Source organism: Mixophyes fleayi, chromosome 1, assembly GCF_038048845.1.
Source record: "Mixophyes fleayi isolate aMixFle1 chromosome 1, aMixFle1.hap1, whole genome shotgun sequence".
NCBI lineage: Eukaryota > Metazoa > Chordata > Amphibia > Anura > Limnodynastidae > Mixophyes > Mixophyes fleayi.
This window is the reverse complement of record NC_134402.1, coordinates 252633431-252705519: the sequence shown is the minus strand read 5'-3', so window position 1 is coordinate 252705519 and position 72089 is coordinate 252633431. Positions and strand designations below refer to the sequence as shown.

General features: G+C 40.5%; 1 protein-coding gene across 1 annotated transcript; it reads right to left on the bottom strand.

Moving 5' to 3' along the window:
* Nucleotides 1-40874: 40874 nt before the first annotated feature.
* On the bottom strand, nucleotides 40875-41477 carry LOC142107773 (adenosine 5'-monophosphoramidase HINT1-like). The gene is made up of 2 exons (XM_075191394.1): nucleotides 41383-41477; nucleotides 40875-41160 (listed from the first exon to the last, which is right to left on the bottom strand). The coding sequence occupies exons 1-2, from the start codon at nucleotides 41475-41477 to the stop codon at nucleotides 40875-40877; spliced, it is 381 nt and encodes a 126-aa protein (XP_075047495.1).
* Between the last annotated feature and the right edge of the window lie 30612 nt (nucleotides 41478-72089).

The following is a 72089-nucleotide window of genomic DNA, read 5'->3' as shown; positions in this document are numbered from 1 at the left end:
GGCCCTATTCTTCACCAGATTTAGGTTCATTATCACATTTTGTCCAGGTTCCAAAAATTCTAAAGCCGATTCGTTGTCCCGAAGTTTTTTGGCCCATCATCCTCAGTCACCTGACCCGTTGCCTATTGTTCCTTCAACCACGATTCATCTCGGACTCACCCAGGATTTAGGAGCCACTATCCGTCACTTCCAGAAAATCGCTCCGGTGCAGACACCTGCCAACAAATTATTTGTTCCGGTGCACCTTAGGAAATCGGTTCTCATAGAAGGTCACAATAACCGCTCTGCTGGTCATCTAGGAATTCGTAGGACTATCAAAATTCTTTCTCGCTGGCTTTGGTGGCCTACCTTATCGGATGACGTGGAGACTTATGTCCGTGCCTGTCCTGAATGTGCCAGAAATAAATCTGCTAGAAATAGTCCTTCTGGTCTACTGTTACCCTTACCTGCTCCAACCAGGCCTTGGACTCATCTTTCAATGGATTTTATTGTTGACCTGCCAGTATCTACAGGTCATAACACCATTTTGGTAGTGGTGGACCGATTCAGTAAGATGGCACATTTTATTTCCTTACCCAAATTAACTGATGCCAGGACCTTGGCCACCTTGTTTCTCACACATATCTTTCGTCTCCATGGGCTTCCCGAAGACATTGTATCGGACCGAGTATCCCAGTTTATTGCACACTTTTGGAAATCTTTTTGTAAATCCGTTGGGATCACTATCAGTCTGTCCTCGGCATATCACCCTCAGTCGAATGGTCAGACAGAAAGAACCAATCAGGCCTTGGAACAGTTCTTACGCATGTATGTGTCTAAATTCCATGATAACTGGTCCTCTCTCTTACCCTGGGCGGAATTTGCGTATAATAATTCTTGCCATTCCACTATACACACATCCCCGTTCTTCTGCAACTTCGGGTTCCATCTGAAATCCAACTTGTTCTCTACTGCTGTTTCCTGTGGGGATTCCGGAACACCTGCTTTTACTGCCAGGTTGAGGGGTGTCTGGAAAAAGGTGCACTCTGCATTAGGTCTAGCCTCCCAAAAATTCAAGGTTTTCGCGGACCGCCATCGTGCGCCATGTTCATTGAAAGTGGGGGATCGGGTTTGGTTGTCCACATGCAACATCAGCATCATTTCCTGCAGGCGTCCCGGTCGTCGCTATGGCAACCGGGACGTCACTTCCTGCTTTTACCCGACCGTTGCCAGGGCAACGGTCGGACGCTATTTACAGGGGCGCTGCGTCCTGGCAGCTGGGAACAGCCGGGCACATGCGCAGAAGTGCCCACAAGCCTGTGGGCTGATTAATATGGCAGGATTGAGCCTGCCCATGTGATTTCAGAGCTAGGCTCTGATTAGCTACTACTGGTATTTAAGGCAGTGAGGTCTGCAGCCTCACTGCCGGTTATAGCGTTCTGTCCTCAGTCCTGCTGCCTGCTTGTGCTATCCATTTTGGTTCCTGCTACCTTGGATTTGACTACCCGTGTTTTGACCCCTGCTTGCTATTGGACCTGTGACCCTTCTCTTCTGACCTTGACCTTTTGCCTGGAATTCGGATTTTGCTTCTCTGCCTGTGAGTTTGACCCTTCGCTTGCCCTTGGATATTGCATCTGTGAATGTGACCTTTTGACCTAGGATTCTTCTTATACTACAGTCCACCAATCACTCCACTTCTGGGAACTCCTTTAAGTCAGTATACGTTACTCGACCCTCGGTCGGCCCGCAGACCAGTCTGTCCCCACCACTAGGGGCTCCAGCGAACACCTGGCCTTCATAGTAGTTCCCGAGTTTCACTGTACTGACTTGGGAGTTCCTAACACTAGTCTGCAGGAACAGGCTGCTTACAGGGTTAAATTCCTCTGGGTACTTCTAGCACACACACACACACACACACACACACACACGTGTACCACATGGGTGTAGTAATTATTTTGTTGTTTTGTGATTCGTTTGTAGTGCTACGGTGAAAGATAAAAACACTGTTTGAGTTTGTGGATGGAGCCACAGATGTGAGTTGCCAGTTAGTTGCTGGCTAGTAGTGAGTAAACTACTGTTTAGCCAGACGTAGGGTTGCTGTTAGGCAAGATGCTGCTTCTTCTCGGCAGCTCCTTCCTTTGGGACTATTCTGGACTTTATTATTGTATTTATCCTGCAGTACCTGTGTACCACCAGAGGTGCTGCTATTCTCTCACCTCGTCCCACTGCCAGTGGTTAGCTAGCTGTAGCTAGTTAATCATTTGCACCTGAGTGTCTACTATATATGCCTGTCTCTCAAAGTAGCCATTTCTGGTTATTAATGTTTTTGTGCCTGTTAATGTTTCTTTACCCTAGACTACTGCTTTGCTTTACTCTGTTCCTGTGGAAATCCTTGCTTAGTCAGTTACTTCTTTTCTGTAAAGCATTTACCACTCACCTATATCTTGTCTCCCATGGGTACATCTGATATCTGCATTATACCTGTTATTCTGCAATACTTGGAAGTAGAGATGTGTACTGACCCCATGTTTTGGTTTTGGCTTTGGTTTTTGATCTGTATTAACTTTTGTGTTTTGGGTTTGGCAAAACTGCCCTCGCATGTTTTGGTTTTGGTTTTGGATCTGTATTTTTTGGAAAAATTGCTAAAATATGCTAAAATCACATAATTTAGTCCTTTTTTTGTTCCTACATTATTATTAACCTCAATAACAATTCCCAGTAATTTCCAAACAGTATTAAAAACCTCACAGGTCAAAATATTATTTTCATACACTTTTGGCCAAAGACTGCAGCGAGCTGGCTGGATGTTAAGCGACAGAGCAACGACACAAAAATGCTGCAGTTCATAGCACATATAGGAAACATTGCCACACAGCAGTGGCAGAAAAGAAAAGTGGTGCAAAATGGAATTATCCTTGAGACTTCCCACCCACTCAATTGTTAAACTGGTTTAACAAACTTACACAGAAACAGGATGGGTAGCAGGTTCCGTTTAACAAACCAAGCACTTCAGCGACAAGGAGTGCCACTTTTGTGACTGAAGTGCTTGGTTTGTTTGGGCACCGCACAAAACAAGCTGACAATGGGCTTAAGGCAGATAAGCTAACAGTGCTGTCAATGAAATGTAAGACTGCAGCAAGAGGCTTGTTATAGCAATGACACAAACACACAGCAGTTCATATCACATCTAGGAAACTTTGCTAGTGCCACACAGCAGTGCCAGGAAAGAAAAGTGGTGCAAGATGGAATTGTCCCCCCACCCTTATGTCGGATTGGCAAAATGTGATCGATGGGCAGCAGGCTAGAGAAGGTTATAAAGTCAACAATATAATGACATAAACAGCATTATTAGGACAACAATAGAAATGTAGACAGTATTTGTTAGGTTAACAATTCAAATGTAGACAGTATTATCCCTAATTCTAACACTATCCCTTTCTCTAGACCTGTCCCTGTCCTTATCCCTATCCCTAGACATGTCTCTATCCCTTTCCCTGTCTTTATCTCTGGCCCTAAACCTGTCTCTATCCCTAGACATGTCCCTATCCCTATCCCTGCCCCTATACCTGGCCCTATCCTTGTCCCTAGACCTGACCCTATCCCATATTTGTCCCTAACCATATTCCTAGCCCTATATTAATACTGCCCATATTTGAATTGTCTACCTAATCATACTGTCCACCATGTGAATAGGCGACCTAATAATACTGTTAACAGCGGAATTGTCGACTGTTACACAAGCTGATAGACCAAGGTCTAAATGTCAAACAGTGCAAGATTGATTTGTCCTTGGTGACATGTTAAAATGGACATGTACAAAGCAATCACTTCAGCAACAAGGACTGCCATTTCTGTGGCTGAAGTGCTTGGTTTAATTGGGCCCTCACAAAGCTAGCCACCAACGGGTTTAAGGCAGGTAAGTTGACAGTGCTGTCAATGAACTCTACAGTGGAAAGATGTTGTTGTCATCATCTTCAGCCTCATCCTCACCCTCATCAGTGTCTACATCATCCTCACATAATATTAATTTATCCCCGCTGGAACCCATCATTACAGAAGTCTCTGTACTTTGATGTAATTGCCGATTGTGAGGATACCACCCTTAGCTGGGATGGCAGTTACCCTGTGTGGGATTCAACTCACTCGGGTAGACCAGAATATATCCAAAATAAGACTTTATTACGACAGCACAACACCACAAGACGTTTACAAGATACAGGGTAAATGGTAGCATGTATCCTCCAGCAGCCTCTTGCAGTCAGCACTTCAAAGTAATAATCTCTGTCTCTTTCAGGGTATTATCCTCCCGCAATATTACCACTACCGATTAGCAAAACAGTTATGGTGTCCCCCAGCCTGAGTTACTGACTCACACGCCCCTGTCCTGTTTCCTCCAGTGGCACCACAATGCCTGGCCCAGAGTACTTTTCACTGATGTCTTGTACACCAGGATCCTCCAAACTAGAATAGCTCCCCTGGCATTCTCCTCTCCCTATATTATTTTCTGTATACACAGGAAGTAGGGTCAAATGTCTCAAACATCCCCTTTACAGAAGGGGTCTCCCAGTCAACACTTTAGCTGCTAGACATACTGTCCCTGTTATCTTGATTATACAATAGAATGGCTTGACTCAATAAGCTGTTTTGGCTGGATACACTACACCTGGGGTTACAATAGTACATCAAGGAATGACACTGCATGCTTACATGGAACAATAAGACTTTTGACACATTATATCAGCAGTGTTTACACAATATAAGTCTGTGATACCTTTTGATACAATAACATTTATATTGATAAATATTGATACATTCCCCCATGCTATTTCAACCAATATATTACTGGGGAGGCACATTGCATATCATTTAGAAGTTCTAACCTTATTACCTCTCAGGTTACCTGTTGACCTAGCTAATTAACATGGGTTGCCAACTAGTTAACTCAGACATTGTTCTGATTACAAACCAAATCTCAGCTGCCCCTCATAACAATGGACATTGGAGAGAAATGGTAATTACATTAGCTAACACAAGCAAAATGACTGCTGCTGTTCTGTTATTTTCACACAATATGGCAATATTCTTTATATTTATACTACATACAATATCACAGGTAATAGCAAGGGCAAAATGTACCTAATAACATGAAATAATAATACACATAATACACCGATGCTCTGGTGTATATACTTAGACTGGGCCAAGGATAAAAAAGTACATTAAACCGTGAGAAAAGGGTGATGAATACAAAGTTCTCAGTCCAGTAGAAACCCGTTTCCTCACATTCCTCCCCTACTTTTTAAACTTGAGCCCCAGTCTCTTCTGCGGACACTACTGCAGGTTTTATGTGGTCTCTCACGAGATGAACCAATTTCCTGCTGGGCTGTGCGCAGCCTCCAGCGTTCACTTGCTGCACCTTGTTATATTCTTGTAGCCGCCAGCACCTATCAATTCCCAGAGCCTCTGCGGGAAGTCTCGGTCTCCTGCTCCAGAAGCTACTCTGAGCCCTGCTGTCTAAGAGCCTTACCAACTGCCTTTCCCTGGTTGTCTGGGTTCCTGTCTGGCGACGACTCCCCCTTTCCCAGTTTCCTTCTGCACTGGGATTACTCATTTCCCCAGCCTGCTTCCGCTTATGGACTGGCTTCTTGCTGGAATCCTGCTGCACATTATCTCCTACAGGGCCTACTTAGAGTAACATCACGCAGTCATCAATGTCCTGCTTTCTATGCTGCCTTCTCCCCTCCTGTGTCCGACTGTCACTGTTGCAGCCCTGCTCTAACATATTCTTGCTGTCTGCCCAGTTGGCTATGTAGTGGTCTACATCCCTCGCTAAACCTAAATACATGAACTGCTGTCTGAGCCTGGCTCGTGTTCTCCTTTTTCCTCGGTGATTGGTACCCCCTTCCCCATGGGCCTGAGCTATAAACCGATCCCGATATTTGGGTGGGATTACCAACCTGTACTTATGATTTGGGCTGGACACCAAATACAGTAATCCATCCAACAACGCACAATCCTCTACCACCCCAGTCTTATATGACATATCTGCTAATGCCAGCATCCCTTCCAGATCTGGATCTAGTAACTGGGCTTCTTGCAGTCTAGATTTATCCTCCTTCCCCAGGACTAACCCCCTTCCCCCTCAGGATGGTCTTGGCTACTCACCCTCAGAGGCCCGGAGATGGTAAAGAGAGGTTGCTGATATCCGTTAGTTACTGGCGTGTAGAAGTGGTTGTTCTTCCTCTGCCTGGGGCTCGCCTTTCTATGGGCATCTTTTCCAACAAAATCATTCCCGATGTCTTGCCCCAAATAATTGCCCAAAATCACCTCATTGAACATTCCCACCATAACTCCAACTGCCACCAGGTTGTTACAATGGCCCCAATGCAAGTGGACTTGGGCTGTTGGAATCTCTGCCCATTTTCCATCCTCCATTCAAACTTTAAAGTACTTGTTGGGGATAATACTTCTGGAATCCACCCATTTGGGCCGTACCAGGGTGATGCCTGCCCCACAGTCCCTAAATCCTTGGGCTTTTCTGCCATCCACTCATACAGGTTTCAAGTGCCTGTAAAGGCGTCCTCCTGTTGTTTGCCTCATGTCAGCCACAGCATTGCAAGTAGCACTTACCCCCCTCGCCTCTGGCGCATCAGGGTGGTAGTGTTTGTTTTTCCGGGGGTGGCTCCTGCCAACAACCCCCGTGGGTGGGCATTGGTCTAATTAACCTCCTTTCCTGGGACACTGCTGTCAAAGATGTCCCCAGTATCCACATCGATGGCACCGCTTCCAGACTTTTCCTGAGTATGGTATCACTAGTCCTTGGTTGCTGGGTCGCCTTGGGCCTTCACTCTACCCCTTTTCTGTTTTTTCCCAGGACTGTGGGTTACATTTTGCCACCCAATCCTGAAGGCTGGGAAATATTTCAATCAGCCCTGATTTTACCAGCTCAAGTCCTTTTCTCCGGATCCACTGTCCGAGGACGTGCTGCAGCTCTTGATGAAGATGACCATAGTCATTGCTTCCACTGTGCACTGCTGACTGGCTTGGGGTGGGGGATGTTTGTATGGTAGCTGCGATCTCCTGAATCCTTACTGGCTGCTTCTGAAAGAGTAGGGCAATGTCTGAGGGTTCCAGTCACGCCTGCTCCTCGGGCAGTGAGGCAGTGCTGTCAATGAACTCTACAGTGGCAAGATGTTGTTGTCATCATCTTCAGCCTCATCCTCACCCTCATCAGTGTCTACATCATCATCATCATCATCATCATCATCATTTATTTATATAGCGCCAACATATTCCGTAGCGCTTTACAATTGGGGACAAACGTAATAAACTAATAAACAAACTGGGTAAAACAGACAAAGAGGTGAGAAGGCCCTGCTCGCAAGCTTACAATCTATGGGACAATGGGAGATTGACACATGAGGTTAAGTATACATTTTGCATCTTGGCCCAGCCAGACTGCAAAGGTAGGGTGACTCATAAGCTAAATGATCCTGTCACACAACAATGTTGGTCCGGGGGTAGTTGTCTTGTGTGACATAATATTAATTCATCCCCGCTGGAACCCATCATTACAGAAGTCTCTGTACTTTGATGTAATTGCCGATTGTGAGGATACCACCCTTAGCTGGGATGGCAGTTACCCTGTGTGGGATTCAACTCACTCGGGTAGACCAGAATATATCCAAAATAAGACTTTATTACGACAGCACAACACCACAAGACGTTCACAAGATACAGGGTAAATGGTAGCATGTATCCTCCAGCAGCCTCTTGCAGTCAGCCCTCCAAAATAATAATCTCGGTCTCTTTCAGCGTATTATCCTCCCACAATATTACCACTACCGATTAGCAAAACAGTTATGGTGTCCCCCAGCCTGGGTTACTGGCTCACACTGCCCCTGTCCTGGTAGGGTTTTCTCCAGTGGCACCACAATGCCTGGCCCAGAGTCCTTTTCACTGATGTCTTATACACCAGGATCCTCCAAACTAGAATAGCTCCCCGTGCATTCACCTCTCCTTATATTATTTTCTGTATACACAGGAAGTAGGGTCAAATGTCTCAAACCTCCCCTTTACAGAAGGGGTCTCCCAGTCAACACTTTAGCTGCTAGACATACTGTCCCTGTATCTTGATTATACAATAGAATGGCTTGACTCAATTAGCTGTTTTGGCTGGATACACTACACCTTGGGTTACAATAGTACATCAAGGAATGACACTGCACGCTTACATGGAACAATAAGACTTTTGACACATTATATCAGCAGTGTTTACACAATATAAGTCTGTGATACCTTTTGATACAATAACATTTATATTAATAAATATTGATACATTTCCCCATGCTATTTCAACCAATATATTACTGGGGAGGCACATTGCATATCATTTAGAAGTTCTAACCTTATTACCTCTCAGGTTACCTGTTGACCTAGCTAATTAGCATGGGCTGCCAGCTAGTTAACTCAGACATTGTTCTGATTACAAACCAAATCTCAGCTGCCCCTCATAACAATGGACATTGGAGAGAAATGGTAATTACATTAGCTAACACAAGCAAAATGACTGCTGCTGTTCTGTTATTTTCACACAATATGGCAATATTCTTTATATTTATACTACATACTATATCGCAGGTAATAGCAAGGGCAAAATGTACCTAATAACATTAAATAATAATACACATAATACATCGATGCTCTGGTGTTTATACTTAGACTGGGCCAAGGATAAAAAGTACATTAAACAAATCGGACTTTCATACATTTACCCCCAGGTATCTTTCAATGTGTTTCGTTTGTGAGAATAGGGATGAGTGCTGCGGGAGAAGTAAGGGACTTTATGTACTGAGACCAAGAGTGATTCTGTCAGTCACTGAGGGTTTAGGGGTCAGTTGGCAGCAGTTTGCAGGGTCACTCCTGTACCTTGCTGCAATCCTGTAAAATGAGCAACAAAGAGGAGACTTGCTATATCCTGAGTCTAGCACCTCTGCACTGACATTCACAACAACAAACAATGGCAAGATCTTGTTCCAGTACTCTGCTTAATTTCACTCCCTACTGGACAAACTCTACACTGATCCTATAAGGACCACACAGAGCTGTATACACCACACAGTGCTCCACAACTGTGACTGCCTTACTGCTGTAAATATCCCAATTGTTATAGACACATTAATAGGCAAATTATAGATATATTCATGAATGATATATAGCACATCAATGCAATATATAACAATCATTTATTAGCATCTAACAATCATTTATTAGCTTCTAGGGACTAATTTAAATATGTGTTTTTTTAAATTTATGTAATTTTTCAACCTAGGATCTTCCCTGAAATCTGTGTTCAGCGCTAGTTGTCCCCTCCTTTCTGTTTGGTCACAAAATTTATAAACTACTTCATACAAACAAGAAGCCGACATTGAGTTTCTAATTATTTCCGATAAAGGATGCCTTGCATTGGTTGTAAAGGCCATTGACTATGCAGTAACATCGATATAGCTGCTGTGGATCAGTGCAGACAGCACGAGGCACAAGGAGGACGCCGACATGATGAATATGGAAGTGAGAGAGATTTCTTATAATATAAATTATGTGATGGACTTTAATTAATTGCTAAGTATTATTGTGGGCCCTTTCTATGGATTCAGCAAACAGAGATTTAAATCTGCACTCTGACAACTAATGTGAAAATAAGGTTCCCCTTAATGTGTAATCATTTTATTTCTTAGATAAAAGTCGTTTTTATGTGTGTCTTAACAAATTAATGTGCCATTGGAATATTATTTATTGATTCTGTTTGTGAAGGGTTATGTCTATTTAATGATTTGTTAAAGTGTCATTGGACTATGAAAGACAACCCCATATTTTTTCTATTTACTGTAGTATGCTATAAAGGCCTTGTGATGAAAGCATAAGGGGCGTGACCTAACACAGTCTGAGGCAATTGCGCCGTGAAGACACAGAACTTTGTAAATATTGGTTTACTAAATAATGTGTTTCTTGGCAAATATTTACAAAATAATGCTTCATAAGTATCAGTCCTCTACATTAACTTTTTTTCAGCAGAAACAACAATATTTTAATGTGACTTAGCTCTGTTAATATGGAAAAAAAAGTGTGTTAATATTTTTAGTAGCAATGTTCATTATTTTTTATGACAGCTGTATTACTTTATGAGCTCATGTGATTGGTGTTTATTTTATGAATATGTTGTGGCTATTGATTTAAAAAATATATTTTTATTATATCCATGGATATTAGCCCAAAAATATTTGTAAGTAATCAACAAGCACTGTTAATCTTTTGTGTACACTTGTCCAGACTTTGCAGGCTCATTTGATAGCTACTATGGTTATTTTTCCCAAAGGGATTTTATTTATGTTTTTAATAGGGAGCAAGGAGTAATAAACTTTAAAATATATGGTTTTAGAAATAATTGGCATACAGTATTTAGTGATGAACAGACCGCATAAGCACACATAGAGTGCATAGATGTAAGAATGGTAATTAGAAGTTTACATGCTTTGAAATAAGAATGGTTATTTTTGAGTCTATGGAAGATCGTGTTGAAAGGAGATTAACATAGAATAGGCTCAAAATGGACAAAAAATAAATAACAGCAGAAAGTCACTTTTGACAAAAAAATACAATACATAAGGATTATATTAATCTATATTATACTTGGAAAAATATATGTCATGTTTTATTCAAAATTAGTGTGATTAATGACAAAAAGGTATCATTACTACCAGCCACAGTTGCTATGTTATGTGAACTATGTTCATCACAATTTCATCAGAAGTAGTGGAAAAATAAATAATTAATACTGAAGATGGTAAATATATGAGAAGTTGTTTTTTTAGACATTTTCGACAGTATAGGCAATGATTATATTTTGATAAGGAAACTTGCATAGTATCATATATCGAATATGTAAAGTATAAAAAAATATCTTAGTATCTCAGTAAGTTCCCACATAGGAAAGTATAAAAGTTGGAACTTGGACACTTCAAAATACTTCATGTACATTGTGGAAACAGATGGGAGGTTTTGTTTTCACTCAAAAAACCAAGAAAGAGCAATGTGAAAAGTTTAAGAAACATAATGTTGCCTTAACACCTTGTGTGAGAACAGATTGTTCAATAGAACAATTGCTGTAGAGAGGTTAAGGAGGAGATACAGAACAGACGGAATCATGAAGTGGCAGGAAAGATTCTGTGAGTATAAATAAATGACGAGAATTATGAGGAGAATGGACAATCAATTTGTACCCTGTATCTTATCTTATGCAGCACAGTGGCTTAGTGGTTAGCACTTCTGACTCACTGCACTAGGGTTATGAGTTCGGTTCTCGACCATGGCCTTATCTGTACGGAGCTTGTATGTTTTCCTCGTGTTTGCGTGGGTTTCCTCCGGGTATTCCGATTTCCTTCCACAATCCAAAAACATACTGGTAGGTTTATTAGCTGCAATCAAGTTGCCCCTTGTCTCTCTCTCTGTGTCTCTGTGTGTGTGTGTGTGTGTGTGTATGTTAGGGAATTTAGACTGTAAGCTAAAATGGGGCAGGGACTGATGTGAGTGAGTTCTCTGTACAGCTATGCGGAATTAGTGGCGCTATATAAATAGATGATGATGATGATGATCTTAACACAGCGCACCTGATTTAGAATCTAGCTATGGACCACAATAAATAATGTGTAATTTTGAGTTACACATAACATGATACCATTTAGAGTAAGCTCATCTCCAGACACGTGATGCTGATTATGATTATTATCATGTATCCTTATAATATATATAAAAAATAAAAAAGGTACCCCGCCTCCTAAAAAATATTATTCCTCACCAGTGTGGGCAAAATTCTCTAAGAGAATTAGACCAGGCAGGAGCTGGCATGACATTATGACTTAGAGCTTCTCTCGATGCAGCCGCATACTTACACACTTTTTTTAAAAAAAAACATTTTTTTGCATACCATATTTAACGTAAAATTACTCTGCGCATGCTCAGAAATAGGCTAAACACCAGGGAACAAAAGTGCATGTAAATCATCACTGAGAGCAAAGACCACTTCAGACAGCCTATTATTTGAAGGGCGGAATGGGGGATGAAAGGTGACTATGCAGATAGCAATCTACAGTAAGGACGTGCCAAGGTCGAGTGCTCACACATCCATCCAATTCAAGCTCTGGGCATCTCTAAGGTATAGGACTTTTAGCCGTATCACTTGTACCCGCTACAAGGCAGGTGTAAGTGCTGACTGATAGGGATAGCGGTCGCTTATGCGTGCCAGAACATGTGTTTGCAATTAAGAGCAACTGTAAAAAAAAAAGCATTTTATATAAAGACATTGATAGCATCCTGATATATGTATTTCAAGTTAAAAAAGGAAAAAAAATAGTTATATGTATTTTTATTACATTTATTATTCAGAGGTGTTAATGTATAAAGAAAAATGTGTGTTTTGATTAGAGATGCTCACTGACCCCCGTGTTTTGGTTTTGGGTTTGGATCTGGATTACCGGCGTGTTTTGGTTTTGCCAAACCGCCATTGCGTGTTTTGGTTTTGGTTTTGTTTGGTTTTGTTTTGCAATTTGTTAAAAAAAATAAATTTTTTTGGCCTTAAATAATATAATTTAGGTATTATTTTGTACCTTCATTATTATTAACCTCACTAACACTAATTTCCAGTCATTTCCATTCAATTTTGACCACCTCCTAGGTCACAATATGATTTTCATATACTTTCAAAGAAAAATTGCTGCAGTTCTTGCCAGTGATAAGAAAAATGCCATCGTCATGCCTGGGCATAAGACCAAAAATCCACCTCTTAAGTGTGGAAATATTTTTACACAAATCCTGACAACAGTTGTCTAGCCATTTGTAGCGTTTTTAAAGCCACATTCAGTAGAGGTAGGGACCTTAACCATCTGGGATCCTCATCCATGTTACGTCATTTTTCATCGAGTTCTTGGAAAGCTGTTGGGAAAATCAGAAACTTAGGTTAAAAAAAATAACAACAAGCAGTCCAGCATCGTCTGCCTCCCTTCTCTCATCTACATCCCAGCACCTGCAATCTACCCCCCCAACACCTTTATCATCAATATCCCCAGAACCAATCATTTACAGTTAAACAATCCTTTGCAAGAGGAAGCAAGTATGAAATCTGTCACCCAGTCGCAAAGCGGATCACAGATGCCATAAGGACTATGCTAGTATTAGATCTGCGTCCAATGTCCATTATTAATGCAGCAGGTTTTAGACAGTTACTTGAGGTCTTCTGTCCCTATTACCAAATTCCATCATGACACCATTTTAGTAGAGAAGTTATTCCTCAACTCGACCAGAAAGTTCATAAAAATGTAATTATTGTTCTACAAAATGCCATTCTACCCACTGTACACTTACCCAGGATATGTGGGCAAGCGGAACTGGGCAATGTAAAGATTATATGACTGTGACAGCCCACTGGGTTGGTCACTCGCCTTCACCAGCAGGGACAGCAGCAGCATGTACCCAAGTACGTCACATTTTTCAGAAGTAGGCTACTCTGTGTATCAGCAGCTTCACTAAGCAGCATACAGCTGACAATCTGTTCCAAAAACTAAGGGATGTCATTGAAAGATAGCTAATCCTGCTTGGACTCTCCTGAGGATATGTCAGTTCTGATAACGATCCCAATATTGTTCAAGCATTACAGCGGGGTTGAATTCCATCACATTTCCTGTTTTTCAACCACAATCACTTGGTGTTACAGAACTTTTAAAAAATGACATGCAGGAGATGATGTTTGTGTCTGGAAAAATTTAGGGTCAATTTCTGTCTTCTGCAACAGCATGTAGGAGAATGCAGCAGCTGCAAGAAGACTAGCATTTGAGGGGAATGCACTTTAGTCCAGCGAAGTAGTCACCTGTGAAGAGAGTGCAGACACGGTTAGCTTGAGTCAAGTGATTGCCTTAATAATACATTTTGACAAGGAGCTACAGAAATTTAACATGTGAAAGTCAATGTGCTAACTATTTTTTAAATGTAGATTAAATACTTAATTTGCTTTGCAAGGATCCAAGACATATCAACATCTTTTTTGGACGTCTTCTCCTTCAGTTTCTCTGGCAACTGCTTGTACAAAAAATTGCTTTCCAAAGACACCCAGTGGTGATGCAAATGATTCCGCACAACATTTTGATATTTGCTCTGCTGTAAAGAATTGCCCAAAAATCGTGACAGCTCTGCCCTAAAATTAACTACTAATTCCATTTGGAAGGACATTATCGGCAATTACATCATACTACACAGACTTCTATGATGGTGGGATGAATTAGTATTGTTTGAGGAAGATTATCACTAAACCCTGCCACCTCTACTGTTTCTGAGTGAGCTATGGTACATTAAAATGTAAGTGCAGATTTAGACCAAGACTGTCAATCCTATTATTTCTATTTCAGCAATTACAATTAGCAATGGAGCAATGTAGCTCTTCTCTTTGGGTGTTACCTATATAATGCAGTAGAATTTGCCTGTAAATTCTACAGACAAGCCTGCTTGTCTTCCTCTTCATCAATGGCTCTTAGCAATTGACCACTCATCTTTGGGTGTATATTACACCCAAACCTTATTAGTGAAAATTAAGAAAAATACAGTTTAATCCCTGCTAGGCCCTGCATCATCCTTTGCATGTTAATAGTAGGATTGGTTGGAGTTATGGGCAAGGTCACACATTTTTTTGTCAAATCCTTCAAAGCAGCCCAGATGTCAAATTGTTGTGGTCTGCCACCTGCGTCATCTCTGCTTGTGTTTTGAAAGTGCAAATTTGTGCCAGAACCTCACGTGCCAGAACTGCTGCCACTGGTGCCACACTGCTGCCTCTGGTGCAGGACTTACACAATCAACCGCATCCTCATCAGCGCCCTTGTCGGCTACCCAAATCTCCCCCTTATCCTCTTCTAATTCCAAAGTGTCATCCTCACTTGGTTTATCACCGGCTACACTCGGGCTGTTTAGGCACACATCAGCAGAACTGCTGAAAGGGCCCTTCTTTATGGGTACATTATCAGAATGCTCACAATTAGACATACCACTGGTGGATGGACTCTCCACAGGGATTGGTGTCATTTCTGATTCTGAGCATACATTATCCTCTAATGCCTTACTGTTTTCTTGCGGCTTGGTTTGACGCGTAACAGTAGTTGTGCACCACTTTTAGACTCCAAATTACTTGGTCTTGCTTGGTCACGAGTGACCGTACAAGAAGAAGGCTCAGTAACATTTTTTGATCTGCCACTAATAGAGAAAGGCGAAGGCCTCATTCTTTCTTTGCCACTGTGTATGTAGAATTGAATGTTGGCAAAAAAAAAATTATCGGCAGTTAACTTTTCCTCAGTTACACTTCTTTTTCGTTTCAACACGGTACCTTTTTTTTTTGGTGTGTGTTTTTTTTCCCTGATTTCAAAATACTATGTACTTTTACATAAGTTTTATCAGATGACGTACTGGGAACACTACCATCAGGACTGGTGCCAGCACCTGCTTGCTGATTCTGCTCATATGTAGACTGCTTTGAATCCATTTTAATGAGCCCAAACCCCTTCTAGTGCAAAATATTGTATTAGATAGATACTGCTGACAAATATGACTTTTTTTGACAGCCAGAAAAAATAGCGTAAAACACTGGGGAATATTGGACACCCCAAATCACTTGTAGTGCAAAATATTGTGTTATATAGATACTGCTGACAAATATGACTTTTATGACAGCCAGAAAAAATTTTGTGTAAAACACTGGGGAATATGGGACACCACAAAAGCACTTGGAGTGCAAAATATTGTTTTAGGTACTGCTGACAAATATGACTTTTGACAGCCAGAAAAATTACTGTAAAACACTGGGTAAAATGTGACACCCCAAAAGCACTTGGAGTGCCAAAAAATGAAAAAAAGCCTCCTCTATCCTCCTCTCTTACTGCTCTAACAATTGCTAATACAATTGGTATTAATATGAGAATTGTATAGAATAGAATAGAAACAATAATGCGTCCAATTATTGCTCTGTCCCTGCGCTAATATAGCCTGTGACCTAACCCTGCTCACTCCCTCTGTAAAATGGCGATGGATTGCTGTGGAGGCGGGTATTTATGCTTTTCAAATCTTGCGAGAACCAAGCTCAGAAATACGAATACGTCACGATGACATTTTACCTCGATTTCGATTCCAAATGGGCGGGAGAGTACCGAGCCTGCTCGGCTCGTTACTTGGATAGGTGAAATTCGGATGAATTCGGATCTCGGGGAACCGAGCCCGCCCATCTCTAGTTTTGATGGGATATTTATAGTGCACAAATGTGTACTAGTGCAGTGTGTTGTGTCTGTCTGCATTTGTCAGGTGACGTATAGACTGAGCGTACTTATACCCATTTTTCTAATGGACAAGTTTCTTGAATACAGGTGTACATGTGTTCAATAGGAGTCCATTTAAAAAAAAAAACTTCAAATTGTGTTTACTTTGCAGTACTTGATGAATTAAATATTTTGTACCATTATTAAAAATTATTTAATTTCCACATATCTCCATTTTATAAATTCTTGTTTGGACCCTCTTTTTGCAATTGTCTTCGACAGTATCTGAGTTCCCAAAATATATTCATAATACAGCTGCAACAAAGTTTTATTAGTCTATTACATTTCTATTTCTGTTTGCTCTCTTCACTAATATCTTGTATAGATTACTTTGATAGATAGATAGATAGATAGATAGATAGATAGATAGACAGCCAAGGATAATTGATAGATAGATAGATAGATAGATAGATAGATAGATAGATAGATAGATAGATAGATAGATAGATAGATAGATAGATAGATAGATAGATAGACTGTGGAATATTTCTGGTAACAGCTGTGACAGTTAAGGCGTACAAAAAGGAACTTTTGGCCTATGATTAACATATATATATATATATATATATATATATAAGTCCAAGGCAAAAGGCATTTGCATCAACATTAGTAAATCATATGAGCTATATGTATTGTAGTCCTAATGTTGAGCTATTGGATATATTACAGCAAGCCACATGCACAAGCATTTAGATTGTTTTCTTTATTGTGAATTATTTTCTTTTGTTACTTGAAGATATGTACATTGTTGCATACCCAATGACAGTAACTTAATAACCTACAGTATATGCATACATATATACATACATACATACATACATACACACATTTTATATATGTGATTGAAGGAAAAAACTTGAAAGGATTCAATATTTTCAGACTATATATATCAGTTTGTATTTTTGTTTCATTTTACTTTTAATCCTTATTCATGAGGGAAACTTTTATTGCAAATAAATAATAGCATGACCTTTACTGTATCACTGCATGTAGCAAATATGCTGCATATGTTTTATGTTCTTTTTTTTTATTGGGGAGTATTTAAATGGTGCATTGTACTACATGTTTCTTCGTCAATGGTTTATTATAAAAAGAATATTTTAGAAAATGAAGGAGAAGTCAAGTATGCAAAATTGGAACATCCTGCATATACATGAAAATACATTAAGATATGTAAATGCAATTTAGTATATCTATTTGGGAAGGTAATGTTTCAAAATAAGGCAGAATATTGCGCTACAAGATATAGTGTCGCCATAAATTAGGATAATGACAGAAATGTCATTTAAGCAATTTTCAAATGGTATATTTTCTGGCTGTGTTTGCAAGATTGCCCTATGAATCACCAGGACTTAGCAGCTTCTGATTTACATTTATCACAGGACATATGATCGAGTTATAGGGTTGAAACAACAAATTTGCAACTTGAGTTTATTTTATTGAAAAAAACACAAAGCCTGTCTCAAGTGTTAATAAATCAAAATGTAATAAATTATTATGTACTCTAATTAGTATTCTCATCAATATTATGTTCTTCTGGTAACTAAACTAAGATAATATTCTAGCAGAAAATCACATAAAAATACTTCAACCTCATGCTAGGATAGTAAACAAATATGTAATGAAACTTATTTTACCAACTTAAAAAAGAAAAATATTGAATAATAATAGACATTTTTTGTTATGATGTTCCACTAATAAAATCTCTCAAAAGGGTAACATTTTAGGAATACTACAAAATGGGTCTTTAAGGTAAACAATATCGAGTATGCATAGTGTATTTAAAATTTGCAGTAGTAATAATGCTTTAAATAAATGTAAGCTGTTTATTTTTTGCTAGTTTCTTTATTTTTATACATGTCTTAAAATTATTATTATTTTTAACTCGTGATAACCTTGGTCATTTTGTAAAAAAAATCCTTAGCCTTAGTCAGCATCTAAGGAATCCGTGTAAACTGGATGTCATAGAAATGATTCTATTAGATAAGGTTTATATGGTTCCAATAGTGCAGGAGAGACCTAGTACAGGTGTCGCCTTCACTGCCTTGGATGCCACAAGGTTTTTGTGTTCAGCAGAGAAAGTAGCGTATAATATTAACTTTGACTGCTCTGTGCTGAGATGAAGGTGCCAGGACCAATATTTTCCTTTAGACTCTCTGACTGTAATCGACAGTCTGGTCTAGCAATGTCCAGAAGAGGGTAAACACCATTTGTCCTGCCATTTTAAATCGACAGCATATGATTAAGCTTCCCCAGCTCCACAGTTTTAAGTCAGTAAGCAAATAGTTAAGGATTCATTTATTTTAAGAACTATAGATACCATAAATAACTATATATAAAGTGCAACCAACCTCAGTTAGAATGTGCAGATTTACAACATGGTTACAGCATTCTATTACAACAATGGTATTTCACTTCTCAGACACTATACTTTTTGCTGAATGTTCACCAGGATATTTGTCACACATGCAACATAACAGTAGATTTTAAATATGACAGTTATACCCCATAATATGACATGTTTGTTACCATGTGTGCACTGCGCTATTTGTCCTTAACTTGACTTTTGATAAGCCACATCGTGTCCTGGGACTTTGTCTGAAGGGCCTGAAAAACCAATAAATTCATGTAGCTCACAATTGAAGATCCATTCACCTATCGGTCACACAAGGTCTACGGAGAATCAATTATTTTTCCACAGGGAATATTCAGTTCTCTTTTATCACTATGAAGTCAATTTGCCTCCATAGTGGTAATTCTAATTAATATTTTCTAAGTTAGTAGGACATAAAGCAGTTAAAAGACAGAACACTTGATTATAGGTAGATTTTTCTTAAGACTTTCCAAAGTCAGAACACTAAGAACATAGTGATAGGTCTGCCGTTTTCCCACCAGAGTAACCATTTCTTGGTAAGCAAATTGATATTTTAAGAAAGAGAGAAGGAGTGTTTCATAGTTTATGAGACCTTTCTGTTTATTACTTAAAAGCTGCAAATAAGAGATACAGAAAGCTTATCTGTATTGTTCTAAGACTATAGTGTCAGATTCTAATTTGCCAACTGCTGTCATCAGGATTCAGCCTGGTTGGTCTGCAGGTTCAGGTTCAGGTTTCCAGAGTAACTCCTATAATAGAAATGCAGTCATCAGATGTTAAAATGGAAAATAATAATATCATTATCATAAATTATTATTTATATAGCGCCAGCAAATTCTGTTGTGTTTTAAAATTGGAAACACACACAATAATAAAACAATACTGGGTAATACAGACAGACAGAGAAGTAAGAAGGCCCTAATCACAAGCTTTCAATCTTTGGGACAATGGGAGTTAGATACACAAGGTTACGTCTACATATTGTATTTCAGTCTAGACAGATTGCAACGTTAGAAAGTGATTAGAATGCTATATAAACCAGTCATACAGCAATGTTGGTCAGGGTGTCAGAGGGTTGTTGTCTTGTGCAAATTATGTAAAGGGTGGTAATAGGGTAACCTAGTGAGGTTAAGAGGGTGGTTGAGGAATATTATAAGTTTGCCTGAAGAGGTGGGTTTTCAGAGAATGCTTGAAGGTTTGTGAACCAGAAGAAACTCATAATGCGCAAGGGAGAGAATTCCATAGAGTGATTGCAGCTCAAAAAAAGTCTGGTATGCGGGAATGGGAAGATGTAATCAGAGTGGATGAGAAACACAGATCTTGTGCAGAACAGAGTTGTTGAGTTGGGAGATATTTGAGACAAGTGAAGATATGTATGCTGATGAGGTACAGTTTTGTTGATGGCCTTTTTAGGTTAGTAGAAGTATTTTATGTTGGATTCGGTAGAAAACAGGCAACCATTGTAAAGACTGACAGAATGACTCAGCAGAGGAAAAACGAATTGCAAGGAAGATCAATCTAGCTGCTTCATGCCAAATAGATTGTAGGCACTCGAGTCTGTTTAGGGGAAGACCAGTAAGGAGGGAATTGCAATAGTCAATATGGGAGATGATGAGTGCATGAATTAGCGTTTTTGCGGTATCTTATGTAAGATACACTATATGGACAAAAGTATTTTGTCACACCTGCTAATTGTTGAATTGAGGTGTTTTATTCAGACCTTGTGCCAGAGGTGTAAAAAATGAAGCACCTAGCCATTCAGTCGAATTTTCAAACATTTTTGATACAAAATGGGACATTCTGAAGAGCTCAGTAACTTCAAGCGTGGTACTGTGAAGTCACCTATGCAATAACACTGTTCGGAAAATTTCATTCCTGGTGGATATTTCACGGTCATCTGTAAGTTATATTATTAGAAAGTGGAAGTGTTTAGTAACAGCAGCAACACAAAATGGAAGACCACGTAAAATCACAAAGCAGGGATAACGACTTCTAAGGCGCATAGTGCGTAAAAGTAGCCAGCATTCTGCTTATTCCATAGCTGAAGAGTTCTGAACTTCCACTGGCATTAATGGCCGAGCAGCTACATGCAAGCCTCACATCACCAAGACCAACGGCAAGCTTCTGATGGAGTGGTTTATAGCACACCGATACTGGACTATGGAGCAGTGGAAACATGTTCTGTGGAATCACTTTTCTCTGTTTGGCAGTCAGATGGGTGAGCCTGGGTTTTAGTTAGCATCCGCAGAAAGATGATACTGAAATCCTAAGGAGCTTATTATTTTTCCAAACTAATTATAGAAAATCCACACTAATAAGCTGACAGTGGAAAAGGGGTGTTTTGAAATCCAAAGTGTTTCAAGTTGAAAGTAATTTTGTGAGCAATTTTTCATATCAAAGACATACAAAGATGGCTCTCGGAGTGGAGAAACCTTAGCTGGACAGCAACTTCTTCTAGGATATCTTGTAATAAATGGTACATCAACAAATTGATCACCACATTTACAAATGACAGTACTGAAAATGCCAGTTATTATTCAAAGATATTAAGAATTATTAAAGCACATAGAACACTCAAAAATGGCATTTAATTAATGACACACCCATACAAGTATGTTTTAATAAAGTTATGTGTGCTAAAACATTTGTGCTTGTTTGTGTACACCCTTATGCAGGCATAATAGACACTGAGCACACCAATTTGTATTTTATATTTTGTATAAGATATTGCTCCTAACCCACCACTCCCTTTGCACCATTGCTCCTAATTTTGGAACTGTTCCTTATATGTCCTCAGGACCTGCTCATACTTCACCTCTGTATAGATTCAGAGATGTATATCTAAATTGCTGCACAGGAATATGCAGCTCTGGTTCAGTAATCACTCAGGGTCTCATGTAAACTTGGAAGTACATCTGTTTTCTTTGTATAATATAATCATTTTTGTACCGTGCATTTATGCCAACAAAAAAGTACTCATACGTCTGTATCCAGTATTTTGCACTTCTTACAACTGGAGAAGTAGAACAGGCAAAGAAAGCGATGAGCATGCATAGGCCAGGTACAGTAAGGATGTGTTCAATTGTGACTCAAGTAGATGTGAATGCAGATGTCAGGAAGCATATCTTTTGAAGATACTCATGAGCTGGTGCAAGTATAGTTGATGACGATGACTGTCAGCAGCCCTATCTAACTACTTCTGGTTGTCTGCCTATATACTGACCACTCCTCCTAACAGTACTTAAATCATTAGTGTGGCAGCTATATTATATTAAGTTGTGGCTGACTTTACATCACATAAGTGATATTTCCATGTTTATTACTGCAAGAAAGAATATTCCCCTTTGATTTGTAAAGAGAAAAATAACATATGTTTGTATTTGATTACATTTTTATTTGTATTTGGTATTTCTGTTTTTATACTAAAAATGTCCATAGAATATTATCTGTTGTGTATTTGACACTTCATTACATTATTTCATTATGGACAAATAGTATAATGTGACTACTAATGTTATTTACTACTAACACAATGAAGCAATGTATCTAAGCTATCTCTACACTAAACTCACATTTATTACACTTTTTTAAGAACAACAAGATCCTCTAAAAGGGGGAGCAACAAGTTTTCGCATGTAGAGGAGACAATTTGTCTTATAGATGTCCCAAGATATCTTTGTCTATTTCCACAAAGCAAATTTGGTTTTAAACTTAGCAATTGCAATAAATTGGCATATTTGAAATGTACCTACCAATACAATTAGTACAAATTTATATTTAGCAAAGCCAAACTCTTATTTATGTTTGTATGAATTATGTTTTTATCTGGAGGGGAAGGTAAGACATAATGTCAATGAAAGGAAAGGAATGTTTTTTTCCCCTATTACTGATAGTACAGCCTTTTGTCTATCACTTAGAGATGCAAAAAATCTAAGCTCCTTATTAGATCAGTGAGTTTTTTCCTGCTGAGCATTTTTAACTAGCTTTACAATTTCTAGTTTTTTGTCAAGTTCTAGTACATATTATAGTTTTTAATACTACAGAGGAGTCAATTATTTAGTGTTCCATAATTTTTGTATTTAGAAATCAATTTCAATGTTAAGGGCTTTTGGCACAACAAACATGCTTATAATAACTGGACATGAACCACTCCAGAGTTGAAATTAAAGGTAGGTAATATATGATTTGTGTATTTTTATGTTTGTTGATCTATACTTGCATTTCTTTATCTGAAATATTAGAGTGTATGTTGTTAAGCATATATCTGAAATAAATATTATTCTGTAAACGGTTTTGTAGCTTGATGAATACATTTTATGGAATAAAGATTTAGATTGTTGTTTTCAGAAAGCTGAAGCCAGAAATGTATTGTATTTATTGCCATAAATAAAACATTTGTATATAATATACAAGAATTTGGGCACTTAATTCAGGTAAGATCTTTTAGCTCTTATTTCAATTTTATTCGCTCAATACTTAAAGTTAAAGTTTGCAAACTAATTTAGAAATTCATTCACAAAAATTATTTATACATTCAGAATTATCATTCTTTTTTTGTTTTGCCAAATTCGATATAACTGCTTTAAAGTAATGTTTAATATCAAAATCACATTTTGTCATTGGATCATTATGAATCCATGGGCATGTTTTCAGTGTTATATCAAATGTTATCACTGTTTGATTATTGGGTACATGAAAAATAAATAGTTATAATAATGAAAGAAGCAATTTTGTTTATATCTGTAGAAAACTGTTTGAGATGAAAGGATAATTTAATCAGCTGTACATATTTCTGTACTTTTGCACAATATGCAATGTCTTTTCAATGGTCTATTTGGTGTAAAGTTGTATTTACAATCCAAGATTGTCATTTGTCTCTTAACATTCAAATAAAAAAAATTTCAAATAATTATACTGTATGGTTTCTGTAGAAAAGATAGATATTTGCAGTACTTTCAATAATGCCTTTTAGAGACAAAATCTGCAGTGTGCTTTAATAATTTTTGTGCAATACATGCTTTTTAAAAAAACAACAACTTTTTATTTGTACAGAATAAAATTTGACCAACAATGGCATATATTGATATACAAATGTATATTAAACTGTACAAGTAAATTTGCCCTTTATTTAGGGGTGAAAAAGGGAAGCAGAAGAATGAAGGAGAAGAGGATCTGAAAAATGCTAAAAGGAGATGGAGGGAAGAGGGGGTAAAAGGAGAAGAGAAAGAGGGAGGGGTAAAAAAATCAAAATCCCGAAATTCCGAATAAACTATTTACTATACAATAGCACAGATATTAATGTTTTGTTAAACATTTACCACTATAGACACTAGCAAAGGAGAAAAGGTAGGAGTGAGTGAAGAGGGGGGTGGCCAAGAGTATATGGACATAAGTTAAATCGCTAAGAACTTAAATTAAAGAAAATTCTAAGTCATTATACATTGCTACAAACTTCTCATGAGAAACCATTTAGTTCCCTCAGACACCTTCATGATATGAGTCTGAGTTTGATCCTATAAAGTTTCAATGAATATACCCCATTTTGTATAGAAACTTTTAACCCCTCATTTCCAAATCAGAGAACGTAGAATGTCTTTACAGTAAGATCTGTAGTAGCTCCAGCTTAATTTCTGTAACCATTGGAGACAGAAGTGAGGTATCATACAAAAGTCTGTGCATGAAAATATATAGCTTTTGGGATTTCTATCAAATAGGAATTGTGAAGTATTGAAAGGGTAGAGAGCACAGAGATGAAAAGGATTTGGGACAAAATTCCACAGAACTTCTTGTCTGAAGAATAGCATCTAAGTTCCCACAAATTGACCGAGAGTGTAGAAATAGAGTGAAAATAAGTGGTCCTTAATGTCCGCAACTCTATAGGCAAAAAAGTAGTGTGTGGAAATAGATATAAAATTGAATAACAAACAGCAGCATAAATACCTGTAGGGAAAACATATTCATAAGATGGAGAAAACAATGCGTTTGTAAGGATTGCAAAATATACTTAACATATCAAACTTTGAATAAACCATTCTCACCAGAGAAATCAGAATATAAAGAAAACAGAGAACATATCTGTGCTAGCTTTCATAAAAGAAATGCTTTTATAAAAATCACATAATGTCATTTAGGGAGCACAGTGTATACACAGCAGAAAATGCCTTGATTTTGCTTTGCTCTCCCAGAAAACACTTCCATAAACTAGGAGTGGGCCTTGGTTTGTGCAGAGGTGGAAATTATCAAGAGGTACAGGTACTATGCAAAATTTTAAATGTCAAGCAATACTACATTAAAATCAAATCTTTCATGAAATTAACTTTTAAGCTTTTCTTCTAGAATATTGCTTAAATTAATCATGAGAGTGAGGAGACATTGAGACTGCCTTTATTACATTTCTAACTTTTGTGTGTTTGAAATGTTTTGTTTACATTGGGGAATGCACTTCCAATGCAAAGTAGCATGAGGTACAACACGCATCCCTTTAAAGATATTATAGGTCAAGTCAATTGTTCAAACTGGACATGGTTGTCTGCAGTTATGTGCAACAAGAAACACACCAAAAAAGGCACCCTCTCCCCATCTTTATCTCATCTTAAAAATATTCCTCTGAAAAATTGAGACTCATTAGTATTCCTACTCTATAATCCATGGCACGAAATACTCTCACTCCACCAATCTTCTGCCATTGGACTGTGAAAATTTCTGCTCCTCAGCAATCGCAAACACCCTGCTAGGCAAACCCATGCACATAATGTAAACCTAAGTATAAATTGAGGAACACAGGACCACAGGGATAGTTTATTCTGCACCATTGATAATTTATGTCTCATAAATTGGACCCAAAGACACCCTACATTTATATCATGTGGAGATTAATTTTTTATGGAGTAAGCACATTCACATCCCGGGTTGTGGATAGCACATTTATTAATATGTATTAATTATTACACACAGTAGTGGTTATATAGCTATATAACTTTTGTTTACTAAAATACTACAACATATATGTGTTTCTTTCTGTTTATATTTCATATCTCGAATGTGTGATGTACTTGGAGGACACCACTATTGAATGATAAAAAGGGACTAGGCACAGATCACATTTTGTATGAACTTCTATTTTTTGGACTAGAAACATACACAGCTTTTATCTACACCTGAATATTTTGCTTCTGCTATATGGTGTAGCACCTAGAGATGCGTATCAGTCTTTGCATACAAAATGTAATATAGACTGTGGAACAACAGGTCCTTTACTCTCTTTTGATATCTTGCAAAATGCATTCACTTTTTTATGTATTTTAAGTCACAAAATTAAGGTAGAAATTAAACACTTAATATGATTAATTAATTCTATCATTTCTCAGATCCCCCTCTCATGTGGCTAGATTTAGATTTCCCTTTTGATGTTCTCTTTTAGGTGGTCAAATACACTTCTCAATTTCTTCTTTAATTTTAAAAGTACACACAATTTGCTTTTACTTTCTTTGTATATGTGTATGTACTTTTAACAAGGTCATTAATCAATTTTTGTGACTTCCTAAAACAGTTGTTTTTTAAGGAATTTTAGTATACTGTTGGTTGTGGTAAATTCAGTAAATGTTACAGTTACCCCTACTTAACCTCTATGTCTCGTTATCAATTAAGTAACCATCTTAATGATCTGTAAGTTGTAAGATCTAGCATGAAATTCTAACCAGAAACAGGCTCTAATTGAGGGTGAAAAGGTTAGTGCAATTGTTATAGAGACACCAATTTCTAATGGACACAGTTGTTTAGCCTTGTTGGTTAATTTGATTTTGTAAAAAAAAGTATTACTTTAAGATTAATATCAAACAACCACTACTGAGGCGCTAAATGATCTTAAATGCAGCCAAAATCCTAAACTCAGGTAATACAATCTGAAATAGTCAATAATAACAAAACATTAGGACATTCAGCGCATAAAAGTTCCCATAGAAAATAAATGATTAACAACAGTCCATAATCACAATTTCGTTCTTATAATAGGGTGATTATTTCTGTGACAAAGATGTAATCTCTTTCAAAGTGATTGAGCACTTCCCATCACCTTCCGTGGGAAATAGTACAAATGGATTCCTACCAGAGATCCTGATGTTCTCAGCATATAAGATATCCAGCGGAATCCTCTGAATGTCAAACAGATCTTTGGAATATCACCACTTTTCCACCTTATTAAAGTCCTCCAAAGGTGACTCACATCCAAAAATGTGTGATGGTAAGATAGTAGGATAAAAGAGAGCAAACAAGCTATAGTGTGATAACGTTTATGACGATAGCTAAGTTTTATTAAAATGACACATAAAGACAGAGCTTGGTTTAGTGTATACAAATGAATAAAATTAAAAATATATATAAATGAAGTGTGATTGCTCGTACCAGAAATCAAGCTTTCAAAGCATATTGTGCAGAAGTCAGATGTCAAAATCCCGGGTGAAGCCTTCTGTTCAAAAGTCTTCAAAACAATGATGACTGGATCGTCAAACACACTTTCAAGGTAGTCAGTCTTATCGCTCCAACGTGTTTCGACCAGCGAGGGGTCTTTGTCAAGGAGATAAGACTGACTTGACAATGCTGGTTATTTATACCGGATGTGACCAATCCAAGATGGTGGCCACATCCGGACACAATCAATCTCTTCTGATAGAAAGTGAGAATATGTATAAATATAAAAACGTCAAAAATATAGATCATTAGACAGGGGCAAAAACAATCCGCAACATAAAAAATAGAGATAGAGCAAACAATAAAGTGTTGATACAATTCATTATACCGGAAGTGACGTATCATTATTATACAAATCGAAAGTGATGAATATCGAGACTTACAAGTTACTATGCATTGCGAGATGTACCTTTCAACATAGTACACAACTAGTGATGGCACTCAAAAGGGGAATGAAAATAGTAGTGCTAGAAAATAATACACGTACACACGCTATTCCGGAAGCAACATGTCGTCATGGTGATTCAGATAAACACAATAGTCAGACATAGCGAATGGATAGCAACATCATAGATGGTTCTCATAACGGATGGATATTGGGGCTTACAAGTTACTATGCATTGCGATATGTATCTTTCACTATGTTGAAAGATACATCTCGCAATGCATAGTAACTTGTAAGTCTCGATATTCATCACTTTCGATTTGTATAATAATGATACGTCACTTCCGGTATAATGAATTGTATCAACACTTTATTGTTTGCTCTATCTCTATTTTTTATGTTGCGGATTGTTTTTGCCCCTGTCTAATGATCTATATTTTTGACGTTTTTATATTTATACATATTCTCACTTTCTATCAGAAGAGATTGATTGTGTCCGGATGTGGCCACCATCTTGGATTGGTCACATCCGGTATAAATAACCAGTATTGTCAAGTCAGTCTTATCTTCTTGACAAAGACCCCTCGCTGGTCGAAACGCGTTGGAGCGATAAGACTGACTACCTTGAAAGTGTGTTTGACGATCCAGTCATCATTGTTTTGAAGACTTTTGAACAGAAGGCTTCACCCGGGATTTTGACATCTGACTTCTGCACAATATGCTTTGAAAGCTTGATTTCTGGTACGAGCAATCACACTTCATTTATATATATTTTTAATTATATTCATTTGTATACACTAAAGCAAGCTCTGTCTTTATGTGTCATTTTAATAAAACTTAGCTATCGTCATAAACGTTATCACACTATAGCTTGTTTGCTCTCTTTTATCCTACTATCTTACCATCACACATTTTTGGATGTGAGTCACCTTTGGAGGACTTTAATAAGGTGGAAAAGTGGTGATATTCCAAAGATCTGTTTGACATTCAGAGGATTCCGCTGGATATCTTATATGCTGAGAACATCAGGATCTCTGGTTGGAATCCATTTGTACTATTTCCCACGGAAGGTGATGGGAAGTGCTCAATCACTTTGAAAGAGATTACATCTTTGTCACAGAAATAATCACCCTATTATAAGAACGAAATTGTGATTATGGACTGTTGTTAATCATTTATTTTCTATGGGAACTTTTATGCGCTGAATGTCCTAATGTTTTGTTATTATTACTTTAAGATTGGTGTATTTCTAAATAATTTATATATATCTATGTAATGTATATATTTTTTTCATTGATTGTCCATTTGTTTATTGATCATAATTCAGAGCTACTAAATGCAATATCATTCAGAACTAAACCATTGTTGGTATACAGAAGGGACACAAAATTAAATAAATGTAAATATGCATTTGCTTATTTTGAAGACTGTTCCATCAAGTTGGTCTTGCAATGTATTAAGTGTATAAAGAATATGTATGTATGTATGTATGTATGTATGTATGTATGTATGTATGTATGTATTTGTTATTTGATATTTGCATTGATCATAAACTAATAGAACTGCTTCTTGAGGTCTTTGCCAATAGCAGCCTCTTTTCCAAAGAACGTGATGTGTTACACAGTACTCAGTTGCTCCTAACTCTTATGTTCGTAGAAGTAGTAGTTTATGAAATACAATACTGCCAATGGTGTGGACAGAACACGGAAGGAGGTGGCAAGAAACAATTTGTTAAACAGGCCAATTAGAGGAGTCCACTTAATTAGCTGCAGAAGTGCAGCAAGCTCAAATTGCAGCTGCCTAGCAACCGGCTAGACACTGGCAGTTAGAGGTAAAAAGACGCTGGCTCCGGGTACTTGGCAACCAGCTATATTCTAGGATGTGCCTGCCAGAATCTCTCGGCAATAGGATGCCAGTTGCAATTTACAGGCAACTGGCTCAACAGAGCACAGTGCCGAACGCAGGTATTAACAGTAACTAATTTATCCAGGTTGTAAATAGTCAGATTCAATTATAACACAAGCAGAATGATTATTTGTTTTTCACAATGAAATGATCAATGGTGGCTAGAAGTATATGTAAACTTAGACCATGTGAGGAATGCCTACATAACTACAAAAAACTATGCTGAGACTTCAAATCACTGGAATGTGTAAAATCTCACTAATGTGTATCTTCATATACTTTGTTGATAGTGATCCCTTACATCATTATTTTCTATGCATATATGCTAAGGATGAAGCCCATTAAACCTATTATTTGTTTAGATTAGAGATGCTCACTGACCCCCGTGTTTTGGTTTTGTTTTTGGTTTTGGATCTGGATTACCTTCGTATTTTGGTTTTGGTTTTGGTTTTGCAAAACCGCCCTTGCGTGTTTTGGTTCTGGTTTTGTTTGGTTTTGTTTTGCTATTTTTATTAAAAATCAATGTTTAGTGCTCCACCTGTTTCTTGGATAAGTAATATAATTGTAAAGCTAATAAATTATCCAAAAAACAGTTTTTCATTCCTGGTAGGCCTTCATTAATTCTACACACAAGCCAGATTGTCTTCCTCTCCATCTATGAATATTGGCAATGCAGCCATCTTCTTTGGATGTATAATACACCCTACACTTATACTTAAATATGTAAAGAAATGGACAAAGGCAGTTTGGTTTCTGTCTCTCTAGGCCCCCCTCCAGTTGTTGAAAATACAAAAAAATTCAGCCGTTATAGACTGTACAATATTAAATGAAATGGAGAAAGCCAGTTTGGTTTCTGTCTCTCTAGGCCCCCCTCCACTTGTATAAAATACCAAAAAATACCCAAGTTTGTGAGCTTGCCGGTATTTCCCCTCTCCGGCAAAAATGTTAATCCTATATTTGGGATTATTTCTGTTTCCCCACCCCCAGAAGGGATATGTAACCCCCCTCTTTTCCTCCTCCTCTTACCTTCTGGAACACAATACCTGCAAACAATTACACTGACTCCATCAAGAGACCAGGTCAACTTTGACTGGAGCCTCATAGATCGCTTCCTAGCTGTAAAGCCTCCAATCCCTCCCCCTGAGTGATGGCTACATTTCTGTCTCAGAACGCCAGAGGGCTTAACTCCCCTGCTAAATGGAGGCTGGCATTAACCTCATTTCATAAATTGAAAGCTGACATTATAGCAATTCAGGAGACACACTTTGCAGCCAAAGCCCCACCTGTCCTTAGAGACCTGCGTTTTCCTATATGCTACACTGCAAATGGGCCCCATAAAAAGTGCGGAGTTGCTATCTTAGTTAGCTCAACATGCTCCTTTAAACTGTCTACAACTGTGGAAGACAAAATGGGTAGATACCTGATAGTTATAGGCCAATTGAACAAAAAATGGATAACTTCAGTATCACTTTATGCCCCTAATTCCAGACAACTTCACTTCCTGAAAAATACTCTAGTCCTAATTGAAAAGGTTAAAAGAGGCAGCTTGGTGATAATGGGTGATTTTAACCTAGTACTAGATCCCAAAATAGATAGATCTCTAAAACCAGGATCCAAACAGTCACTGCCCCCTACCACTTCGGATATGGCCCTGGGTAGACTTCTAGCTGAATTTGGATTGTACGACGTCTGGAGAACAGCTAACCCTAAAGATAGAGACTACACTTACTTTTCTACAGTACACAACACCTATTCTAGGATTGATCTCATTCTTTCGGATAAATGGTCCTTGCAAAATACACATAAAACACAGATTCTCCCCATGTCATGGTCTGACCACGCTCCCGTGACATGGATATGGAAATCTAATAGAACGCCCTTTTCGCTACGCCCATGGCGGCTGCCAGAACACCTGTTACTCTCACTTGAGGCAAAATTAGAGATAACAGATGCTATCCACTCCTTTACACAAACTAATGACCCAGCCGATACCTCGGTTTTTATATACTGGTGCGCCCTTAAGGCGGTAGTTCGGGGCAAGATTATTCAAATAACCTCTAGATTACATAAAGCGAACATGTACTTACAGACGGAATTGGAAGCGAAACTTAAACTTTTAGATAACCAGAACAAAGCGCACCCATCCAAAGCACTAAATCTCGAGAGAACGCGGGTTAAAGCTGAATTACAAAAACTGCTTATGAATCATACCCAAATGGCACTATCTAAGCTTCGCCAAAAATACTATGTAGCGGGTAATAGAGCGGGGAGATTGCTGGCCCGTAAACTCAGGGGAATGCAGGCCCGAAATCGCATTAGAACCATCAGGACATCCAAGGGCACTAAGATTACTAACCCTAAAGCCATTGCAGACTCTTTTGCAGCCTTCTACACAGACTTATATCATTTGCGTACCGACACCTTTACCTATCAACCGACAGAACATGATATTGCCACCTTTTTGAAAGATCTTCCCCTGCCAGCTATATCCCCCTCTCTAAGGGAAGAACTAAATGTCCCTTGGTCCTTGGATGAAATAGATAGGGTCATTAAACAACTCCCTAAGAATAAGGCACCAGGCCCTGATGGATATAGTAACTCATTCTTCTCCACATTCCAAGAAGTACTGTCACCTATCCTTCTTCAATTATATGACCCACTCTGGTTGCTTCCCATCTGAGATGTTAGAATCCCATATAGTGGTCATCCCCAAACCGGGAAAAGACCCTACTGACTGTAAGAACTATCGTTCCATAGCCCTCTTAAATACTGATGTCAAAATATTTGCAAAACTCATTGCCAACAGACTCGCTCGTATTATCCCAAAATTGATCCACCCAGACCAGGTGGGTTTTGTGACAGGTAGACAGGCCCCTGATAATTCGAGACGTATACTCCATTTAATAGAACAAAACAATAGCATGCTATTGCTATCTCTGGATGCCGAAAAGGCGTTCGATAGGCTACACTGGTCGTACATGACTCAAGTCCTTCATACCTTTGGGTTTGCCGGTAATATCCTAAATGCCATATTGTCCCTATATTCGAATCCATCAGCGCGAGTTTATAGTGACGGATTTCTCTCTCTAAGCTTTTCAATTACTAACGGGACCCGACAGGGCTGCCCCATGTCCCCCATAATATATTTGATGGCTATAGAACCGTTGGCGGCACAGATAAGACTAGATCAAAGATGCACAGGATTAGTGGTGAAAGGGACATCCCATAAAGTGTGCTTATTTGCTGATGACATACTCCTGTTTGTGACTGACCCGGAGACCTCGCTGCCAGTAATCAATGACCTGCTGCTTCAGTTTGGGAGAGCCTCCCTTTATAAACTGAATACTTCAAAGACAGAAGTTCTCCCTATAAATGTCCCAGCGGACACATTGCAGGCTCTAAAAGTTAAACTTACCTACTCTTGGAAAACTACCGGGCTTACCTATCTTGGGATCCAAATAACTCCTAACTTAGACTTAATTATAGAACATAATTTCGCTCTGTTATATCAACAACTATTGAAGCTTATAGGGTCGTGGATGTGTTTCGAGGTCTCATGGTTAGGCAGGATATCAGCGTTTAAAATGATGCTCCTCCCTAAATTAATGTCCCTATTCCGTATGCTCCCATTGTGCCTTCCTCCAGGGCTGCTAGCCAATTTGACCTCCATGATGAAAACATATGTTTGGAAGTTCAAACCCCCCCGTATTGCTATACAGCGTATGACTAGAGGGAAGCGACAAGGGGGGCTGGCCCTCCCCCACTTGACAAAATATCATGAGGCTTGTAATTTGTCCCAGGTTCGTGACTGGTACCTTCCTAGGGGGGGGTGAAACCTTGGGTAGATTTGGAATTAGCATGTAACTCAGAGTTCCCTTTGACGGATCTCTTATGGGTTCCTGGTCATTGGAGACCTTCTGTGGAGACCCTGCCGGCCCTTACTAGCGATACTTTGACTGTATAGGATTGACTGTGTCAGGGTACTGAGGGACTGCTGCGTCACATGACGGGTGTGTCATTACAGGTAGTTGCCAGACAAATAGCAGACTTGAATCTCTCTAGTTGGATTAGTAGGGGTATGCAGACTTTAGGACACTTGATGGACTCGGGTGAGCTCTTTTCCTACTCACATCTCAATGCCTTGTATTCATTGCCTAAAGGCGACTTCTATAAATACCTCCAAGTCAGACATCTGTTAGCATCCCCACCGTTGAGATATCTGGTGATAGGACCTCCCCTGGCCAGATATTACTCCCCGTTAACCAAAGGTAGTAGTAGAGCCAGCATTACCCTCTGGTATAATACCTTACTGAGTCTCAATACTATACCTAAGTCCAAACCTCAGATCCAATGGGAATCAGACCTCCAGTTAGAATTATCAGAAGAAGACTGGCAACATATATTTGCCCATTCCTTTAAAATGTCCAAGTGCCTTAATCATACAGAGATACTGGTAAAATTATTGAACAGAACGTATGCCACTCCAGACAAACTTCATAGAATCTGGCCTTCCATATCCCCATTATGTTGGCGCAACTGCTCTGAACGTGGCGATATTTTTCATATATTCTGGTCTTGCTCTGTGGTGAGGCCTCTATGAAATGAGGCCTTTCAATTGATAAGCTCAGTTCTTGGCCACTCGGTCCTTCCCACGCCAGAATTAGCTCTATCCCCCTACCCTCCCTAGTTGGGATAGATATGTGACAGGTCAAATATTGATAGCAACCAGGGCAGCTATTGCTCAGACATGGAAGCAGCCTCTCCCCCCACCCCTGGCTAAAGTGATCTCTAAAATGAACTTCAACTTTGAAATGGAAACCTTAGGTGTTCCATACTCTACATTAACATCGTCCCCGCTGATTAAGTGGAGAGCTTGGCACAACTATGTTACTGATGGGGAGGGAGCCCCATCACGTTCCCTACCCTCGCCCCCGATTGACGCTGGGGACTGATACTGTGTTTGTTGGTATGCATTATACATGTTAGGTCTAAGATATACGCCGAATAGTCAGATACGCATTGTTTTGTTTCTGTATGCTTTCAGGAGCATTGTGTTCCATCCCTTTTATGTACCCTTCCCCTTTTTTTTCTTCTGTACCCCTTTTCAGGGCCGTCTCTTCCATTGGGCACGATGGGCAGGTGCCCGGGGGCCCTGCAGGCAAGGGGGGCCCGTCCAAATCCTAAAATACTTACCTTGCGGTCACATCAGCGGTGATCCAGCTCCCTCCCTGGTCCCCTCTTCTGTGCTGTGCTCGCAGTGAATGCTGGGCGTGATGTCACGCCCAGCATTCACTGCAACCACAGCACGGAAGAGGGCAGAAGAGACTCAGCGGCGCGGAAAAAAGAAGAGGATCGGACTTAAGGTAAGTTAAGGGGGCCCCTATATATATATATATATATATATATATATATGTAAAAAAAAGTGATTATATATATAATCACCTTTTTTTTTCACATACATATATTTTTTTTACACACACACACAATAAATAAATATATATATATATAGGGACTCTCCAAAGGGATTGGTGTCATTTGTGATTCAGAGCAAACATTATCCTCTAATGCATTACTGTTATCTTGCAGCTCGGCTTTGACGCGTAACAGTAGTTGTGCACCACTTGTAGGCTCTGTAAAATTTTTTGATCTGCTACTAATAGGCAAAGGTGAAGGCCTCATTCTCTCTTTGCCATTGCGTGTATAGAATGGCATGTTGGCAATTTTTTTTTTATCGGCACTTAACTTTTCCTCAGTTACACTTCTTTTGCGTTTCAACAGTAAAAAAAATTTGTGTGTGTTTTTTTGCCTGATTTCAAAAGACTGTGTAGTTTGACATCGCCTTTCCCAGATGACATACTGGGAACACTACCATCAGGACTGGTGACAGAACCTGGTTGCTGATTCTGCTCATATGTGGACTGCTTAGAATCCATTATGAGCCCAACGCACTTGTAGTGCTACAAATTGTTTTAGACACTGCTGACAAATAGGACTTTTGACAGCCAGAAATATTAATGCAAAAGAATGGGGGACACCCCAAAAGCACTTGGGAGTGCTAAGTATTATATTTTTAGTCTGCTGAAAAATAGTACTTTTGACAGCCAGAAATATTAATGCAAAAGAATGGGGGACACCCCAAAAGCACTTAGGAGTGCTAAATATTATATTTTAAGTCTGCTGACAAATAGGACTTTTGACAGCCAGAAATATTAATGCAAAAGAATGGGGGACACCCCAAAAGCACTTGGGAGTGCTAAATATTATATTTTAAGTCTGCTGACAAATAGGACTTTTGACAGCCAGAAATATTAATGCAAAAGAATGGGGGACACCCCAAAAGCACTTGGGAGTGCTAAATATTATATTTTAAGTCTGCTGGCAAATAGGACTTTTGGCAGCCAGAAATATTAATGCAAAAGATTGGGGGACACCCCAAAAGCACTTAGGAGTGCTAAATATTATATTTTAAGTCTGCTGACAAATAGGACTTTTGACAGCCAGAAATATTAATGCAAAAGAATGGGGACACCCCAAAAGCACTTGGGAGTGCTAAATATTATATTTTAAGTCTGCTGACAAATAGGACTTTTGACAGCCAGAAATATTAATGCAAAAGAATGGGGGACACCCCAAAAGCACTTGGGAGTGCTAAATATTATATTTTAAGTCTGCTGGCAAATAGGACTTTTGGCAGCCAGAAATATTAATGCAAAAGATTGGGGGACACCCCAAAAGCACTTAGGAGTGCTAAATATTATATTTTATGTCTGCTGACAAATAGGACTTTTGACAGCCAGAAATATTAATGCAAAACAATGGGGAACACCCCAAAGCACTTGTAGTGCTAAATATTGAAAAAAAAGACTCCTCTATCCTCCTCTCTTCTCTATCAGTTGTTATCAGAATTGTAATCAGAATTGTATTCTCTGTCCCTGCTCTAACCAGCCTGTGACTACACCCTGCTCTCTCCGTCTGTCAAATGGCGATGGATTGCTGTAGAGGCAGGAATTTATAATTTTCAAATATCGCGAGAACCGAGCCCCGAGATCCGACGACGTCACAATGACGTTCAGCCTCGATTTAGATTCCGAGTGGGCGGGAGAGTACCGAGGCTGCTCGCCTCGGTACTCGGATAGGCAAAGTTCGGGTGGGTTCGTTCTCGGGGAACCAAGCCCGCCCATCTCTAGTTTAGATGCACTTACCTGTCTCAGGCTAGTTACCCACTGACTTTAGGAAATTATCAGTGACATAATATTTCAAGCACAATCGCTTGATAGTGTAAGCCAGTGCTTGTACTTGCAGTCTTGGTAGGGGACAATGGAGGACACGCCATAACCCCAATGTGTTCATTTGTAGTGAACAAAAATAAATAGAGCAGACAATAGCCAAAATATGCTGCCATGCCACAAATGCACCAGACCCTACCACAAGTACATGTGGGTATGGGATAAATGTAAGAGTGAATCCAACTGCCATACTTCTTTTCATGCATTTTACTTGTGTTAAAAACACTAGGAAAAGCATTACTTTGAATGCAAGTATTTAAGATGTCTTAGGAGGTTTAAAGTGTCGCTAGTTTTATCCATCGCTGTATGCTGTATTTTACAGATCTGGATTCATGCTTTGCACATAGCTGCACAAGTAATAGACCTTAGTCAGGACACACTTCTCAGAATACTTAATATTTAGCAAACTACTAGAGATTTTTATCTGCAGTGCACAGCTAACAGTATGAATATCTTTCTGGTTCTCACTCAAAGATAAAAATAATAATAATATTATTATTATTATTATTATTATTATTATTATTATTATTATTATTAAGAAGAAGAAGACTATTACAGATATTTAAAATAATATTATAACTGTATAATTTCTATATTTTGAGTTTTGAAAATGCAGTGTTTCATATAATTATGTGGATAGTAAAATATATGGTCAGATTATAGACATACTCAAGTGACAGCTGCTGACATTTAGTAACAACTTGCTATGTGCTCATAAATCCTTAAAATTCCCATACAGAATATTTCCAGAGTTTTATAAATCATTTAGTGAATGTGTGTTGTTTCATAGATGATGAAATAACTACCAGTATAAGTGTCAACGTGACTTTGTTGCACAAAATTATATATAATTTATATTTTAAGGAATCACAGTTTAGAGCAACTGACTGTGAACATGTAGATAAGTAATGACTTGCACAGACGGGGGCTAAAGCAGAGTGGGACATATGCCAGTTTGTGCAGCATATCTTGTGTGAAAGCACCCTGCGCATGCCCGTAAAGTGAGCGCATGAATATGCACCTACGCAGACTTGCATGATTCTGGCACTTGCACCCATCTTCATCTGGAGAGGCAGGACCAAGAGGGAAGATATGTAGAAAAGCAGGCTGAAAACACTAAAGGCGTGGTCATGTAAATGTGGCTCATGCAGACCCGCTGAATCACACATTTGCACCTGTTAGAAGGCGTATGTTTTGCACCTGCTATAGGGCAGGTTCAAGTTCATACTGATAATGATGACTAATCAAAATCCAGATGCATGTGCTGCTGTTGAAGTGGTGGACACATCTTAAAATGCATATGGCTCAGCATATGGGCATAAATATGCTTATTTTCTATGCTATTTTTTTTAATTGCTATTCTCACTTTATGTCCACCTCTACAAGCGTCGGACTGGGCAGGCGGGGGTCCGGGCGATTCACCGGTAGCTCCTGATGCCAGATAGCTCCGCCCTCTTCTCTGGTGGGGTGGAGCTAAAAAGGTGATTTTTCTGTCCTTGATTAATTGGTGGCAGTGGGGTTGGGGGCCAGGTGCCGTGCGGGGGAGGGAGGGTTGGTCAGTGTGGCAGTGGGTGGCTGATCCCTCCTCAGGGACCAGCCAGTTTTGCTAAACAGGAAACAGGAAGTAGCTTGCATTCCACCCTGGAACGTACGCTACTTCCATAGTTGCCAATTCCGTGTATAACAAGCGGAATTGGGCTTCTTTTTTTGTGAGGTTGCATTTTATTTTCCACTGCTACGGGTAGCTTGTTTTTGGGCTTGGAGACGTTCTCCAAGTCCACAGGCTGCATAATCGGTTTTTTTTCTCTGTTACTATTTTTTTTTTGGTTTATAAGGGCTCTTTTTATTTAAATATAAAATAAATAACAGAATTCTGCATTGGGAACTGCCACCTAATGGTAAATAAAATAATATATTCAAATTTCACACAAATTGAAGAAACAAACTCATTTTATTTTTTATCTTCCATTGTCATATTCACTGTATTCTTGCCTAAACAGATGACAATATATTGGAGGATTATTATTATTATTATTTATTTATAAGGCGCCACAAGGTTTCCGTAGCGCCGAACACAGTACATACAATGGACAGTACAGGGAATAACAGTACAGAACAATAAACAGCTAGTACCAAAACTTCAGAGACTCCAGGCAAAGCAGATGTAATGGAGTAGGAGCAGAAGAGACGGTAGAAAGACAGGAGGGAGAAGGGCCCTGCTCATAAGAGCTTACATCCTAAAGGGAGGGGAAACAGACGGCCAGCACAAAGGGAGTCAGAGGGAGGGGAGCAAGCGTGCACCCCAACAGAGGAGGAACAAGGGGATGGGAGTGAGCATGGAGAGAGGGTTAGGTGGAAGGCTGGTAGGCTTTAAGGAAGAGGTGGGTTTTGAGAGCCCGTTTGAAGGAGCACAAGTTAGGGGACAAACGGATGGAGCGTGGGAGGTCATTCCAGTGGAGGGGGGCAGCTCGGGAGAAGTCTTGAATTCTAGAGTGGCATGAGGTGATCAGAATGGACGAGAGGCGACGGTCATTGGCCGAATGCAGGGACCGGGCGGGAGTGTGGATGGAGAGGAGGTTGGAGATATAGGGGGCAGTAGAGTGGGAGAGGGCCTTGTAGGTGAGGGTAAGAAATTTGAAAAGGATACGGTAAGGGAAGGGGAGCCAGTGAAGGGCAAGGCAGAGAGGTGAGGCAGAAGAGGAGCGGCGAGAAAGGAAGATGTGCCTCGCAGCTGCATTGAGTATAGAACGGAGGGGGGGCAAAGCTAGAGCGGGGGAGGCCGGTGAGGAGAAGGTTGCAGAAGTCCAGCCTGGAGATGATAAGCGCATGGATAATGGTTTTGGTTGCTTCATGAGAAAGGAAGGGCCGGATGCGGGCGATATTGCAAAGTTGGAAGCGACAGGATTGGGCAAGGATTGGATGTGGGGGGCAAAAGAGAGCGAGGCGTCGAGGGTGACGCCCAGGCAGCAGAGTTGGGAAACAGAGAAGATGGTGGAGTTATTAACAGTTATGGAGAGATCCAGATGGGGTGAGGATTTAGATGGAGGGAAAACAATGAGTTCGGTTTTAGCGATGTTAATTTTAAGAAAACGTGAGGACATCCAAGAAGAGATGTCAGAGAGGCAGTCAGATACACGAGAGAGGAGGGGGGAGGAAAGATCAGGAGAAGAGATGTAAAGTTGAATATCATCGGCATATAGGTGATATTGAAAGCCGAATGAGTTGATGAGAGCACCGAGGGAGGAAGTGTAAAGTGAGAAGAGTAGAGGGCCAAGAACAGAGCCCTGAGGGACTCCAATTGGGAGGGCAGAGGGGGGGGGATGAGCCGGAAATGGATACAGAAAAAGAACGGTTGGCGAGGTATGAGGTGAACCATGTAAGGACAGAACCAGAGAGGACGAGAGAGTGAAGGGTCTGCAAGAGGAGGGGGTGGTCTACAGTGTCAAAGGCTGCAGATAGGTCTAGGAGGATGAGCAGGGAGAAGTGACCCCTGGATTTAGCAGAGAGGAGATCATTAGTTACAGTGGTCAGGGTGGTTTAAGTAGAGTGGAGGGGGCGGAAACCAGATTGGAGGGGGTCAAGGAATGAATAGTCAGAGAGGTGACGGGTGAGGCGACTGCAAACAATTCACTCCAGAAGTTTGGAGGCATAGGGGAGAAGAGAAATGGGGCGGTAGTTGGCGAGTGAGGTGGGGTCAAGATTGGGTTTTTTGAGAATAGGAGCGATAAGGGCATGTTTGAAGGAGGAGGGGACAGTGCCAGTGGAGATAGACAGGTTGAAGAGGTGAGCTAAGTAGTTGCAGACAGTGGGGGAGAGGGAGCGAAGAAGGTGAGATGGGATGGGATCGATGTGGCAGGTAGACGGGGGAGAGGAAAGAATGAGGGAGTGTACTTCTTCACCCAAAGTGGGGCGGAAGGAGCACCAGGGAGGGAAGCGGGGGAGGGAAGAGCGGAGAGGGGGCAAGAGAGGAAAGGGAGGAGGAGATATTAAGGCGGTTGGCCTCAATTTTGATGATATTTAGAGAACGCACTTCATCTGACAGGACAGAATGAGACTGCTATGTATGTATGTATGTGCTATTAGCCTGGAGGCCAGCCCAGCTGACGGCGGCCAAGAACATGCAGGTGAGGGTGGTACACAGACTGGCCACCATCTGGTCCCTCATTTATGACCAGCCGATAGCCCCTCACCAGGCCCAAATCAGCAGCACATTTCTTGCCAACTATCATCAGATGTCCTAGTAAAGCGTCCTCGGCAGGTTCTACTTCAGATAATTGGCTAATAGCTTTCTTAAGTACCATAAGGAAATGTGTTGGTGCTTCTGGAGCCACATCATGGAAAGCGATACATTGATCGTCTTCATAGGGGCTAATTCAATTGTGCAGAGAATAACGTAGCGTTAACAGTGTTACCGTTGATACGGTAAAACTAAACTGCGCATAATTACCCTTAATACGGTAATTTCAATAGTGGATTTTTACTTGCGGCTCCCTGAGCTGCGAGATGAAATCCAGGCTAAAATTACTCTATTAACGGTAATACTGTTAACGCCACGGTTTTCTCGGCGCAATTGAATTGGCCCCATGGATTATATTAACCAGGATTTCCTTACGGATAATTTTCCCGCATATGGTGTCACCACCGGGACGGGCTGTCTGTGCTTTGCTAATCTCATCTGCCATAGCTGCAGCATGATGACAGGCAGACCATTGGGAGGTGTTACTATTTTGTGATTGGTGCATTCAGTTTGTTTTTTTTGTGGGCGGGTTGTGCAGCGAAATCATCCAATGAAGTGGCGCTTTGTGGGTGGGCAGAGTCAGAGGAGAATGTGAAATAAATCACAGGAAGACGGATCTACAGCAACCTACTGAAATAAGTGCTGTGACAGACACAGGATCCCTGCACTTATTACAAAAAACAAGGGGAAAAACCCGCACCAGGATAAGTGTAAAGAGCACCTAATAAGATATTATGACAATGACCCGATCAGACCTCAGTCTGATTAGAGGGTGCACCCAACACTGTATTAAAATCTATACAAAGGGAAATGAAAAAGGGGGAGAGGGAAGAAAGACAGTGTAATCTGAGGTATTCCTATGGTACTCTAAAATATAACTTTTATTCGGTTCGTTAAAAGAAATGAAAGGAATGAAGCGAAATATTTCTTAAAAGTAAAAATAAAAATAAGTAACAAGGTGATTAAAAAGCAATTAAATTGCTGTGTCCCACCGTATCCTCATCAAAATAGCATTGTAGTATGTATAAATACACAATAGTATAGTTTCTGATAAGAGATATGTATATATCAGCTACAAAGAAAAAACAATTCTGTCTTGCTGTACACCTCAGTTGGTATCAAATATATATTGCTCGTGACAAGTGATGATTAATGGTGATATTGGTTATATAAACTGTATCTCGTCTGTTTAGCAGTCTTGTAAGTATATAACTCATGTGTAAAGTGCCTCCTAAAGAGTTCTATAACTTCCTCAAGGCAGCATTATGGTGCAACAATGGCATGAACATCAGCATAATACGCGGATGTGCGTTATTCCCATGCAGATGTCCTTAATAAGCAACCATGAATTTCGGTGTATTAAGTTGTAGTTGTTGTTACAACAACAAAAATAAGCTGTACGCGGCTGCAATAAAAGGCAGCAATGATCCTACATTGTAATAAGCACTGTATGCTATATCCTTACAAACATCTTCTTGGTTTGCAGTCATGGATTCTAGTATAAGGATCCAGTTGTTATTAGTTAATGCTAAAACAGACCGAGCTGTTATGAGGCTGCAGCGTTGCAACAGATTTGGCATAAGGTTGTAGGAATCGCGGGGTTTTGTGATAATTCCCTTCATAATATAATAACTTGGGAGCGATTTATAGAGAGAGCTGATAGTAAAGAGGGCTGGTGAGACGAGACGCTGATGCGCATTTCGTTCACTGGCTTTTTCAAGGCAGAATGATTCCAAGAAATTACATTTCTTAAATACACATCTCAATAGGTGTGGTTTTAATAAGAAGACCAATCAAAAAGTGTTTCTCGAGGTGGGTGTGTATGCACATCCCAGTAGGTGTGCTTTCGTTAAAGGGACCAATCAGTGGTGTTTTCCGGAATGAGTCAATATATACCATCCCCATTCCCCCCGTGGGTTTGATTGACAGTGAGAGTAGCCTATGACGACTGGTGTAATGAAAAGCAGATAATCTCATTGGTTTTTGACAATAAGGAATACGAAAGGTAATATTGTTTTCACTGTTTTCTCTCCCTGGTACTTAAGGCATCATTGTTATTTGCTTTGAGAAAAAAGGGGCCTCATGATACAAATCAAACAAGGTTAGTATGCACATATTATTATTGCGTGTACTGGGGAGAAAAAATCTCATTCGGGTAGAGAAGGTCCCCTTAGTGCGGCATGTTCGAAAGTATAGTAACCTGACATTGAGAGATTATATATATGATGCTTATAGAAATCAAAACTCCAATATTTATAAAATAGTATCCATTGATGAAACCAAAAGGGCTGCGTTATAGTATTAAAATCCGTTATTATAAGTTTTTATATAAGTATTGATCGATACTGTAGATATATGATGAAATCAAAGGGAGGCTTATATTGTTATGGTATTATGCTATATCATTTAATAATTCCATCAAACAGGAATGATATGTATATTCCTTATGTGATAGATTGATGATCATAGTCCTAAGGGAGGAGGGGATACCTATAGTAATAGTTTACTTAGAGGTAATCTTGATTAGGGGAAACTATGTTTTGAAATAATGACATCATAGAAAAGAGAAATAGCTATTATAGTCGTTGAGTCCATATGGAGCCATACTCCCCATTTGGAATATCATTTTGGTCTCTTTTTGAAGTAATTCTTTTTGTAAGTCGCCACCTCTAATCCCTAGATTAATTTTGACCATTGCAAATGCTTGTAATCCCTTGGGGTTACCTTGATGTACCAATAAAAAATGTTTTGCAACTGTGGTGAGTGTCCTGAATTTTTCTTGGTCCTTTTTACTATTCCTTATGTTGTTAATATGTTCAAGTACCCTTTTCTTAAAAGGTCTTGTGGTCATTCCAACATATCGCAATGAACATGGACATATAAGGCAGTAAACAACCCCTGCGGAGTTACAATTTAATAATTCCTGTATTTTCCACTCATAGTCAAATCTGTCTTTATACATTTTAGTGGGTGTCATGTATTGACACCCCTTACACATCCCACATTTCTCTTCGTCAACTAAATGATAATTGGTCATCAAGATTTTGCTTTAGATCCTGGTCGGTTAACAGAATATGCCAGTGTTTTTGAAATATTCCTTGTAATTGCAGCCACTCGGCACAAAAGGTGCCAATCATTCTCAATTTCGGATTCCCCTTATTGGTGTACCTCTTAGGGTAAATTAATGAGTCCCTGGTTGTATTTATGACTGATTTATTGGCATTTTTTAAAATCCTGTGACTATATCCTCTATGTTTTAGTCTTGTCATTAATTCGGAAGTTCTCTGGGAACATGTTTGTTGGTTAGAGCAGTTACGTTTAGTCCTCAATAGTTCACCTTTGGGAACTCCATGTAAGACTGGCAGAAAATGGGAACTCGTACAGTGTAATATGGTGTTTGTAGCCGTTTTTTAGCGAAAAATGACAGTTTCCAGAGTGCCCAAAGTTGTTTTATTAATAGTAAGATCGAGGAAATTGATAGAAAATTCATCAATTTCAGATGTTAGTCTCAGATTTAACTTGTTGGAATTCAGGATAGTAGTGAAAGTATGAAATTGATCAACCTCTCCATCCCAGATAATCATAATATCATCAATGTAACGTATCCACATTACAATGTGACTGGTGAATTCATCATTGGATTCTGTGAATACGAATTCTTGTTCCCACCAGCCCAGAAAAAGATTGGCATATGTGGGGGCACAACATGTGCCCATTGCCGTTCCTCTAATTTGGAGGTAGAATCTCTCATTAAAAACAAAGTAGTTCTTAGTAAGAATGAATTCTAAGAGTGTCAATATCAATTCATTAAATTCTACATTGATGTTCATATTAAGAAAGTAACGTACTGCTTCCACACCTTGTTCATGACCGATATTGGTATAGAGAGATTCTACATCATAGGAGGCAAGTTTGGTAGTTGGGCTACAACAATATCCTGGAAGTACATCCAGCGTATCTCTAACGTATGATTGTAGACCAGTCACATACGATCTTAAGTGACGGTATACAAATCTACTGGCGTTCTCTGTAAGCCCCTGGATACCTGATATGATCGGGCGTCCTGGTGGGTCAGTCTCATTCTTGTGAATCTTGGGAAGGGCATACATGGTGGGAATTTTAAGGTTCTTTACCATCAGGAATTCATGGTCAGATTTTTTAATAATTCCATTCTGTAGTGCTGAGTTGATGATTCGTTGATATAAGTTTAGAAAATTGGCCGTTGGATTAAATATAAATTGGCGATAACAAGCTGTATTATTTAGCTGTCGTTGAATTTCACCTATATATTTGTCCAAGGGCCAGATGACAATATTGCCCCCCTTATCGGAGGGTTTAATCACTACGTCATTCCAGCTTTGAATTTCTTTAAGGGCTTTAGACTCCGTAACATTAAGATTATTGGTAGTTAAGGATCTGCCCTTATTGGATTGAAAGAGAGAATCTAAGTCTCTTGATACTAAGTCCATGTAGACTTTCACTTGTTGACAGATTTTAGCATCAGGAAAGAAAGATGATTTTTTCTTTAGGGGAGCACGATCTTGTACTTCAATATTCCCAACAGCTGTATTGCTGCCTAGGTCGGTAAATTGTAATTCTTGAAGTATATCAAGCATTTCAAGGTCTTCTTCAGTATCAAGTGTAGTTGGTGACGATACGGGTTGTGAATTCTTGGAATCAGTATCTATAGTTAATCTATGACTACTGTAAAACGTCTTAAGGAGTAACTTTCTAGAGAGGAGATTCAGATCCTTCTCCCATTCGAAACGGTTCATAGTTTGAACCGGTGAAAATTTTAGTCCTTTACTAAGGAGGTTAATATGATGAGATCCTAGTTTCTTTTGAGAGAGGTTAATAACCCTTAGTTTGGAGTCTAAGTCCTCTGTCGCCTCTGACTCCTGCGGTAGCCAGCCCCTTCTTGTCTTCCTCTTCTCCTTCCTCGATTGTCTACCCCCACGTTGTATCTTTTTATATTTGGTTCCATGGCCATAAGGCCTCTTCCTAAAAAAGTGTCACGTGGTTCCCTATCCCTATCCCTGCACTTTGCACTTATAGCAGATAACACTGCTATATAACACTCTCCCCTCCCATTCAGTAAGCTGCTCATGTCAGAAGACTGCTTTCAGAGCCCTATTTTATATCATGGGGCTGTGTGGTATAGACATACCAGTATCCTAAATTACAGCATTTGCTTTTTCATTTGCCATATCAGTGTATAAATGTGTCCTCTTGTGTTTATAAAGGTTTTCTAAATGGAGATTCAGTGTAGTTATTAGTGTTAAAGAAAATGACGGTCCCCTGTAAGTTGGGATTTTTTTGGGCTTTTAAGGATTGGTTTGGGCTTGTTTTTCACTAAGTGGTTGCTTGTTTTTTTATTTCCGAGTTGGCAACCCTGGCTATTTCCTGCTTCGCTTTTGATTGCCCAGCAAGCATGTGAGCATGGAGCCACACAGAGAGGAGTCTCCAGTGCTGCAGCAATAAGGTAAGTGTGAATGAAAGGGGGCCCTGCTATTTGTGTGAATGACAGGGGAAGGGAGGCTGCTATTTGTGAGGGTGACAGGGAAGTGGGCCCTGCTATTTATGTGAGTGACAGGAAAGGGGGGCTGCTATTTGTGCTAGTGACAGGGGAGGGGGGCCCTGCTATACTGTGTGAGTGACAGGAGAGGGGGGCTTGTTATAGTACGTGAGTGACGGGGGGCCTGCTATACTGTGTGATTGACAGGGGAGGGGGGAACTGCTATACTGTGTAAGTGACAGCTGAGGGGGGGCACTGCTATTTGTGCTAGTGACAGGGGAGTGGGGGCCTGCTACACTGTGTGACTGACAGAGGATGGGGGGCCTGCTATAGTATGTGAGTGATGCGGGGGCCTACTATTCTATGTGAATGAAATGGGAAGTGGGTCCACTATACTGTGTGAAAGAAAAGAGGGTGGGCTGCCATAATGTGTAAGGGAGTGTTTTTTTTTAATATAATGTGTGATATGAAGGAAAAGAGTGGGGTTGTCTTAACAGTACATGGGTGGCGCTGAGTTTGAAGAGGAGGGATATTTATTAAATGTGAATATGAATTATTTAATGCCTGGGATGGTCGTGGGAAATGGTTATATTAAACGTAAATGCTGTTAATTTATTGCTTGGACTGTTTGGAGGGAGAGTAATAAGTTTATTTATTAAATGGGAATACTATTAAATTAATGTTGGGGCTGGATAGGTGACTAATTATTAAATGTGGGTGCTGTTGATTTTGTTCTAGGGATGGTTGGAGTTTTTTAAATGTCATGTACCCATTTTTTTTCCAATAGGGCCCCCAACACACTTCACAACCCTCTGTCAGTCTGCAGCCAAGTCTGTCCCCACCACTAGGGGCTCCAGTGAACACCTGACTGGCGGAGCAGACTCTGGGTTGCGCTGTATTTGCTAGAGGGGTTCCTAACATTATAACCGGCCAAAACAGAAATTCCGGAGACAAATTCAAAGGAGGAAAGCGGAAGCAAATCGTCTTCATTTCAAGTTCTTGCTGGCCATCTTGACACCGTGTATCAAATGATCCAGGGATTGGCACAGCGTTTGTCAGCTCAAGAAGAGGCCTCCAGAGACCCGCAACCTCAGGAAGCCTCCTCTGGCATATCTCCAGAGCCGAAGTTAAATTTGCCTGATAGGTTCTCATGAAACAGGTCCGTTTTTCACAACTTTAAAGAGGGTTGCAAGTTATATTTCCGTCTGAGACCGCGCTCTTCTGGGTATGAACAGCAAAAAATAGGAATTGTTATCTCCCTACTCCAGGGCGACCCTCAGTCTTGGGCTTTCTCCCTTTCACCAACAAGTCTAGCCTTACAAACAGTGGATGCCTTCTTCCAGGCCTTGGCGTTGCTATACGACGACCCAGACAGAGTGGCCTCAGCTGAATCTCATCTCCGGGCATTAAGGCAAGGACTTCGTTCCGCTGAGGAATATTGTGCGGAATTCCGGCGTTGGTCTACTGATTGTGCCTGGAATGATCCGGCACTATGGAGTCAATTCCGTTTGGGCCTTACCGAGCAAATTAAGGACTCTCTTGTTCAGTATCCTGTAACCGCCTCACTTGAAGATTTAATGCAGCTTGTCATTAAAATTGACCATCAAATTAGAGAGCGGAAAGCTGAATGTGAGTCATCATTTCCTCCTGGCTCATCACCCAGTTCCGGTTCTCCTTTGCTAGAGACCCCTGAACCCATGCTGACGGGTGTTAGTCGCCTGCCTCCGGAGGACTGCTCCAGAAGACGCTCACTAGGCCTTTGCTTGTATTGTGGCTAATCAGGTCACCTAGTGCTTTCCTGTCCTAGCAAAGCAGGAAAACGCCTAGACTCAAGTGCTGGAGAAGAGGTGCGTTTGGGTCTCCAAGTAATCTCTTCGGAAAACTCTCTGCTAGTCCCTGCACGCTTAGCCTTTGGACATCGTTCCACTGACTTTGCGGCCTTCCTTGATAGCGGTGCAGCAGGTAACTTTCTGGATATTCTGTTGGCTCAAACCCTTGGAATTCCCAAAGTCAAATTGGATTCGAGCATCACTGCCTGCAGTTTGGATGGTAATCCCCTGGTTGGGGGCCGAATACTTGCCAAGACTCCTTTGGTCTGCTTATCTGTAGGAGCTCTCCATACTGAAGAAATTACATTCTTCCTGATCACTTGTCCCTCCGCTCCTTTGATTCTGGGGTATCCATGGCTGCAAAGTCATAATCCCCTTATTGATTGGAAAAGAGGGGAGATCATCCATTGGAGTCCAGAGTGCTCTACCTCTTGCTTGATCCTGCCTCTCAGAACTTTGCAGCCCAGTCCGGAACTGTTGCCTGCACCCTACCAAGACATCAGTGATGTGTTCTGTTAACAGAAGGCTGACTCTCTCCGGCCTCACCGGGACTATGACTGCGCTATCGAGCTTGTGCCGGGTTCAAAATTGCCCAAAGGGCGTCTGTATTCTTTGTCTGCCCCTGAAACGCAAGCCATGGAACAGTATGTGGAGGAGAACCTAAAGAAAGGATTCATCCGCCCCTCCAAATCTTCTGTAGATGCTGGATGTTTCTTCGTGGCCAAAACGGACGGTAGTCTGAGACCCTGCATCTACTACCGTGGGCTGAATGAAATCACAACTAAAAATACTTATCCGCTGCCCTTGATTTCTGTTCTGTTTGACCAGCTCAAGTCTGCCACCATCTTCTCTAAGATTGACCTGCGGGGCGCTTATAATCTCATCCGCATCAGACAGGGAGACGAATGGAGGACGGCCTTTAATACCCTCTATTATTATTATTATTATTATTAATATTTATTTATAAGGCGCCACAAGGCATCCGCAGCGCCGTTCAGAGACAAACAAAATCACAATACAATGGGAGACAGCACAGTACAGTAAACACAGCAACTCAGTACGCTCAATGCACAGCTAGAGAGGGCGGGGAAGGGGGAAGGAGGATCCGCAAACGACGGGGCCCAAGAAGGAGGGCGCGGAAGACAGGGAGACTCCCAGGGGGGGGAGAGGGAGCGAGAGTGGACGTGGGGTGGAGGACCCTCGAGGAGGAGGGCTAAGTAGCTGGAGAGCAGAGTTAGAAGTGGTGGAAACAGGAGGAGAGATGGCCCTGCTCAGAGGAGCGTACAATCTAAGGGGAGGGGTGGAAAGACAGAGAGACGCAGGGGAGAGAGGGAGAGTAGGGGGACAGAGGCAGAAGATAAGGTAGGAAGTTAAGTGGGAGACAGAAAGGCTTTAAGAAAAAGGTGGGTTTTTAGGGCCCGTTTGAAGCTGGACAGATTAGGGGAAGTTCTGATGGAGGGAGGGAGCTTGTTCCAGTGGAGGGGGGCAGCGCGGGCGATGTTTTGGATACGCGCGTGGGAGGAGGTTATAAGGGGGGAAGAGAGGCGACGGTCAGAGGCAGAACGGAGAGGGCGGGATGGAGCATGAATAGAGAGGAGGGTGGAGATGTAGGGCGCAGTGGAGTTGGCGAGGGCCTTGTAGGTGAGTGTGAGGAGCTTAAAGAGGATTCTGAAGGGGAATGGGAGCCAGTGAAGGGCTAGGTAGAGGGGGGAGACAAAAGAGGAGCGGCGAGAGAGGAAAATAAGCCTAGCTGCAGCGTTAAGGACGGATCGAAGGGGATCGAGATGAGAGTGGGGGAGGCCAGTGAGGAGGAGGTTGCAGTAGTCCAGGCGGGAGATGATCAGAGAGTGGATAAGGCATTTGGTGGCATCTTGGGAGAGGAAGGACCGGATGCGAGCGATGTTGCGCAGCTGGAAGCGGCAGGATTTAGCAAGAGAGAGGATGTGGGGGCCAAAGGAGAGAGAGGAGTCGAGGATGACACCAAGGCAGCGAAGTTGGGGGACAGGGGAGATAGAGGTGTTGTCGACAGTGATGGAGAGGTCAGAATGGGATGGGGTATGAGAGGGAGGAAAAACTATGAGCTCAGTTTTGGCAAGGTTAAGTTTGAGGAATCGAGAGGACATCCAGGAGGAGATGGCAGAGAGGCAGGCGGACACCCTAGAGAGGAGGGAGGGAGAGAGATCAGGAGAGGAGAGGTATAGTTGAGTGTCGTCAGCGTAAAGGTGGTAGCTGAAGCCGAAGGAGCTGATGAGTTCACCCAGGGAGGAGGTGTATAGAGAGAAGAGTAAGGGTCCCAGAACAGAGCCCTGAGGGACCCCGACTGGAAGGGTGGATGGGGGGGAGAGAGACCCAGAGGTGGTGAAAGAGAAGGAACGGTGAGTAAGGTAAGAGGTGAACCAGGACAGGACTGGGCCGGAGAGGCCGAAAGACTGGAGGGTGTGAAGGAGGAGGGGGTGGTCAACGGTGTCAAAGGCTGCAGAGAGGTCAAGGAGGATGAGAAGGGAGAAGTGGCCCCTGGCTTTTGCAGAGAGGAGGTCATTGGTGACTTTAGCCAGGGCAGTTTCAGTGGAGTGGAGGGGGCGGAAACCAGACTGGAGAGGATCAAGGAGGGAGGATTCAGAAAGGTAGGAGGTGAGACGGCTGCAGACGAGCCTCTCGAGAATTTTGGAGGCAAAAGGGAGAAGAGATATGGGGCGATAGTTCGAGAGAGAAGTGGGGTCGAGATTAGGTTTCTTAAGAATGGGGGATACGAGAGCATGTTTGAAGGAGGAGGGGAAGATGCCAGTGGAGAGGGAGAGATTAAAGAGGTGAGCGAGGTGGGAGCAGGTGGTGGGGGAAAGGGAGCGAAGAAGGTGGGAGGGGATGGGATCCAGGGGGCAGGTAGTGGGGGGGGAGGATGAAATGAGAGAGTGGACTTCCTCGCCGGTGGTGGGACGGAAGGAGTGGAGGGGAAGGTGGTTGGGGGGGAGGACAGAAGAGTGGGAGGGGTGGAAGAGAGAGTGCAGGAGGAGATTTCAAGTCGGATGGCCTCGATTTTAGAGGAGAAGAAGGAGGCGAAATCAGAGGCAGTCAGGGAGGAGGGGGTGGGGGGAGGGGAGGGGGCCAAGAGAGTGCTGAAGGTGGCAAAAAGGCGGCGGGGGTTAGAGGACTGGGAAGAGATGAGGGATTTAAAGAAAGATTGTTTAGCGAGTGAGAGGGCAGAGCTGTAGGATGAAAGGATGAATTTAAAGTGGAGGAAGTCAGCCAGGGAGCGGGATTTTCTCCAGTGACGTTCGGCGGAACGGGAGCATTTTTGGAGGAAGCGGGTAAATTTGGAGTGCCAGGGTTGGGGTCTGGAGCAGCGGGGGTGGACGGAGTGGGCAGGGGCGACCGCGTCCAGAGCGGAGGTGAGGGTGTGATTGTAGAGGGAGACCGCCTGGTTGGGGCAGGCCTGGGAGAAAAGGGGAGAAAAGAGGGTATCGAGAGAGGAGGACAGAGAGGCAGGGTCAAGAGCATCGAGGTTGCGTATGGACAGAGTAGGTTTTGGCAGGGGGAGGGGAGCAGGAGAAGAGGAGAGAGAGAAGGAGAGAAGATGGTGGTTGGATAGAGGAAAGGGAGAGATGGAGAAGTCGGAGAGATTACATAGGTAGGTAAATGCCTCTATGGGCATCATGAATATTTGGTGATGCCATTTGGATTGTGTAACGCCCCAACAGTCTTCCAAGATCTAATCAATGACATCTTACGAGAATTCTTGGGTAAGACCGTGGTGGTGTATTTAGATGATATTTTAATTTATTCACAGTCCTTATCCCAGCACCGCCAACACGTTTGGGAAGTTCTGGAGAAGTTACGTCAACACCATCTTTACGCAAAATTGGAGAAGTGCGAGTTCAAAGTCCCCAGGGTGGCCTTCTTAGGCTACATCATTTCTTCTTCTGGTTTCTCCTTGGACCCCAGTAAAGTCCAAGCAATTCAGGACTGGGTTCTTCCTACTAACCTCAAGGCGATCCAAAGGTTCCTTGGCTTCGCCAACTATTACCAGAGGTTTATACGTTCTTTTTCTTCTTTGGTGGCTCCTATTACTGCCCTCACACAGAAGGGCGCAGACCCAGCTAATTGGTCTTCGGAGGCTTTGGCGAGCTTTTCTGCCTTTAAAGTCGCCTTCACATCTGCACCTGTTCTCAGGCACCCAGATCCGGAGCTCCCGTTCATTGTAGAAGTAGACGCCTCAGATGTAGGAGGAGGCGCCATTCTCTCTCAAAGAGATCCTCAAAGCAACAAATTGCACCCATGTGCATATCTGTCCAGGAAATTCTCATCTGCTGAAATTAATTATGATGTTGGGAATAGAGAGTTATTGGCCATCAAGTGGGCCCTCGAAGAATGGCGGCATTGGTTAGAAGGAGCACACTATTACCATCTTCACTGACCATAAAAACCTTCAGTATATTCAGACCGCCAAAACTCTAAATCCTCGACAGGCCCGCTGGGCTGTTTTTTTCACCCGGTTCAACTTTCTAATCACTTACCATCCAGGATCAAAGAATATCAAGGTTGATTCCCTGTCTCTGAGTTTTTCAGCCTCCTGATCCGCAACCTATAATCTTCTCGACCTCCATTCATATCGGGCTAACTCAGGATTTTCGGGCCACACGCCGCCACTTCCAGAAGATTGCTCCAGCTCAGACTCCTACTAATAAATTGTTTGTTCCGGTTCATGTGAGGAAGTCTGTCCTTATTGAATGCCACGATAATCGCTTAGCAGGTCATCCTGGAATCCATAGGACCATAGAATTACTTTCCTGCTGGCTTTGGTGGCCCACCTTGTCTGCCAATATGGAAAGGTATGTCCGTGCCTGTCCAGAATGCGCCAGTAACAAATCCTCCAGAATCCGTTCTCCTGGTCAACTGCTACCCTTGTCCACTCCCAACAGGCCTTGGACCCATATTTCCATGGACTTTATAGTTGACCTCCCATTGTTCTCAGGTCATAGCACCATTTGGGTAGTCATTGACCGATTCAGCAAGATGGCACACTTTGTTCCCTTACCCAAGTTGCCGGATGCCAGAAGTTTGGCCACCTTGTTCATCACTCATGTCTTCCGTCTCTACAGCCTCCCAGAGGACATCGTCTCGGACCAAGGGTCCCAGTTCATTGCACAGTTTTGGAGGTCTTTCTGCAATTCCCTCGGATTCAAGATCAGTTTGTCCTCAGCTTACAACTCTCAGTCAAATGGTCAGACGGAAAGAACCAATCAATCCTTGGAACAGTTCCTGCGCATTTATGTTTCCAAGTTCCATGATAACTGGTCCTCTCTCTTAAACTGGGCAGAGTTTTCTTACAACAATTCTTGCCATTCTGCAACACGTACCTCCCCGTTTTTCTGCCATCTCGGGTTCCACCCGAAGGCTAACTCTTTTTCTTCTGCTGTTACCGTTGGTGATTCTGGGACACCTACTATTATACCCCGGTTGAAGTCCGTCTGGAAGAGGGTACATTTCGCACTATGTCAAGCCTCCCTCAGATCCAAAACCTTCTCTGATCATCACTGTGGTCCGTGTACATTGAAAGTGGGGGATCAAGTCTGGTTGTCCACACGGAACATCAAATTGAGGCAACCTTGCAGGAAACTAGGGCCCCGATACATTGGACCATTTTCAATTGAGAAAAGGATAAACCCAGTGGCGTTCAGGCTTAAATTACCACCTTCTTTAAAAATACCCTGCACATTCCATTGCTCTCTTCTGAAAAAAGCTGTCTCTCCTAGCACGTTCAGTCAGCCTTCTTCAAATAGGCTTCGGCCTCTTTTTGTGAATGGACAGCGTGAGTTTATCGTTGAAAAAATTCTGGACTTAAGGAAAGTTCAAGGGCAGGTCCAGCTCTTAGTCCATTGGAAGGGTTACGGCCCAGAAGAGCGAACTTGGATACCACAGAAACGTCTCCATGCTGAGAGACTCATAAAGGAATTCTTTAAGAAATTTCCCACTAAACCAGGGTGTCGGGGTGCCTTGACCCCTCCTCAAGGGGGGGGTACTGTCACGAGCTGCGTGAACTAGCAGCCGGGCGTGTACTTTAGTTTCTGTGCTCTGTTTTTATCCTTGTGGAATAGATGTTAGAGGGTGTAGGGACATCCTCCAACACCAGGGGGAGCTCCATATGATTTAAACTGGTTCACTAATATTTTTATACATGCTTCCTGGTTATGTTATTACCTATGCTAGTTCTAGCTAGTAATTAATTAGCTGCCTCCTGAGACTGATTGTCAGCCCGATCCTCCTCTGTCCTGATTGGCTCTTAGGACTATTTAAGGCAGTGAGATCTGGGCCTCAGTGCCGGTTATAGCGTCCAGTTTGCCTGTCAGCCTAACCTGCTCCTGCATTGTATTAGTGAATCCTGTTGGACTGATTGCCTGTGTATGACCCCGTGCCTGGATTTGGACCCTGCCTGTGTTTCTTGTGACCCCGATCTCTGGCGTGTTTACCGACCTTTTTGTTTGCTCGTGACCCTTGACCTCGGCCTGTTTACTGGATCTGTTGTCTGCTGCCAACCCTTGACCCTTGCTTGGACTCCACTTCGCTTGCCTGGGTTCTCCCTAGTTGGTACACACTTCACGACCCTCTGTCAGTCTGCAGCCAAGTCTGTCCCCACCACTAGGGGCTCCAGTTAACACCTGACTGGCAGAGCAGACTCCGGGTTGTGCTGTATCGGCTAGAGGGGTTACTAACACCGTACATGGCATAACAGGATAGAGCAAAAAAGACAAAAAAGTACAGTAACAATATAGGCAGTTTACAACAGGAACCAGCACTAAAGCTGCTAAGTTGGTGATAGCATCTCACTAAAACATGTGGCAAGAGGCAAGAGGAGAGGGGAGAGAAAAGGGAATAAATCAACATAATCTGGACCTGTACCCAGTAAAGTGAGTGCAGAAAACACAATCAGAGTCACTGATTGAGGAAAGGCATACTTGCCTACTTTTGCAAATTTCTTTCCGGGAGAGGGGAGTGACTGGAAGTCGGGAGGGGCTGGGGCGCAGTCAATCGTGTCATTTTGGAAACTAACTGGGTAAAACAGACAAATAGGTGAGAAGGCCCTGCTTGCAAGCTTACAATCTATGGGACAATGTGAGTTTGATACATGAGGTTAAGTCTACATTTTGCATTTCGGTCCAGCCAGACTGTAAATGTAAAAATGATTCGTAAGCTAAATGATCCTGTCACACAACAATATTGGTCAGGGGGTAGTTGTCTTGTGTGAAATTGTGTAACAGGTGGTAATAGGGTAATCTAGTGAGGTTAAAAGGCTGGTTGAGAAATATTATAAGCTTGTCTGAAAAGGTGGGTTTTCAGAGAACGCTTGAAAGTTTGTAGACCAGAGGAGAGTCTTATTGTGCGAGGGAGTGAATTCCATAGAGTGGATGCAGCCCGAAAAAAGTCCTGTAACCGGGAATGGGAGGATGTAATGAGGGTGGATGAGAGACTCAGATCTTGTGCAGAACAGAGTTGCCGAGTGGGAGATATTTTGAGACAAGAGAGGAGATGTATGTTGGTGCAGTTTTGTTGATGGCCTTGTAGGTTAGTAAAAGTATTTTATATTGGATTTGGTAGAAAACAGGCAACCAGTGTAGAGACATACAGAGTGATTCAGCAGAATAATAACGATTTGCATGAAATATTAATCTTGCCACTGCATGAAAAAAAGATTGTAGGGGTTTCAGTCTGTTTTGGGGAAGAACAGTAAGGAGGGAATTGCAATAGTCAATGCGGGAGATGATAACTGTATGAATTAAGGTTTTTGTAGGGTCTTGTGTAAGATATGTTCGTATTCTGCAAATGTTTTTCAGATGTACATAACATGATTTAGATATAGAGTCGATGTGAGAAGGATAGTTCTGAGTCAAAGATCACACCTTGGCAGCGAGCTTGAGAGGTGGGGTTTAAGGTCATGTTATCAACATAGATAGAAATGTCAGGTATGCTCTTGTTGGTGGATGGGAATATTATTAACTCCGTTTTAGAAAGATTGAGCTTGAGTCGGCGAGATGACATTCAAAATGAAATAACAGAAAGCCAGTTAGTTAGATGGGACAACACAGATGTCGAGAGATCAGGAGAGGATAGTTAAATTTGGGTATAATCCTTATAAAGATGATACTGAAATCCAAAGGAGCTTATTAGATTTCCAAGAGAAGCGGTATAGATAGAGAACAGCAGAGGACCTAGCACTGAGACTTGTGGTACTCCAACTGATAAAGGAAGCGGAGCAGAGGTGGCCCCAGAGAAATTAACAGTGAAAGAGCGATTAGAAAGGTAGGATGAAAACCAGGATACAACAGCATCTTGAAGACCTAGGGATTGCAGTGTTTGTATGAGAAGAGAGTGTTCAATGGTGTCAAATGCATCAGAGAGATTAAGGAGATTTAGGAGAGAGTAATTGTGTTTAGTTTTAGCAGTGATCAGATCATTGACAACCTTAGTCAACACAGTCTCTGTGGAGTGTCGATAACGAAAGCCAGACTGAAGAGGATCCAACAGGTTGTTTGCGGAAAGGAAGCGTGTGTTAAAAGTCAGTGTGTGCTAAGCATTTTAAATTAAAGCGCTTTGTGTTTTCCAACAAGTCAGGTGAGGGCACGGGAGTGTGGATGAACAAGTCAGGGGAGGGCACAGGTGTGTGAGTATACAAGTCAGGGGAGGGCACATTTGGGTAGGTGCAAAAGTCAGGCAAGGGCACAGTCACATGCATAAATGCAATAATGGTGTACATAAGAATCTAAATTATAGATTTTGAAAGGCAAAAGGGAACAAAAATAGAAAGGGAACACTTGGTGTAAAGGAAGATATATAAACTTAGCAAGTAAATGAGGAAATATAAATTCTATCCACTCCAATGTATAAAAGCCCAAAAAAAAATATATAGATTTATCCCATGTTCCTCCTCAAGTATTCACAAAACATGCTTCATCAGTTCCCAGACATAAAACAATTTTCTGCCCTTGTTCTAGTGTATTGTCTGTATACAGTGCTGCTGGGGAAATAGTCACAGACAAGCACTAGCAGTTATTGCGCAAAATGTAAATTCTCACATTCATAAAAAATGCCAAAAAAATGGATATCTCCTAAATGTTCCTCTGACAATCCCTTGTGCAAGATTCATAAAAGAAAATAAGTGGAGATTAACTTTAAAAATATTTATTGTGCATTTTTGATGGGGGGCTCCTGAACTTTTTCCCTTACACCCAATATCCCCTTATCCTCCACCCTCCTCAGCCATTTTACAGTGTATAAAAAAGCAGTGAGTGGGTGCATAGTGAATTACAGCTATAGATAATGCTTGTAACTATATAGCATACTTACCTACTTTCTTCAGCTCCCTTCCGGGAGCCAGCCAGTGGAGGGGGGCGTGAGGGGGCGGCCAAAATCGGGTCATTTCAACCCCGCCCCCTGTGACGGCATGACGAAAATTGCGTCATTTGACAGCGGGCTAAACGCCGTGATTCATCGGGAATTCGGGAGATTGCCACACTCACCCGGGAGTCCGGGAGACTCTCGCAAAATGCGGGAGTCTCCCGGACATTCCGGGAGAGTTGGCAAGTATGCTATATAGCCTGCAACATTTTTTTATTGTTCTCCCTTATACTTATGTCTTTCTTTGTGAGATATTACCAAAATCTGATGGGTACGATAAATAGAAAGGATTCAGGAGTATAGTTGTTTATTCCAATTATTCCAATTTTGTAGATTTAGGACTTTATTTGCAGTATGTGTATGTAGTAATTTTCTTAGATGATTTATGGATTTCAAAGATATTTGCTTGGTGAGTGTATAGAAGCACATATGAGCTACTTATTGAAACAGAAACATTACTTTTACTGAAGGATATTTGTGTCTCAAGTGTTCTTTTCTGGGAAGATTGAATTCTGCTCTTTATTAACAGCAAAACATATTTATTTATTTGGAAAAGAAAAAAAGAAAAAGTATGGTGAAATTGTACAGCATAAAGTGCACTGTGAAAGTAGATAGGTGGATTCATACCAAATAGATATAAAATAGCTTATCTGGATATATCTTTTAGTTCCACAGATGCATTCATAGTATATGAATGCTGACTGAATCAATAGACAGATTTGTGTGCCAACATGACTATGTCTGCGGGGGTGTAAAGATTTATATGGTCAAGGGGGGATTTGGGTAGATCAAGGGTATTTTGTGAAGAAAAAAACCTAGGGTGCATGAGTTTGCAGAATTTTTCAAAAGTCAAATTTTCAAAAACAGATTAAAGAGTGGAGAGGAGACATTTGCAGGGGCATTTCTACTTTGCGGCAGAACTCACAGTCTTTTTCTTCCTACTGGACTTTATCATTTTCCCCACTATTTCTATTGTTCTTTATATTATCATTTTAATTTGACATGTATAACATCTTGAAGATGCACTCCTGTTCCAGATAGAAGGAAGGTCCTTTCGCGTTTAAAGCATTAATGACTTGTGACTGTCACGAGCCGCGGTGGTACTCACAGCCGCCGCGGCTCGCTTCCTACCTGCTCCAGTGTCCCGGCCGTCACCATGACGACCGGGACGTCACTTCCCCTTCCTACCCGGCCGTTGCCAAGGCAACGGCCGGACGCCTGTTACATAGCGCTGCGTCCCGGCGCTGTTGGAAGCCGGGCACATGCGCAAAAGTGGACACAGCCTGTGGGCTAATTAGGGGACTAGTTACAGGCATTAGCCTGCATCTGGGTGCACCTATCAGGGATTAGCCCTGATAGGTCTGGTGCTATGTTCTTGTTAGTCTGCAGGGGTGCATGTAAGTTTTGATTGGGCCAACTATGTATTTAAGGCAATGAGGTCTGTTGCCTCATTGCCGGTTATAGCGTTCTGCCCTCAGTCCTGCTCCCTGCTTGTGCTATCCATTTAGGTTCCTGTTACCTTAGATTTGACCACCCGTGTTTGACCCCTGCTTGTTATTGGACCTTTGACCCTTCTCTTCTGACCTTAACCTTTTGCCTGGAATTCGGATTTCGCTTCTCTGCCTGTGAGTTTGACCCTTTTGCTTGCCCTTGGATATTGCTTCTGTGCCTGTGACCTTTGGACCTTGGATTTCTCTTATACCACAGTCCACCAATCACTCCACTTCTGGGAAACTCCTTTAAGTCAGTATACGCTACTCGACCCTCAGTCGGCCCGCAGCCCAGTCTGTCCCCACCACTAGGGGCTCCAGCGAACACCTGGCCTTCTGAGTAGTTCCCGAGTTTCACTGTACTGACTTGGGAGTTCCTAACAGTGACAGCAAGATTTATTAAAAGAAAGTTTATCTTTATTTGCTAATAATAAAAGCAAAGAGAAAAGTAATACTTAGTTTCCAATATGGAATCGCAGCAATATGTACATGCAATAGTCAATTCTAGGGTCCCACCTTTCTGTTAAGAAATCTGGAAAAACAATCAGGATATACCCTGACACCTTCTGCAGTCAGATCTGGTTGTGGCTGAACCTGTTTGGCATTCCAGCTTATTTAGCCAGAGAACAAAGGGTCCTGGAATCAGCTTACATTTAGGAATATGAACAAGATTTTCAAACTGTTTATTGGTACACTACTAATAACAAGAATACATTCCTCTCTGTACAGCGCTGGGGATTTAGTGGCGTCATCATAAATAGATGATGACGAATGATGATGATAATTCCTGCATATGTGCAGTATCAATTGAGACAACACCCTAGCAAGATATGAAGAGATTTCTCTGCTTTGCCTTTATTAGATAAGTATTTTACAATATGCACATAAAAAAGTACCAAAGCATCAAAATGGAGTTCAGTGGTCATTTTGATAGGCCTGTTACAACTCCTAAAGGAAGGCATATCTAAGTTTAATTCAGCCAATGTATTTATATACACAAAGACACAAAATTGTCATGTAATAAATACAGTTTATATGTTCCATAATTAAATTGAACCCCAAAAGAAGTTAAATCAGCAACCCTAGAAGATTATTTATCTTTAAATAGTGTGACCCCTGCTGCACAGGGCTAAATAAAAATGGCAAAATGAATCGAAATGAGTTTAGTGATCTGTCTGCATCTCCCACCAGTCTAGGCTTGTTGGGAGAAAAGGAAACTGAAGTGGGCAGAAGCAGCCTGAGGAGCAAAGGGGAGGATACAAGGGGCAGCCATCTTGGGAGAGTGTGAAGAAGCTGCAGGAGGAGAAGTGTGTGCAGGAAATGGTAGAGAAGAGCAGACAGAGTAGTCAGACCCAAACCAGTGAGGATGGTTGGAGGAACTGGAGAACCTACTCCCTTCTGAGCTTGGTGACAGTGTAAATGATGTGGAAATGTTTTAAAAGGGACCTGTGACTGTGTACCTCCAGCTGAGCCCTGTAAAGAATTACCTTTTGTGGGCATATAAAACTACCCCCTGGTCAGAGTGGGAATCTCCTGAGTTGGGCTATTACAGACTCAACTAATTGCATCAGATAAAACTGCTGACAAGTTTATTAATGCATTTATTCAACTCTATCACACTAATTTAATCCTTTGTCTATTTGGCAAACTCTGACAGGCAACCAGGTTTGACATAGTGTGAAGACTATAATATTCTGTTTAAAAGATGTTTCTTTTACAAGTTGTGATTGGAGGCACATAGCATTTAAGCAACAACCCATTCTAGAATGGTGTGAAAGAGTGTTACAATAATAACCTTTTAAGCATGCATCCTAATAGTTATTTTTTCTTTGCTGTCCTACTATAAATAATTATCTCCTTTTCAAATTTTCTGTATTTCATGTATAGATGCCAGTCACACATAGACAGAATCATAGGGCCTGATTCAAGTCCAGACATTACATAGCGTATCATGCATGTTTTCGCTCTATGCATGCCCAGAAACCTAATTTCAACAGGGAAGGTTGGGACTTGCATAGGCAATTGAATGTGAGACCCTTTTCACGCAAATTGGTTAATTCAAATCCTGTGTTTAGAGTAAGTATGTTTGTTTTCAGCTGTATCTTTTACATCTGCTACAGGGCAGGTTTAACTGCCAGAATATATAGACAACCAACACGGCATTGTCTTTGTTTGCTACCTTTCACACAGGCTTCCCAGTATCTAGCAACGAACAACTGTATGGATTGAAGACTTAATTTTAATTCACATTGTGCTCACTGTACACATTTAATAATTAATTACTTAGTTATTTTAAAATAAAAGGTGCATTTAAAAAAAATCTCAAATATTTAGATATTGAAAAAAATTGCACTTAAATTTTTTCTTGTTTTTTATTGTTTGGTATTATATTGTTACCAGTTGTTATTTTAATTTATGATCATATAACAGTTATGTTTGCACATTCATTATAAAAATGCATATAAGAAATAATTCACATCATAAAGTATCATAAGAAATGTTTTGATTTGAATACGAGCAGACTGTCATGTGATGGCAGAAGGGGAAGAAAGAGGTGAAATATTCTTACAGTGTAGACAGAGCTCAGAGGGGCATTCCATGCCTCTCCCTCATTCTATATCAGGTGTCATGTGACTGTGGTTGCCATGGTAGCCACATGACACTGCTAAAAATCAATACTAGCAGCTGGAAGGAACAAACCAATGTGAAATGGTAATCACAAAGCTTCTTCTTATAGCCTGCCACAGTGATTTAGGTAAAAAACCAAAACACAACTAATATTTCACAGGATTGCTAATTTAAAGTGAGCAGTATTTTAGGGAAATTAAAGACTTTAAATTAATATATGTATCTGGGAAAATTCCAAGGACAATTAGGTTGGTGTGCACGTTGAAATGTGAAAGAAGTGCATGCACACAACAGACATTGAGGGATCTCACCATTTTGCGGTTTGTAAATTTTCCATAGTGAATATTAGATGCTCAATAGGGTATTTTATTAACAATTTTTTGTAAATATTTATTTACTGTACATTTTAATATACCTTTTACAATCAGGAGTGTCAGTCCTTAGGCCAGTAAATTAGTACTCCATTACCAAATGAAATTGTAGGATGGGAATCTATTCTGTAGTGGCATTAAATGCTTCCTCTCCATTATATGTATAGACAGGGCTCCCAAAACTGGAGGGGGATCACAGAAGGAACCCTTATCACTGTATGGTTCTTACATTGTTCTTTCTATGATTCATAGCAGGAATCATGTAGATAATACACAGGTATTCAGGCTAGAGCACTCAGGTCTTGGCTACCACATTGGGGAATAGGGACAAGTAGACAAAAATCCCCTTCTCTTTACAGCACCAGAAGCCTTGGGTTAAAGGACACCTCTAGGTTGAAAAATGTTACATTGACCCACTACATGAGGAAATGTTAAGTATTCACCCTAATGTCACCACTACATCAGAAGGATCCTGGTTAAAGACATCAGCTCAAGGCTAAGGGTAATATATAATGGTACATCCACAGCAACAAATAGTGACAACCAAACTATAAGCAAGGTTCCATATTAAACAAGGTTAATAAATATCATCCAAGTGGGTTATTATTACCCACACCAGGCAGAGAGGATTACATTTCCCTCCACTCTTTATTTTGTTTGCAATACAAAACATTAAAAAAATATCTACAATTCATTTGCTCTGTACTGTTATCTCCTATAAACCATATTAATATAAATATAATATATTTTATTTTTTTTAAAAATGCATTTTTATTCACTGTTATATTTATCATAACCTTTAAACAATCAAGGAAGTGTAGCTGTCAACACCCAAACATGCTGGCTGACAGGTCCAATTTATTTTAGGCAATTGCATTAAAGTGATGACAAACTAATCTATTTTATTAAATATGTTTTAGAACAGCGAATAATAAACGAAAGCCCTAAATTATGTTGTTATTTTAGAATCTTAAGGGAAAAATATCTTCTATATGGTATGCAACATTTTATCTTCACCTCTAATTCCAGTTTTCTTCTTTAAGTCCTAATGTTTTGGACACATTTACATGTGCCTTAAAGATTATTGTCATTATTATTATTTTTATTTTTATTAGTAGTAGTAGTAGTAGTAGTAGAAGTGATGGCAGTAGAAGTACTATGGACCTGATTCATCTTTGCACAGAACCTGCATGTTGCATTTTTATAACAAGCACAGAACTTGAGCGTACGTGCTCCCATATTCAAATCCAAGATTTCAAGATTTGTTTCCATTTGAAACTGGCTAAACAGTATTTGTCAAATGTTAACAGACAGAACAGACTGCAGGATACACACATGCATATATAAGTCCCATCAGAATTCATGTAAAAAAATATATAAAAGAAATTACCATCTCGTAATACTATAATCTTTAATAAAAAAAATTGTTTTAAAAATGACATAAATCAAGATGTTCATAATGCATACAGTACATACAAACCATTTTTATAGTTTATCTTACTTGCATCCACATGTTCTGTGCCATCTAATGGCATGCATACGTGTAGTTTTTAATACAAAGACAATGCTGTGACAGTCATCACTATCAGTTGGCACATACACCTGTCCTGTAGCAGGTGCAAATGATACAACTAAATCAAACATACTTTCAAAAAAAGTAAGGACTTGGCTATCTCAGAGTTAATGGAATTAAGTTAGAGAATATCAGTTCTGACTGACTCATGGTTAGTGGAAAACACTTGCAATGTAAGTGCTGGCTGATTAGTTGTTTATAAAATGTGTGTATCAGTGCTTGCTGCATAAGGGTTAACAATATTAGTGTATCATTGCTGTATGAATAAGAGTTAAACAGTATTAGCAGTATGGTCTCCCTGCCTGTCCTTCTTTGTTTTGTCCTGAGATAGAGCTGGCTATGTAACCTGGCAGTGAGTAGCTCCAACTGGGTATAATAGTGGCACAATGTATTTAGTTAACACATGCTGGTACACTGTGTGTTATGGGTATAATACTGTCACATTATGTATATTTAGCATATACTGAGTATAATACTGCCACCCTTTGTATACCGGGTATAATACTGGCATAATGTGTATACTGAATATACTAAGTAAACTTCCAGATCAAGGCATGGTATGACCGACTGGAGCCTACAGGACTGCCCTCATTTCTCTTAATAATTGGGTGTCTATTGCCATATAGAGTAAGTGCATGGCTACTTGGTTTACATAGGGGGCACATCCTCTTCCCTGAGCACCTCACCTCCTCCCCCACTTTGTTTATTGGCAACTGGGCCTACTACTGTGCAGAGGCAAATGTGAGTAATTCATTTGTCACACCCCCTCTGTATCTGTCTATCGTTCTGCCACAAATCCCATGTCTCTGTCTCCGCATTTCTGTTTGACTTTATGTCCACTATTTGTCTGCCCCTTTCCATCCCTCTTTGTGTGTATATCTCTAATATTACATGTGCTCCTCTATCATCTCCTCTATCTCTCCTAATTTTCCCTATTTGTATTTGTGTGTCTCTTTCTTTGCTTTGTGGGTGTCCGTCATTTTCTTTTTCTCCCTTTGTCAGCCTGTAATCCATTTACCCCTCTTATCATATCTATCCCTGTGAGGACACCGGGGTTATAACCAAAGCTCTCTAGATACCCAGTCTTCTAGGTTCACAGGTCACACAGGTAAGGAGACAGGAAAGAAATAATAATCCCTTTTATTAAACAAAGTGCACACACTTAGTAAAATACAAAAGTGCTCCCCAAGGAGAAACTTGTTCCCCCACCAAATATATCAAGTGTCAGAAAATCACCAGTGCAAGTAAAAACTCTGCAACAAAGTCCCCAGCAGGTTACCTCCAAGCACAGAGTTCTAGCAGGCCCAAACTCCTGGTAATAAAATCCACAGCTGACAATCCAAGTGGGCCAGGGTTTCTGATCCTTAAGGTGGGTCTGTGTATCTTGCTGATCCCAGCCGCTCGGCCAACTCTTCACCAGCTTGGTGGGACCCTGGTTATTAGTCTCCCTACCGATGTAGGCTCACCAATTCCCCAGAATCTGCGAGTGTCTCCAGATGGAGTGGTAACAGAATCAGTCCTAGAGGTACACTATCCGATCTTTGTCAAGAAGCTCCTGCCTCAAGCATTCCTTTAAGGCCCTGCGAGAATACGGTTACTCTCAAACAGTCCAAGTCCTCGCTGTCTCAAGATTCTCCAACAACAACCCCCTCCCCCAGACAGCTCATTTTTGTCCCTTCTCACAAGACCTTTCATCCTGGCCACCTCCCTGGGTCAACCCCCCACTCATTGTCCTCTTGTGATTGGTGGTGTGAAGAGTTTGGGTGGTAACAGGGGTGGAAATAGTGCATGACATCAGTGGTCTCCCCCCTGCAGTGATGGTGCCATTCAGACTGTGTTGCAGAGTTGCTAGAACAATAGTTAGCAAACATGGAGAGAAACCCTCCTGATTTTAGATAAGGTCCTGACCCTGCTCTTTTTAACCCCTTCCATTACTTTTTGATGTCACAGGGTCCACAGCTGATTCACACTTCCTGTGAGCTGCCTCCCCCCTCCCTCTCTGGACACCACAGCAATAACAGATCTGGCCACCGGGCAGCATTTAATAACAGAGTGGGCCATGGTTGTTCAATTGGCCCACTGAGGACAGACCGGGTTGGCACGATATTCTCAATATAAGGCCCGGGTCTGTCACAATCCCCTACCTTCTTCTAGAATTTTCCCCAACAATACACTTTGCACCTGTGCCCCTTTCAGCCTACTATTACTCTTGCCTTGCACCTTTTCCTGCACACTGCTGATCAGGGATTCCTCATTAAAGATTTTGCATGTGTGAAATATTTATGCACATGCTAAGAAAAGGAGTTTATGCCAATTAACACAATTGCATGTAATTCATGTCCAAGTGCAAATTACACAACAGCCTGTCACTTGAAGGGCAGAGTTCTTTCATCAATTGAATTGTTTTTCGGCAGTCAATCTGGTCATTGCAATGGCAGATCATTTTTTTTTGTAGCTGCTGAAATGTTCAATGTATAACAGATTGACACTGATATGTTTCTTGGTGAAGCCAGTGATATAGAGATTAGCTAGCCTGTGAATATTGTGGAAATAACCATCATATGTGCTAGCACTACTATGCTGAAAGGATGAGGCGGATTATAATGAAGATACCGGTGGTGCTACTGGTGATACACCTACCTAAGGGCTGTCAGGATTAAGTAGTCTTCTGTTTGAATAGCACCGATTGTCCACATATACTGTGCAGGGCAGCACAGTGGCTAAGTGACTCACGATGTGAGTGAGTTCTCTGTACAGCACTGCGGAATTAGTGGCGCTATATAAATAAATGATGATGATATACATAGTTAACTGGATAATCCTTACAATGTAATTTTCTAAGGACTGAGAATGACTTTTTGCTTAACTTTTCGTCCCGGTACCGATGAAGAACTGCTGTTTGGGAGAGATGGAATTGAGATTTAATTTGGTAGCATGGTAGCATGGACACATAACTTTAAATAATCTACTAAAACCTGATGCATTGATGAGGAAATTGGATGCACATTTAATGCTAACATAGTTGTCATGGCTTTAGTGATCTTATATGCAACAGGATGCTGGCTGTCATACTTGCTTAGTCTTGCAAAAATGATAGTTTAACAGACAATTCTTGTTTAAAACTATGTTTACTCTTCTTGATCCCCTTTTGTATAGAAGTATCACCTATAGCAGCAGCAGCCATAGTGTGCTATGATGCCTCTTGGGAATCATGGATTGCATTAGAGGAGAAAGTTCGAATTTGATAACTGGATGCTGGACTATGTACCAATAATAAGGAGGTAGATGATGAAGGTGTTGATGGTGAAGATTGCTTGAGGTATTTATCCATTCTGCTGCAAGCTGATGCAGGCATGCTTATTACTATTCGCAATTTCCACCTTTTGATAAACTACTTGAATGAACATCCCTACTTCTACTTATTGTGACATCACAAATGCTACAGATGCCTCGACAAATGTTGACTGGATTGGGATAAAATTCTTTTTGCAAACACGAGAGGTGCTTTTCTTGGTCTTATATCCTGGTTTGACAATGCACTTATCATAGGCATAAGGTGGTACCATTGATGGCTGCCTTTGCAATACCCTAAAAATCATATGTATATTACTGCATGTACTCATTCAGAAAACTCCATCTCCAATACTGTCTCCGGGAAGTTCAACGTAAATTACGACAAACATTTTGGTGTGGGCAAACTGCAAGCTACAGCCCCAGGATGCTCAATAGAGCTCCAGACTTCAGTAGAAGTATGCAGAGACAGCTAGATACTGGAAATGTTTTGCTCTGAGGTGTGCTGTGAAGGCTGTCTGGGATAATGGAGGATCTTCATACAAAGAGCCACTAAATACTATTGCTGAACAGTTGTCCTGAGAGATTTTTACAGTTAAGTTCTAGACATAAAAGCCAGTCCATAAAAAGACATCTTTGGAGAAACAGGAAGAAGACCCAGCTTGTCACTGCCTATCAGATGTCAGCAGGACTCTCAAGACAAATATATTTATGGTTTATTTTGCGTTGCTATGTTCAAGTTATTTAAGTATAAAAAGGGATACATCACACTGTTATTTAATACACTGAAACTGAAATATTGATATTGAGAGTTTATGCTGCTGTCTAAAAAAAGAGTTTATAACAGCCAAATCTTTTCTTTTTATTGTGCAACCTGGATCAGTGTGCAATGGAGAAATCATTTGTCTTTATTGCATCAGACATTTCTATTGCGAAACTGCTTAAAATGGTTGCTGATGAGAGAATTTCAAGTTGTTTAACTCTACAGTTGCTGGGAGAAATTGTTTACTGATTGCATCATTTATAAGTAAATAAGCTTCATGTGTCCATCTGATACTTTTTAACCTGTGGATTACAAATTACCCCTGTGGGTTCTGTCTATTGTAAAGTGACCCTAATCTACAGTCATTTCTGCTAAAGCATCTAACCTGAACAAGCGAGCTTAATTTTTGTTACATGTCTACAGATTTTGTGTGATGAGTGTTATTCAATTGCACTAAAAGTCTATCATGATTGATTTATCTAGATAATCTCCTGCATCACTATTTAGTGTAATTTAGTGTAATGGTCTAATTAACTCATAAGCAACTCATAGATACCCTTAGACTCTCTTCAGTATTCTGTGAGTATCCAAGTTGTTCATCAGCCTCAGTGTTTTTTCATCCACTGATGTGGCTGTTTTGGAGGTGACAGACTTACACTCTGAGCGAGAATGTGGTTCATGGGAAGTTATGGAAGAAACATGACCGTGTTGGGCACTCTGTCTTGCAATGGGCATTCTAGTACATGTACCAGAAGTAGCAGGACCCCTACTAGAAAAAAATGGACATGATATGAGCCTTTTCTTGCCACTGCAGGTGATGTTTGGAATGTTAGCTGTTTCATTTTGTTTTGGCAAATCATCACATTCATCAGAAACTTTTCTTTGAGACTGACAAACAGTGTTGGGATTTTGAGCACGCTTTAATATACTTTTTTCCCATATGACTATTTTTACTAGTAGAGGTTGAGAAAATTGAGAAAATTATACTACTGCCTTTACTAGTACTGGAATGCTCCTGATTTGTAGACTTGTCCATCAATGATAAAAGCAGTAAAGCTATTCGAAGTTGGAGTTACTTGTAGATGCAATCAAACCAGGTGAACGCCCAATGAGATAGGGAAAGGAAGGATTTTTACATTTCAACTCTTCAGACTCTGCTCCATATTATAATTCAAATTGATACAATTAGTAAATAAATAAAAACATATTTTGTGGGGGCTGTGCTGCCCAGAGTCACAGAGCACCCTGTTTTTTTCCCCACTAAATAATTCAGATGTCACACACACATATATATATATATATATATATATATATATATATACATACATATATATTTGTAACAAAGAGAGGGATTTGCCACAGGCCTCTAGGAAAGGTGAATACGATTTTTGGTATTTGGCTGACAGTCTGCAAGTAAAAAGCTGCAGACCAGGTTACATACAGGTGTAGCACTGCACCTAAGTTTAGTTACATACAGGTCTAAGACATATGTGTTACAAACTGAAGTGTAAAATTTGATTTTACTTAGTACTTTCACAGTTTTTTTTCTACTGCTAACAACAAAGCTGATAGGGTGTGTCTGCAATCAAGAGGTTACAGAACAACTACAGGGAACTTCTTTAAAATTCAAAAGGAATGTCGCCTGTCCATCAAGTCAAAGCTGTGGGTGGAGTCTTGTGTATAAAACCTTGTGTTGGGCATTTGTGCATTGCGACTGATGCCAGCTAGTGGCTGTTGTCCAGTTAGGGAACTTGGACTAGTAAGTAGGTTGCCTGGTGTCAACCTGATATTTTATTTTGCTGTTCATTTGCTATGCCAACAACAAAGCTCCTTTTCACTTGCAACAAGAAGTTGTCCATGTGACTGATGATGTCTGCAGGGTGCCCGTGTCACAAGTGGGTGCTTTTGCACAATATATATATATATATATATATATATATATATATATATACTGTGCAAAAGTGTTAGGCAGGTGTGGAAAAAATTCTGCAGAGAATGCTTTCAAAAATATCAAAAATAGAAGTGTCAATAATTTGTTTTTTAATCAATTAGCAAAATGCAAAGTGATTGAACAGAAAAGGAATCTAAATCAAATCAATATCTGGTGTCACCACACTTTGCCTTCAAAATAGCATCAATGCATCAATTCTTCTAGGTACACTTGAACACAGTTTTTAAAGGAAATTGACAGGGAGGTTGTTCCAAACTATATATAGTCTATGGATGCATTATGAACAAAACAGTACTGGTGTGAAGTACTATGTAGAGTTGTAGCAGTTGTGAAAGTTTTAGCAGATAAAAGGTTAGATTTTTGCATGAGTGATAAGACTATTGATTCAAAGTATAATAGTAATTTTCTTAGGTGCACAGTTTTACCCTTTTCCGGCAAAGCATATTCAAGTCCAGATAAACGAGACAACACAGGATATCTATGGTTAACTATTGTTGATGAGTCTATTAAGCTCATACCAAGGCAGGTGACAAATCATGTTGACAAGAACATTTCAGTTTCTATGTATTTCTCATTGTGGATTGATTCAACACCAAATATAACCTATGCTGATCAGCTTAGTGTTATTGTACGATATGTGTTGAATAGCATATCCATCGAGAGTTTTCTCTAATTTTTAGAATCCAGAGTCATAAGGCTGCAGATCTCACAAATCATTGTTGAAATATTTGAAGTCAGGAAACTTTAATATTATAGATTATTGTTGACAGACCTATGACAATGTGAGCAACATAGCTGAAAAATTCTCTTGCATGCAAGCATGGGTGAAGGAATCTAATCCACTGGCTGTGTTTGTGACATGCACAGCACTTTTTAAGTCTTATTGGATCAAATGTTTATAGCTGTGTAAAAACTGGATGATTCTTTGGTTTTCTTTCAAATATTTACCAGTACTTTTCAGTCTCCACCCAACATTTGTTTTTGTCAAAGACACATCTGGGGAAGCAGGGACTAACTGTTAGTAGCAAAATGGTCTGCTCGTGCAGATGCAATCATTGCTTTAACCAAAGGAAACAAAAGAAATTCTAGATGCATTTGATTAAATTGTTGACGATAAGCAACAAATTGCAGCTACAAGGCACAAAGCTGACACCTTGTCTCAGACAATGGATTTCCTAGAGATAGCATTCCTCTGTCATTTTTTAAATACCATTCTCTCTAAATTTAATGCAAATTGCTGGAATTCCCAACCATTGTTCTTAAGGTTGTTGTAGCTTTACTAGAATCTCTAGGTTACTTTTTGGATTCACTTCCTGAATGTTTTGATAGCTTTGAGAGGGAAGAACAAGCAGCATGTGGTAAATCAGATTATAAAGTAACTTGTACAAGAAGGAAAAAAAGGTCAGTGAATAGCGTGGAGTCAGAAGAAATTGTGATATGTGCAAGAGAGATATTTTCTGTGGAAACATACTTGAGAACAATTGATTACCTCAAAAGGGCATTGAAAGATAGAATTGCTTAAAGTGTGGTATATGATTGTTTCAAGGTTGTGCTAAGCTCTTCCTGACAGCTCTTGACTGATAGACAAAAAATGGAAGAGGCTATCAAATTGACTGAGCATTATTCACAAGATCTAGACAAAGAAGTGTATCTTCAAGAAATGGTTCAGTTTGTACAGCTTCCCGGAGGGATGAGATGTCACATGCCAAAATCATAAGCCAAGTTATTGTATGAAGAAAAGATTGAAGATATTTTTCCGAATCTATTTGTGCCTCTTAGAATACACCTTTATTTAATGGTCACAAATTTCTCAGGATAGCGTTCGTGTAGCAAATTAATTCTTATTAAAAAAATTGCAATCATCAACGAGGGATGAGTGCCTAATGGCATTAAGTCTTCTGATCAATGAAAGTGAACTGAGGCAAAGAATCAGTTTGAAACAAATGTTGAAAAATTTGCCCAAGCCAAAGCAAGAAAACATGATTTTTTATTATAAAATAGTATTTCCCCCCTTCCAGGAATTTATGGGAATAACTATCTATTTTATGTACACCATTGTAAAATATGATTGGTGTTATATAAACGATTATAGTATAGTATATACAAGTTAATAATAATAGTAAAAAAGTTTTATTTGTTCGCTCAGGTTTTCTTTACCTTATGTTTAATATAATTTTTAAAGAATAAAGTGCAATAACAGAGAAAATCGAGAGGTGGGGGTAAATACTTTTTCATGGCACTGTGTATATATGTATGTAT

What these genes read in the sequence shown, in the direction of transcription:
- LOC142107773 (XM_075191394.1), bottom strand. Translation starts at nt 41,477, where the DNA reads ATGGCAGATGAGATTAGCAAAGCACAGACAGCCCGTCCCGGTGGTGAC. An exon ending in GAAATCCTGGTTAATATAAT is followed by an intron (nt 41,161 to 41,382) that starts CCATGGGGCCAA and finishes TTGAATTAGCCC; the next exon opens with CTATGAAGACGATCAATGTA.